The 72,089-nt window shown below is 38.7% G+C and overlaps 4 protein-coding genes across 8 annotated transcripts; 2 read left to right on the forward strand and 2 right to left on the reverse strand.

The window, feature by feature from the left end:
• The first annotated feature begins 7,429 nt into the window (after positions 1-7,429).
• LOC126616994 (AT-hook motif nuclear-localized protein 5-like) lies at positions 7,430-19,310 on the forward strand. Its single transcript, XM_050285088.1, has 6 exons — positions 7,430-7,955; positions 8,856-8,923; positions 9,011-9,136; positions 9,528-9,689; positions 9,977-10,455; positions 19,011-19,310. The coding sequence occupies exons 1-5, from the start codon at positions 7,430-7,432 to the stop codon at positions 10,445-10,447; spliced, it is 1,353 nt and encodes a 450-aa protein (XP_050141045.1). The 3' UTR covers positions 10,448-10,455; positions 19,011-19,310.
• LOC126616461 (GABA transporter 1-like) lies at positions 10,879-29,042 on the reverse strand. Of its 5 annotated transcripts, XM_050284520.1 has the most exons (10): positions 28,926-29,029; positions 20,979-21,165; positions 20,654-20,784; positions 18,016-18,160; positions 16,679-16,909; positions 13,087-13,184; positions 12,517-12,703; positions 12,194-12,324; positions 11,582-11,815; positions 10,957-11,498 (listed from the first exon to the last, which is right to left on the reverse strand). In XM_050284520.1, the coding sequence occupies exons 1-10, from the start codon at positions 28,929-28,931 to the stop codon at positions 11,118-11,120; spliced, it is 1,731 nt and encodes a 576-aa protein (XP_050140477.1). In that variant the 5' UTR covers positions 28,932-29,029; the 3' UTR covers positions 10,957-11,117. The 5 variants fall into 5 exon arrangements, 4 of the variants coding, with proteins under 4 accessions (XP_050140477.1, XP_050140478.1, XP_050140479.1 ...); XM_050284521.1 differs by lacking the exons at positions 20,654-20,784; positions 20,979-21,165 and having other exon boundaries at positions 28,926-28,946; XM_050284522.1 differs by lacking the exons at positions 20,654-20,784; positions 20,979-21,165; positions 28,926-29,029 and adding an exon at positions 18,289-18,391.
• LOC126616465 (uncharacterized) lies at positions 18,260-19,310 on the forward strand. Its single transcript, XM_050284526.1, has 2 exons — positions 18,260-18,391; positions 18,473-19,310. Exons 1-2 carry the CDS (start codon positions 18,308-18,310, stop codon positions 18,905-18,907), a joined length of 519 nt encoding a protein of 172 aa, XP_050140483.1. The 5' UTR covers positions 18,260-18,307; the 3' UTR covers positions 18,908-19,310.
• Positions 21,180-26,928, reverse strand: LOC126616464 (uncharacterized). Its single transcript, XM_050284525.1, has 2 exons — positions 25,744-26,928; positions 21,180-21,673 (listed from the first exon to the last, which is right to left on the reverse strand). Exons 1-2 carry the CDS (start codon positions 26,419-26,421, stop codon positions 21,602-21,604), a joined length of 750 nt encoding a protein of 249 aa, XP_050140482.1. The 5' UTR covers positions 26,422-26,928; the 3' UTR covers positions 21,180-21,601.
• Positions 29,043-72,089: the final 43,047 nt, after the last annotated feature.

Below are 72,089 nucleotides of genomic sequence, written 5' to 3' on the forward strand. Positions count from 1 at the left end.
CATCGCCCAGGGGAGTGATCCTTAAATGTATATTCCCATCCCTACCTAGCATGAGGCCTTTTGGGAGCTTTCTGGCTTCGGGTTCCGTAGGAACTCCGAAATTAAAGCGAGAATGAGGCCAGAGCACTCCCAAGATGGGTGACCCATTGGGAAGTTGCTCGTGAGTTCCCAAAAACAAAACCGTGAGGGAATGGTAAGCCCAAAACAGACAATATCGTGCTATAGTGGTGGAACGGGCCTGGGATGTGGTGGACCCAGGCCGGGATGTGACAAATGCTAATTAGTTAAGGTTTTTGAAAATAGAGGATATTATCTACACTAAAACTCACAATAAACTAGCTTCAATAATTTGGTTCAAGTTCACCCTTTAGAGAGAATAGAACTTTAAGGATGATAAAGAAGACCATTAAATCGTAATACCAAATAATATATACAAACAGTTAATGTTAGTTGGGTGAACTATTTTCTACATCTCACAAATTTTTCTCTTTCAATTTATCTCCTTTTTTTTTTCGAGTACTGTGATTTGTTTTAAAATTCGAAATTGTCTTTTTCTTCTTCCTTTTTTTTGGTCAAACTCAACAAATTGTCTTTTGAAGTGCATTACTTTTCCTTTTGAAAAAAAATTGAATAATTGTTCCATGTTGAATTTCCAATAAATTATATCTTACCAGATCAAAACATACTCCTATTCAAAAAGAAAAAAAAAAAAACATTAGTCCGCAAAATTTTGACTGAATACTATTTTGAAAGAGTCCATGAATGTCCACAAGTCTTAAATCAAAATTTTAAACCTCGAGGTCTTGTTTGTGAGAAAATTTTGCGTAGAGCTTAACTTGTCACTATGCTATGCTGAATGGCACTACAACCCACTCAAAACATGTCATGTTCTTTCTCCTTGGTCCCTCTGGTATTACAAGAAAAATAATATGATACTTTTTCTTTTCTTCAAGGACTATATACAATTGAATATTGTTATTCATATATCTATCTCCTATAAGAATATCTGTGTAACAATGAATATAAGAATGACTAGAACAAATAAAGAACTCTCATAATTTTAAGAAGATATTATATATATGTTGATATGAACTCTGTATTATTTGATGGTCTTCCTTGTCCTTCAGCGAACAATTTAAACTTTCGGTTTGTTATGATGTCTTGACTGTTCTCTCTGCTGGGGCATGATCCTTTAAATTTCTAATCAATTGTTTTGCGGATAAAAAGAAATCCTTATCAATAGGAGATTCGTAAAAATGTTTTCATGGAGCTGGACATTCATGCATTGCAATGTTTAGGCAATCCAAATTATTACTTTGTGATCCGGGAGTTTTAGCCTTGGGGCAATCCAATTTTTTTTGGAAATTCAGTTTCATCCGAAAATTCGAATATACTCCATTTTTGAGATGAAAAAATCTTCCAAGACTTCTAATCACAAATTTTTATAATGAACTTTGCATTTGAAAATTGGAATGTGGTCAACAACAAATTGAACTGGGGCTTCAATAAGTTTGATTATTTAAGTTATAGTTGATTTTATAGTTTCACTGTTCAGTTTTTCCTTTTTATATTTTTATATTTTTGTTTTTGGTTTTACTTATAAAGCTTTAAATCCTGTGCGAACTGTTGCAGTTCTTGTTACCTTTCCAACAACAACAACAACAACAAAGCCTTTTCCCACTAAGTGGGGTCGGCTATATGAATCCTAGAACGTCATTGCGCTCAGTTTTGTGTCATGTCCTCCGTTAGATCCAAGTACTCTAAGTCTTTTCTTAGAGTCTCTTCCAAAGTTTTCCTAGGTCTTCCTCTACCCCTTCGGCCCTGAACCTCTGTCCCGTAGTCACATCTTCGAACTGGAGCGTCAGTCGGCCTTCTTTGCACATGTCCAAATCACCGGAGCTGATTTTCTCTCATCTTTCCTACAATTTCGGCTACTCCTACTTTACCTCGGATATCCTCATTCCCAATCTTATCCTTTCTCGTGTGCCCACACATCCCACGAAGCATCCTCATCTCCGCTACACCCATTTTGTGTACGTGTTGATGCTTCACCGCCCAACATTCTGTGCCATACAACATCGCTGGCCTTATTGCCGTCCTATAAAATTTTCCCTTGAGCTTCAGTGGCCTACGACGGTCACACAACACGCCGGATGCACTCTTACACTTCATCCATCCAGCTCGTATTCTATGGTTGAGATCTCCATCTAATTCTCCGTTCTCTTGCAAGATAGATCCTAGGTAGCGAAAACGGTCGCTTTTTGTGATCTTCGCTAGATTGCTCCGGTCATTAGTGTGGATAAGTATATAAATGGATAGAGATAGGAAAGCAAACACAAGATGTACGTGGTTCACCCAGATTGGCTACGTCCACGGAATAGAAGAGTTCTCATTAATTGTGAAGGGTTTACACAAGTACATAGGTTCAAGCTCTCCTTTAGTGAGTACAAGTGAATGATTTAGTACAAATGACATTAGGAAATATTGTGGGAGAATGATCTCGTAATCACGAAACTTCTAAATATCGGAGTGTGGTGTCGTCTTGACTTGCCTTATCTGTCTCATAGGTAGATGTGGCATCTTCTCTGGAAGTACTCTTCCTCCATCCAGGGGTGGTATCTTTAACTGGTGGAGATGCACAAGGTAATGTATCAATTTCACTTGAAGCTTACTTGTAGTTTCAGGCTTGGTCAAGCGCGATACAAACCATGTAGTAGGAGTCCCCCAAGTTGCCGAGCTAGGGGGTCTGCTGAAAGAGGTGACAGACAAGGTAAGCAATCAGAGCTCCGACTGATTGTTCACCTTCTCCCCATCTTGCAGCAGCATGAAGGATAAAGAGAAGAAAAATGAGAAGAGATGATATGAGATACTTTTGCTTTTGAAGAAGTAACTTTCCACAGGCTTATTCTTGAACTGAGCTGGAGGGTTTTCTGGTTTCCTCCAGAATATAAGGCCGACTGAAGAATTTGAGGGTCAAAACAAGTCCATCAAATCTAGAGTACGTTCCACCCTGCTGATATGGGATACTTTTGCTTTTGACAGAGTAATGGATGTATCGGCACGTGTGCTGTTACGCTTGTCTCCACATGCTTCCTTGTATCCTTCGCACTTGCCCTATCTGTTCCTCAAGCAGATGTGGAATCTTCCCTGGAAACATAAGATGTTGAAGATGAGTACTCGAGAGCAATGTCAGGTAAGTAATCAGGTAAGGGGTTCCAGGCAGTCAGTTCCTGGCTGGAAGCTTGATTCCAAGTGCTGACTGATTGCTCTCTTTCTCCTTGTCTTGCAGGTAAAAACAAGGCCAAAGGAAAAGACAGGGAAAAAGCATGATATGGGATACTCTTGCTTTTAACCCTGATGATATGAGATATTCTTGCTCTAGTATAGCTTGTTTGCAGAGGTATTATCGGGGGGAAAGAAAGCTGAATATTTCGAAAGGCTTCGTTGGGAGTGCCCTCTCAGATATGATGAAGGGTTGAGCATTTTTGCAGGTCTGCCTGTCCGTTGGGGATGGAGGTCGACATATATAGGAGTCTCCCTAACAACAAGTAGTAATGCTATTCCTTTACCCTGCTTGGTCATAGCACGGTAGTGGGAGCTGCTAGTTTCACATGTTTTAACTCTGTCAGAGCACTTTGAAAAAGTGGTCTGTGGTATCTGGCTCTCGAGATTCGGAGAACGATGCCTCTTCGATTTTTGAGAAAGCAATCATGCTGGGGGTCTAGCTCTCGAGATTCGGAGAGCAGTGTCTCTTCGATTTTTGAGAAAGTAATCATGTTGGGAGTCTGGCTCTCGAGATTCGGAGGGCGGTGCCTCTTCGATTTTGGAGCAAGCAATCCTGTTGGGAGTGTTGTCTCGAATGTGAGTAAAGGTTGGGCATGTTTGCTAGTCTACCTTGCCACGAAGCACAAAGGTTGACACATAGGGACTTTCCAATTATCCAGCAATGGTACTGTTCCTTTACCCTCTCTTCGCTTTTGAGAAAGTAGTCATGTTGGGAGTCTGGCTCTCGAGATTCGGAGGACGGTGCCTCTTCGATTTTGGAGCAAGCAATCTTGTTGGGAGTGTTTTCTCGAATGTGAGTAAAGGTTGGGCATGTTTGCTAGTCTACCTTGCCACGAAGCACAGAGGTTGACACACATGGACTTTCCAATTATCCAGCAGTGGTACTGTTCCTTTACCCTTGTGGGTAATAATATGGTAGCTAGACCTTCAAAATTTATGTGTCTAAACTTTGCTAGTGCTGTTTCTTTGCTATTCTTTTACCTTTCTTGGTCAGAGCGATGTAGTGGGAGCTGCAAGCTTCACGTGCTCAACTTTGGCAGAGAACTTTGGCAAAGTTATCTGTGGTACCCATGAGCTATTGTTGCGTGTGGGAAGTGGGTGATTGAACAGTAAGATTCATGTGCTTTCTACTTCACCAGAAGTCTTCGACAGAATGCCCATAATTTCTGCAAAGCTGAGTGTGCGTGTGACAGGTGCTGACAAGGCTAGAAAAGTAGGTGCCTCTTCGATTTCTGAGATCGGCCCTCGTGGTCTCTGAGCAGCCCAGCTTTTGAGAAAGCGAGCGCCTCTTCAATTGATTCGGAGAACGATGCCTCATCGATTTTTGAGAAAGCAATCATGTTGGGGGTCTGGCTCTCGAAGATTCGGGGAGCAGTGTCTCTTCGATTTTTGAGAAAGTAATCATGTTGGGAGTCTGGCTCTCGAGATTCGGAGGGCGGCGCCTCTTCGATTTTGGAGCAAGCAATCTTGTTGGGAGTGTTTTCTCGAATGTGAGTAAAGGTTGGGCATGTTTGCTAGTCTACCTTGCCACGAAGCACAGAGGTTGACACATAGGGACTTTCCAATTATCCAGCAATGGTACTGTTCCTTTACCCTCTCTTCGATTTTTAAGAAAGTAGTCATGTTGGGAGTCTGGCTCTCGAGATTCGGAGGACGGTGCCTCTTCGATTTTGGAGCAAGCAATATTATTGGGAGTGTTTTCTCGAATGTGAGTAAAGGTTGGGCATGTTTGCTAGTCTACCTTGCCACGAAGCACAGAGGTTGACACATAGGGACTTTCCAATTATCCAGCAATGGTACTGTTCCTTTACCCTCTCTTCGATTTTTAAGAAAGTAGTCATGTTGGAAGTCTGGCTCTCGAGATTCGGAGGACGGTGCCTCTTCGATTTTGGAGCAAGCAATCTTATTGGGAGTGTTTTCTCGAATGTGAGTAAAGGTTGGGCATGTTTGCTAGTCTACCTTGCCACGAAGCACAGAGGTTGACACACAGGGACTTTCCAATTATCCAGCAGTGGTACTGTTCCTTTACCCTTGTGGGTAATAATATGGTAGCTAGACCTTCAAAATTTATGGGTCTAAACTTTGTTAATGCTGTTTCTTTGCTATTCTTTTACCCTTCTTGGTCAGAGCGATGTAGTGGGAACTGCAAGCTTCACGTGCTCAACTTTGGCAGAGAACTTTGGCAAAATTATATGTGGTACCCATGAGCTATTGTTGCGTGTGGGAAGTGGGTGATTAAACAGTAAGATTCATGTGTTTTCTACTTCCCCAGAAGTCTTCGACAGAATGCCCATAATTTCCGCAAAGCTGAGTGTGCGTGTGACAAGTGCTGACAAGGCTGGAAAAGTAGGTGCCTCTTCGATTTCTGAGATCGGCCCTCGTGGTCTCTGGGGAGCCCAGCTTTTGAGAAAGCGAGCGCCTCTTCGATTTCTGAGATCGGCCTTCTTGGTCTTTGAGCAGCCCAACTTTTGAGAAAGCAAACGCCTCTTCGATTTCTAAGATCAACCCTCGTGATCTCTAAGCAGCCCAGCTTTTGAGAAAGCAAACGCCTCTTCGATTTCTGAGCAGGCGCCTCTTCGATTTCTGAAGCTCCGTCGAGTGCAGATTTTTATAGGGGCTGGCATTAAGTTCCAAAGCACACTTGAATCTCCACCAGTAGAAGCTTCATTCTTGCACTTCTAAGATCTTGATTTGTCCGACCTCTTCTCTCTTCAACACCTTTGAAAATGTCTGGCCCCTCCGACCGTCGTTTTGACTTGAACCTTGTTGAAGAGGCAGCCCCGCCTTATCCAGACAACATATGGCGCCCATCCTTCGTCTCCCCTACTGGTCCTCTTACCGTTGGGGATTCCGTGATGAAGAATGATATGACCGCTGCGGTGGTGGCCAGGAACCTTCTCACTCCCAAAGATAACAGACTACTTTCCAAACGGTCTGATGAGTTAGCTGTTAAGGATTCGCTGGCTCTCAGTGTTCAGTGTGCAGGTTCTGTGTCTAATATGGCCCAACGCCTATTTGCGCGAACCCGCCAAGTTGAATCATTGGCGGCTGAAGTGATGAGTCTCAAACAGGAGATTAGAGGGCTCAAGCATGAGAATAAACAGTTGCACCGGCTCGCACATGACTATGCTACAAACATGAAGAGGAAGCTTGACCAGATGAAGGAAACTGATGGTCAGGTTTTACTTGATCATCAGAGATTTGTGGGTTTGTTCCAAAGGCATTTATTGCCTTCGTCTTCTGGGGTTGTACCGCGTAATGAAGCTCCGAATGATCAACCTCTGATGCCTCCTCCTTCTAGGGTTCTGTCCAGTACTGAGGCTCCAAATGATCCCCCTCCGGTGCCTTCTCTTTCTGGGGCTGTACCGACTGCTGAGACTTCTCCTAAGCAACCTTTGTGAAGGCTCCCTCTTGTGTGTTTATTTTGACTCATGTATATGTACATATTTGTAGCTTATCGGGGATATCAATAAATAAGCTTTCCTTCATTTCAACGAATTGTGTTAAATACGGAGTCCATGAATGTCCACAAGTCTTAAATCAAAATTTTAGACTTGAAGGTCTTGTTTGTTGTTTAGGATTTAGTTTGATTATGATAATTCATTTAGCGTAGATAATATTGTTTGTTAATATATATATATATATATATATATATATATATATATGATGAATATGACCACTTGCATATTTTATCCCTCCCAACTCTACTTTTTTTATTTTGAAAAAAGAGATCAACCGGTGGCCAAGCTAGCACAATTCACCTTCCGGAGGCACTTACGAAGATATTTCAGCCTCTCATTTTCTTTTTAGAGAATAGGGTTTATATTCTTTACGTTTTGAGATACAAGTGAAATTTGTTTACATCAAAACGAAAATAATTAAGGGTTTCATTTGAACTAGAATAAAGAAGGCAACATCATAGGAATAGGGTGCTTTCCACCCTTTCATCAAAATTATATACGCTCAGAAAAATCTCAACCAACTAAAAAAAAAAATTGAGATAAAAGAAGAAAGAACACCCTCTTGGCGCCTTAATTTACAAACAGAACTATTGTTGAACTATTCTCTGTTCATACATCAAGCCTCCCTCCTCATTTTCGGTGATTTTGTATGTTTCCCTTTTGTGTGCAGAACCAACCGATCCATGGAAGAGCAAAACTTCACTGACTACTTTCCTCAGACTCCGCTCGCTAATAGCGAGCCCGCCAATGCAACTGAGACTTTCATGGAATCCTCAACCATGAACTTGGGGTCCAATGAAGTGAATGGAATGAAGCTGCTGCTGGAGTCAGCTGATGAAATTGGAGTGAGGTTGGAGTTTGATGGTGACAAAACTGGAGTAAGGTTCGAATCTGATGGAGATGAACATGGGATGAAGAAGTATAAAGAAAATGAATCGAGGGCTGCCAAAGAAGGGCTAAAGGAAACAGGAAGAGATATTGTTGTCTTCGGAAACAACAATGGATCAGCAACAAGACCAATAATATTGGACTCCAACAATACCAATAGTAAAGGAAAAGGCAAGAAAATTGAGCATGATGATGCAGATAGTATAGCAATAATACCAAATCCATCCACCTTATCGCATTTGTCTACGGAGACTTTACCAAAAAGAAAAAGGGGGCGCCCTAAAGGTTCCAGTAATAAATTGAAGCCCTTTGCTTCTACTGGTGAGTTCTCTTGCTGTTTTCCACTGAAATCCCATATGGATAGGAATTTTGTTAGATTTTGTGTTTGTTGATTGTCCAAAAAGTGAGCTTGTAATTGTTTTTGTGTCTTTCTTCTTCCACAAGTCACTGCGGTTACTGTATCGATTCTGTTATATGTGTCTGTTTGGTTTTCTCTATTGTGTCTAGTTACTTGGTGCCGATGATGATAAAGATAACTTTTGTTGTTCTACTGTTGGATTTTGGGATAAATAGGTGGAATTATGCAGGTTAGGACAGGAATCTGACTTTGATTTTTTAATGCTATTTATATGACTTGGGATGTTCTTACTGTCTGTGGTTTCTTTTCGTGAAAGAAGATTTTCGTATCTATTTGGTTGAGTAATTTATTAAAAGCTTAATTATTATCCTATCAAAAGCTTTTTGGTGCATGGTTTCTAGATTTAAGAAAACCATTTCATCTCTTGCAAGCTGTTACGTCGAAGATCAGTTTTGTCCCGTTATATTGGATAGTTACAGATTGTAACTTTAGGGAGATTGGGTGTATTTTGGTTTTGAATGATCACCAATTCCAGCAATGATTCGAGTTAATTCTTCCCAGTTTGAATTTTTTTAATTTTTTTTCTGATGATGAACAGAGACCAATCTAGCTACAAGGATCATAACGGGAAGTATGATACTTCAATTTGAGTATTTTTTGGCTTATATCACTCCTAAATAGTTCGAAATCCCTTGTTCTTCTCTTCCTCATTCTACGCCAATCCTGCTTGCTTTTGTTGCACTAACGCACATAAGTTGTAACATTTATTAGCTTAACATGCTATTGTCCAGTTAAATCTTTTAACTTCTGTAAGTTGCTATATAAGCATATTTTCGTTCTAACATCCACTACTGTTTCTGCAGGTGGGTTTCCTGTGTACCCCGCTCTGGGAGAGTTAATGCCTCATATACTGACTGTTAAGCTTGGGGAGGTAATGTTAGATATATCTGCGAGAATGTCTCAAGGCCATTTTGATTAGTTATTCTCAATTCTTATGTTCTTTTTTCTCTTTTTGCAGAACATTCTTAGTCAGTTACTATTATTATCTCAATCAACTAATCGAGCAATGTGCATTCTTTCTGCTGTGGGTGTGGTTTCTATCGTTTGTATCCGCAAACTTTCTGGTTCTTATCTGAGATTCAAGGCATGATTCTCGCACAGAATTCTTTTATCAATACCTTTTCCTTTAATTCATTTATTTCAATTGATTGCTAGATTTTTATTAGCAGTTAGTAGGTTACAATTTCCAAACATAACTCGAACTCAACACAACATCAGTTGGTTAAAGTTGACCACTAGTTGAGAAAATTCATAAAACTTTTAACTGGAACGATGAACATACCGCATGTTAGTGTTAAACCTCAAGCAACTTGATCCTGACATTACTAACATTTTAGCTGGTATTTTTTGAAGAAAATAATTGCTTGAACCTTGTTCAGTGAAGCAGTATATGACTAGCAACTAAGAAACTGGTGAGATAAAATGATGCCATGGCTAGAGTAATTCTTTCTTCCTTATTTTCTTCCTTCATGCAGGGTCCATTTCAGATTCTCTCTCTATCTGGAACATTTGTATATGGTTCAATGCGAAACCCACTTGAAAAAAGTTGGATGATAAACGTTTTGCTGGCAAATCATGATGGGAAGGCTTTCGGTGGTTCTGTAGCTGGTTTTATGATAGCTGCTGAGCCTGTTCAAGTAAGTCCTTTCTTTTGACCGTGGAAGTAGAATTACATAATTTGCTTTTACAGTTCCCATCGGACTATTCTGGAAATCTAATGTTTGTTACGAACTCTAGTTTTTTCAGGTTAAAAAGTGCTTGTCATAATTCCTTATGACCTTAAACTATTAGCTTGATATGATAGCTTTATTGGATTTCAAGAATTAATTAGTACTCTTCACAATCACTCTGATGTTCCATTACATTTAAAGCAGAACTTTTATAATTACTGTCAGTCTTAATTTGGATTGTTTTGATTTATCAGATCGTTGTTGGAAGTTTTGAGCAAGGTACCAGAAAGGAAAGGAAAAAGAGCCGCCGGGCCAGATCTTCTTACCCATCGAGGCTGCCAGGAAATGGAGGCATTCCAAGGGCTACGCCCTTGATAATGATTCCTCCAAAGGCAAAGAACGATGGGATATGCACTTCACCTGCATCTGCTCTCTTGGAAACTCCGGCCAATAGTGGATCAGGTCATCTAATTGGTGCAAACAGCATCAATCCTGCTTCTCTACCGAGCTTTGGTCAGAATGTAAATCCTGCTCCTCTATCAGGTTTTGGTCAGAATGTTAACCCTGCTTCTCCACCGGATTTTGGCCAGAATGTTAACCCTGCTTCTCCACCGGGTTTTAATCTGAAATTCAATCCTGCTTCACTACCGGGTTTTGGTCAGAATGTCCCTCAGTCAATGCTGGGTCCAGGAACATCTATTGACTTCATCCCTTTTGTTCCCTAGACATAGGGGTAGCTCTATTTCTGTCTCTCTCTCACATACGCGCACACACATACAAAGTCACTGACAACGGTAGACTGATATCTTTTGTTTCAAACTTGTTCAGGTCTATGCTGAGCTTTTGACCTGAAGAAGAAGTGTGTTATTCAGTTTGCAAGTCCACAGTGCAAGATTTCTATCGGAGTTTGATATGCCCGTAAACAAGACCTTGGACTTGTTATCATTATAACTTAATATGGATTTTGCGCTTTGGTTTAGGGGTCGGTATTTTGAACTTCTTGTTGCATGAGGATAGCTTAAGATTTTATGATAGGAAACAGACATGAGATCAAATTTCTAATGCAATTTTATATCTTGCGATATTCGAAATTAAATCATGGATATTTCTGCAGTAGAGATTATTTCACACCTACTTTTGCAAAGATGGCACAACATCATACATAGACGCATTATATTGTGTTGATTTCAACCATTTGTTAGATTGCAGATTGTCTTGCACCTACCGTTGCAAGTAAAAATAAGAATCGCTGCAAATAGTAGATGCATAATATTATGCGCACTGGAACGGCGATCAAATACTTTAGTTACAAGGGAAATCCAACCTACGATCTACACTTCATCCAGCTTGTCTATACCACTTGAGCGAAAGCGAGCAATATTTGCTTAATGGTGTTCATACATTAGCAAACAACTGATAAGTTTTGGCATCGAGGCTTATTTGTCTTACAGCAGCAATTGCAGCTAGAACCCCCAAGATTGAGAAAACCACTGCAATAGTGGTGTTTAACACGAAAATGGGGCTTCTTTTAGATGGCTTGAAGGTCAAGTTATAGAACACGACAGGCAAGATGAAGTCGAGGGGCATGAAACCAAAAGCCCCAATAACCGCATTGATGTCACCAAAAAATGGAAGCATTGCTGCTATAATGGTTGCTAAGATGACAGACATCGAGCGAGATACTGCCCTCGGGATCACATTGCGAGCAGACAACTCTTTGCTAGTTGGATCTGCAAATGCTCGCTCAAGAACTTCGTTTGTGGGCTGGAGATAAACCTGCAAACCAAGCAAGTGGATTAGTGTTTTGCTCCACGTTTGAAGAAGGGACTTTGGGTGGTGGTGTTCGATTAATTTCTTACCACGCCAACCGCTGATAGTTGGAGTATGGTGAAAAGGTTGATCATGAAGATGAACCACTTTGGCACCAAAGGTTTGCCATCATCCAAGAAGTTGCTAAGAATGAGGCCTTCGGATTGGTTGCCAAATGCCCAATAGCCAGAGATGGCAACACTGAAGAAAGTCATCGTCACTACTGCATAACAAACACAGAGTCCCTTGAACATCTTTCCCTTCACTGGTGGTGCTATTGTTGCCTATTACCAAAAATTCTACAATTATTAGTTCCCAAAATCCAGAAAATAAAGTAATATGTTTGAGCCTACTAGGGTGTGTTTGTGAGTACTTTTGATCATTCCAAAAGCACTTTGGGCTGTTATTGGCTGAAATATGAAAAATTGTTTTTCGGTTGGACTTTGGGTGCTTCTTTTACAGGGACCCGATAACGCTTTTTTATTAAATGATTTCAGGTAAATATGTAAGAAGCACTAGAGTTTTTAATAAAATAAATTATGTGCTTCTAACAAATCACCGTCTAATAAATACACTTTGTTGCAAGCAACACTTCCAAACACGCCTGGTACTAAATCCTAAGAATATGAAAGGGAAGTAAGGACAATTGAAATATTTTGAACCTGAATTTCTGGAATGATACCATTGCCAAATGTTGTAGCAATGATGGCATTAGCATTAAAGACCCCAAAAACTCGACTTTGACTGTTGCCATTCAAGGAATAGTTCTTATGCGGCCCCTTGGAAGAACTTCCTGGAAAAAAAAATTATATTCATTCTTGTAAGTTTTCATCTATTCTAAGTTATGGAAAGTGTGATACGAATTCGAGCACCTACGGGAAACATAGTCCTTTAGTCAACTAAACTATGCCCAAATAACCCACATGGCAATGAACTTGATTTCAATGACTGTATGTCCTGTTTGGCAATGTAGCAAAGACATTACCAATGTAGATGCAGGCAGCAGTGGTACAAGCACTATATGCTAGGCAAAGAAAGACAGACACCAAGTTGATGTGCCTGAGTGAGTGAAAAGATGGGATTTGAGCCAAAAGCAGCATTAAGCACCCAAATATGATCACAAACTCGTATAGCTTCATAGTCCCATTTGGGTTGGTCAGCAAGTAAACTGCCTGCATAATTATAAAACATGAAAGTTTTCAAACAAAAACAAAGTTGCCAGCTGAGAAGAATCATAATATATATGAGTGGAAGCCTTAAAAAAAAGTCTTCTACCCAGTGAGAGAGTGAGTCGTTAGAAAATTTTCTTCGTTAAGAAACAAAAAAACAGTGTCACTTGCTACTAGAGTCTAGTGATCTTTCTCTACTTGTAAGTATAAATCTTAGATTCAAATCTTGTCGATTGCAAGTTTGATATCAATTTATTGTGACTCGCTCATTGTGTGACTTATCTCGATTTCGCCTCCCTTTAATGTACATAATATCAACGTGCTCAAACAATAAAAAACATAAATAAAAATAAATAAAGAAGGTGATAAAGAATTAATCGGATTACCTTCATGCATTGTCCTCCCAAAAGAGTACAGGCCACAACAGCACCATAACATACTAGGAATTGAATTGGACCAACAAAATAACGACTCCATCTCGGGCCTGTAAGATTCGATTTGTAACAATGACATATTGGCATAAGTTTATTTTTCTACTTATAATACGTGAAATTATACATTTTAAACATTGATCACCCTAGTTACTTTGTACTATTATCTAATGATATTTATTTTGATCTTTTACAGGTGAGATTTTTTAGAATCAAACATAGTGGATTTCGAGTAGTACATACCCCTTAACACAGGAACGAATATGATCATTGATTCATTGCGGTACTTTTTTATCATTCTAAAATTACGTTTTGGTGATTATATTGTTGGATAGAGTAGGTATGAAAGTCAAACAATCGGAGGTGGATTGTCTGTCCTCTCATTTCCATACTCTTCCCATACTCTCCTGTGATGTGTAGTCACGGTTAAGTCACGTCAACATTTCATATTAATTTTTTATTTATAAAAATAATAAAACAAAAAGTAATATGAACATAAAATGTTGACGTGACTTAACCGTGACCACACAAATAGAAGGACATGAGGAGAATATGAAAATGGGTGGGCAGACAATCCACCTCCCAAACAATCAACCCTGACACATCTTCCGAGATTAAAAAGAGAAATGTGACTTCATCAAAAGTTAATTGGTCATCTATATCAATATTATTCAACATGTTTTCTTGCTAAATCTTCTTTTCAATAAGGGCAAACCCATTTTCTTTTGGTAAATAAAAATTGACAAGGGCCATTTGGCCCATTCCAAAGTTAATGGCAGACAAGCCACATCCCACATTAGGAGAGGAAAATGCCTCTAATATACTCGTTAAATAAATAGAGCCTCTATAAAATATTTATTTATAGCCTTTGATTTCATTTGACTTATTTAATCTAATGACTATAAATAAAAAGGAGAGTGTAAAAATCACTTTCCTAGCTCTTTTTTTTTTTTTTTTTTTTTTTGACAAACGATAGTATCTACATTAAGAGGGTGAGAGAATGGACTAAGCCTCACATTGGATCCGTCGTAATGATGTGGTTCAACTTCGTCTTTGGTGAAAATCAAACCTATAACTTCTCACTTATAAGTGAAGAAGAACACTACTAAACCGTAGTACTAAGAGCCTTTCCTAACACATTTTTTACACTGATTAACTAAATTTGGTGCTGGTTGTGTACATTATTGTCATTGATGCATCTACAGATTCTACACTTACAATTGCTCTCTATATTTCTTTAAGAACAAAAGATATTTTACATTATTCTCCACTGAGAAAAAAAGGGATGGGTTCAAGCCAAAATGCAACAAGTTGAAGAAAAAAGACCCTAACTATCAAGATAATCTATCACTTACTAAATCTGGTGCTATATGTATGAATATCATATGTTTGATTTTGATATCAATAATTAATACTTATCAATCATACTCATATGCCTCTAGTGAAAGGAAAGAGACCACTAGCTTGGGCTACAACCAAGGTTCTAAAAAATGTTAGGCGCTAGTCGGGCGGAGGGTTAGCGTCTAGTGCCTAGGCGGCCTAGGCGGATTTAGGTAAATTTCTTGTATATCTTGTAAATAAGTGCATATTGACACCTAAAAAAAAACTATACTTGTATGGATAATAAAATAATGATAAAATGCAAATTAGGTACACTATTTCCATAAGTATTGGATGAACTTGTAGTAAATCCATAATTTGCAAATTAGATACACCATTTCCATAAGTATACCACCATGAAACCAAAAAAGAAAAAAGCACGCAATTAATAAAAAATAAATAAAAAAAAAACCTCCTAAGACCGCCTAGGGCCGCCTAGGACCGCCTAGCCCGCCTAGCCGCCCAGCCCGCCTAGCCCGCCTAGGCCCAACCTGATTTTTCCGCCCGATTTTCCCAAAAACGCCTCTGTTGCTAGGCGCCCAGCGCCTAGGCGACCGCCTAGGGCGTTTTTTAGAACACTGGCTACAACTAGTGAAAAACCCAGGTGAAGCTAAGATTAGTACAAAAATATGTAGGATAGGGCACCCATGATATGCAATAATAAACTCGTGGGTAGGCGATAGACTATGTGGCATATATTTATGTCTACTCGAAATTGCTCAATTTTTAGCGTACACATGTATTATTAAAAATGAAAACTAATGAAAAAGGTTTGAAAACTTTGAGTTTTAACAATAAGGATAAAATAAAGGGTAAAGTGAAAGTACTATGATTGACTTTTTAGTGTAAAAATGTGGTTTTTCGTTAAAGTAAAAAGTACTGGGAGCTTTTCGTTAAAGTTCCCTTATTAAAATTTAAACTTTGAATAACTTTAAAAATTACAAGTCTACGTGGTGTGTAACTGAGTAACTATGAGTTAACTGTTTTCTTTTGGTAAATGTGGGGTGCCAACTTGAGACTGAGTTTGGTCAAACAAGTAGAATAGGTGTGGTGGTGGTGGTATTGGATGCGTTGCGACTTTTGCACTTGAGCAACTACGGCGGAGGAAGGAACGCGTCTCAGCCTTGGGTTCTAGAAATTGAAGACAAGGGTGCCTAATTATCTGCGAAGTTTAGGATCTACTCCACCAGGTTTGGCTGACTCAACTTTACTTGTGAAAGTATAGGTGTGCCCGAGGTTTTAAGGGCAAAGGTACTAAAAAGAGATGAGAGTAACCAATCATAGAATACTTCACTTTGCTGGGAAGTTAGTGAAATGACTTGTTCAGGCAAAAGAATTAAGAAGTCTTCATCTACCAAGACTTGGATAGACAACCAACCAACTTAGAAGCGGTGCTATTTACTTGTCCAAACTGTGCTCCTACGTTGTTTGATCATACTACTCCATTGTTGTTTACTTATTCAAATTGAAGATGTGTTGACAGGAGGGTTAAGATTGTTAGTATTTTTCTTAGGGTGTGAGAAGGGTTTCACGTAGAGCGTTTGAGTTGTTTGTTGAGTTGAAGGCTTTCATGTTGTAGAACCTCTTCTATTTATAGAGATGAACTTCATAATAAATAAGTCGCCAAGGTAGAGTCCATATAGGATTGTGTTTACTTGAATATTCTCTCTTTATCACTATAATCACTTCCTTAGTCAAAACTCATCTTTATCCAATCCTGACATCTTTGATTTGAACCAAGATTCTGAACCTAACCCCTTTATGCACTTAATTCATCACTATCTGATCAAGAATGAATTATGACTTTTAGAATAATTCGAACCTCATATGAGCCCATCCTTATCTTTGGCAATTTTAATTCATTAAGGACTCTACTGAGCCTCACTTAAGCTTAATTTTCCCACAATCTCACTTAAGCTTACTGGTATTTCAGGCCCAAACAAAACCCTAAACTGCAAATGTTGACCTTAAGACTTTTGCAACACCATATCTACATGTCAAATAAACTTATAAATATAACAACATTTTAGCTCTACTAGCAAGTAAGTAGTGGATTGTCCTGTATTGGATAGTATTATTGCTAGCAATAACATAAAAAACTTATTAATGACAGGTGCACATAATTAAGAATGAGAGGCCAAAAAAGGGTCTTCAAATTGGTACGTACCTAAAATGTCATGAGCCATGTCTCTGAATCGTAGATGGCGATGGCCCAATTGAGCATAGTGTTCAAGAACCAAAGAGATTAAATTGTACGAATAGAAAGTAACTAATGCTCCGATGACTAAACACAAAATTCCGCCCGCCCATCCGAGGAAGGTGAAAGCGTACGGCAAACTCAGGAGTGCCGGAGCAACAATTGATGTTGTCAAGTGATAACCGCAGTGCACCCATGATCCTACATTGACAATATTACTAATTCAAATATTCTGTCTTTTCTTTTTACTTCTTTCTCCCATTTTATATAACAATATTATTTGAAGCTATTGATGAAAAATGATACTAGAAAATTTCAACACAAATAAAAAGACTACAAATAGACATGGAGCAAGCGAGACTATTTCTAGATTAGTTATTGCTAAAAGCATAAGTATTAACACTTTTAGCAATAAGTACGCCTGAAACAATCACACTTACTTTGCGATTGTTACCCTTTTTTTGTTGTTAGCAGTTGCACCAATATATATCGTATCACTAAAATAAAAATCTAAACGGCTAAAAATCTTATAAAACAAGATGTTATACTCGAGCACATATGTATGCACAATGCAAATTAAGTGGTATGTATGGTCAACAACTCAACATGTACAGTGGTGTGAGAAACAGTAACAACCAGAATTTTGAGGACAAGGATTGTCTACCCTCTTATTTTTTGTGCCCTTCCATGCCCTCCTGTTTTGTGTGGTCACGGTTAAGCCACGTTAACGTTTTATATTGTTTTTTTATAGAGATAATAAGACAAAAGTGAATAGTAATATAAAATGTTGACGTGGTTTAACCGAGACTACACAAACAGAAGGGCACCAAAAATAGGAGGGCAGACAATCCTTGTCCGAATTTTGAGCCATATGAATTATGAGAGAGAGAGAGAGAGAGAGAACAAAAAGGATGAAGAAAAAAAAATCAAAGCCACCAATCAATGTGATGATGATGATAATGACCACGGTGGAAGAGATCATCACAATAAAGATAAACAAACATAAAATAAGCTTCCATTCTAAATCTAATTTTTTTAATCGAATTACCAGTTATAGTTGAGAGAGCTGAAATTATTTAGGCAAGGTTTTTTTTTTTTTTTTTATGTGTTCAACATTATATATATTGAACAACATAAGATTACGTATACGAATTGTTGAACTCAACATGTAAATAAAAAGAAGAGGCTCATAATCATTTAAATCATTAGACAATAGTTTCTCTTCCTAATATGAAATTCATACAACCATAATATTCTGTATCTTATAATATGATATGAAGAATTAACAAAGTAGTTTATATGTGTACCTTTGGATTTGAGAACAAAAAGAGCACCAGCATCGAGTTGCTTCTGTTCGTGATCATGATCAGCTTCTTCGCGGCCAACTTTTGCATCATCTACTCGATCATCATCTACTGCTACCGATGTTGGTGGCAGCGCCCCCATCTCTCTCTGCCGAAAAACAGAAAACAAAACCAAGAGCAACAAAAGAAGTGGGATGGGATCAGATCTTGAAGATAGACATGGGATTATATATCTGCGTGTGTACATAATATATAGCCGATCTGCGTAGCGCATACAGTCAAAGCGGTCCCTTCGATGATGCGCAACTTTCCTTCGTCGTCACTATATATTATTGTTTTTCTTTCTAATATAATCGAGAGAAAAAATGTGATAAAAAAGGTCTGTAGTGTTGTCAACGTGGCTACGTCTCTACTTAACAGTCAAACCCCTCTTGCGAGCTAATCATGTTTGATTTATCAGATCGTTGTTGGAAGTTTTGAGCAAGGCACCAGAAAGGAAAGGAAAAAGAGCCGCCGGGCCAGATCTTCTTACCCATCGAGGCTGCCAGGAAATGGAGGCATTCCAAGGGCTACGCCCTTGATAATGATTCCTCCAAAGGCAAAGAACGATGGGATATGCACTTCACCTGCATCTGCTCTCTTGGAAACTCCGGCCAATAGTGGATCAGGTCATCTAATTGGTGCAAACAGCATCAATCCTGCTTCTCTACCGAGTTTTGGTCAGAATGTTAATCCTGCTTCTCCACCGGATTTTGGCCAGAATGTTAACCCTGCTTCTCCACCGGGTTTTAATCTGAAATTCAATCCTGCTTCACTACCGGGTTTTGGTCAGAATGTCCCTCGGTCAATGCTGGGTCCAGGAACATCTATTGACTTCATCCCTTTTGTTCCTTAGACATAGGGGTAGCTCTATTTCTGTCTCTCTCTCACATACGCGCACACACATACAAAGTCACTGACAAGGGTAGACTGATATCTTTTGTTTCAAACTTGTTCAGGTCTATGCTGAGCTTTTGATCTGAAGAAGAAGTGTGTTATTCAGTTTGCAAGCCCACTGTGCAAGATTTCTATCGGAGTTTGATATGCCCGTAAACGAGACCTTGGACTTGTTATCATTGAAACTTAATATGGATTTTGCGCTTTGGTTTAGGGGTCGGTATTTTGAACTTCTTGTTGCATGAGGATAGCTTAAGATTTTATGATAGGAAACAGACATGAGATCAAATTTCTAATGCAATTTTATATCTTGCGACATTCGAAATTAAATCATGGATATTTCTGCAGTAGAGATTATTTCACACCTACTTTTGCAAAGATGGCACAACATCATACATAGACACATTATATTGTGTTGATTTCAACCATTTGTTAGATTGCAGATAGTCTTGCACCTACCGTTGCAAGTAAAAATAAGAATCGCTGCAAATAGTAGATGCATAACATTATGCACACTGGAACGGCGATCAAATACTTTAGTTACAAGGGAAATCCAACCTACGATCTACACTTCATCCAGCTTGTCTATACCACTTGAGCGAAAGCGAGCAGTATTCGCTTAATGGTGTTCATACATTAGCAAACAACCGATAAGTTTTGGCATCGAGGCTTATTTGTCTTACAGCAGCAATTGCAGCTAGAACCCCCAAGATTGAGAAAACCACTGCAATAGTGGTGTTTAACACGAAAATGAGTCTTCTTTTAGATGGCTTGAAGGTCAAGTTATAGAACACAACAGGCAAGATGAAGTCGAGGGGCATGAAACCAAAAGCCCCGACAACCGCATTGATGTCCCCAAAAAATGGAAGCATTGCTGCGATAATGGTTGCGAAGATGACAGACATCGAGCGAGATACTGCCCTTGGGATCACATTGCGAGCAGACAACTCTTTGCTAGTTGGATCTGCAAATGCTCGCTCAAGAACTTCGTTTGTGGGCTGGAGATAAACCTGCAAACCAAGCAAGTGGATTAGTGTTTTGCTCCACGTTTGAAGAAGAGACTTTGTGTGGTGGTGTTCGATTAATTTCTTACCACGCCAACCGCTGATAGTTGGAGTATGGTGAAAAGGTTGATCATGAAGATGAACCACTTTGGCACCAAAGGTTTGCCATCATCCAAGAAGTTGCTAAGAATGAGGCCTTCGGATTGGTTGCCAAATGCCCAATAGCTAGAGATGGCAACACTGAAGAAAGTCATCGTCACTACTGCATAACAAACACACAGTCCCTTGAACATCTTTCCCTTCACTGGTGGTGCTATTGTTGCCTATTACCAAAAATCCTACAATTATTAGTTCCCAAAATCCAGAAAATAAAGTAACATGTTTGAGCCTACTAGGGTGTGTTTGTGAGTACTTTTGATCATTCCAAAAGCACTTTTGGGTGTTATTGGCTGAAATTTGAAAAAATGTTTTTCGGTTGGACTTTGGGTGCTTCTTGTACGGGGACTTGATAACGCTTTTCTATGAAATGATTTCAGGTAAATATGTGAGAAGCACCCGAGTTTTTAATAAAATAACTTATGTGCTTCTAACAAATCACCGCCTAATAAATACACTTTGTTGCAAGCAGCACTTCCAAACACGCCTGGTACTAATTCCTAAGAATATGAGAGGGAAGTAAGGACAATTGGAATATTTTGAACCTGAATTTCTGGAATGATACCATTGCCGAATGTTGTAGCAATGATGGCATTAGCATTAAAGACCCCAAAAACTCGACTTTGACTGTTGCCATTCAAGGAATAGTTCTTATGCGGCCCCTTGGAAGAACTTCCTGGAATAAAAAAAATTATATTCATTAGTGTAAGTTTTCATCTATTCTAAATTATGGAAAGAATGATACGAATTCGAGCACCTACGGGAAACACAATTCTCTACTCAACTTAACTATGCTCACATAACCCACAATGCAATGAACTTGATTTTAGTGACTGTATGTCCTGTTTGGCAATGTAGCAAAGACATTACCAATGTAGATGCAGGCAGCAGTGGTACAAGCACTATATGCTAGGCAAAGAAGGACAGACACCAAGTTGATGTGCCTGAGTGAGTGAAAAGATGGGATTTGAGCCAAAAGCAGCATTAAGCACCCAAATATGATCACAAACTCGAATAGCTTCATAGTCCCATTTGGGTTGGTCAGCAAGTAAACTGCCTGCATAATTATAAGACATGAAAGTTTTCAAACAAAAACAAAGTTGCCAGCTGAGAAGAATCATGATATGAGTGGAAGGCTTAAAAATAAGTCTTCTACCCAGTGAGAGAGTGAGTCGTTGAAAATTTTCTTAGTTAAGAAACAAAAAAGCAGTGTCATTTGCTACTAAAATCTAGTGCTATTTATCTCCACTTGTAAGTAGATGATCTTAAATTCATATCTCGTCGATTGCAATTTTGATATCAATTTATTATGACTTGCTCATTGTATGACTTACTTCGAATTCGCCTACCTTTAATGTACATAATATCAATGTGCTCAAACAATAAAACAACAACAACAACAACAAAGCCTTTTCCCACTAAGTGGGGTCGGCTATATGAATCCTAGAACGCCATTGCGCTCGGTTTTGTGTCATGTCCTCCGTTAGATCCAATTACTCTAAGTCTTTTCTTAGGGTCTCTTCCAAAGTTTTCCTAGGTCTTCCTCTACTCCTTCGGCCCTGAACCTCTATCCCGTAGTCACATCTTCGAACCGGAGCGTCAGTAGGCCTTCTTTGCACATGTCCAAACTCATTTTGTGTACGTGTTGATGCTTCACTGCCCAACATTCTGTGCCATACAGCATCGCCGACCTTATTGCCGTCCTATAAAATTTTCCCTTGAGCTTTAGTGGCCTACGACGGTCACACAACACGCCGGATGCACTCTTCCACTTCATCCATCCAGCTTGTATTCTATGGTTGAGATCTCCATCTAATTCTCCGTTCTTTTGCAAAATAGATCCTAGGTAGCGAAAACAGTCTCTCTTTGGTATTTCCTGATCTCCGATCCTCACCCGTAACTCATTTTGGCATCCATTTGCACTGAACTTGCACTCCATATATTCTGTCTTTGATCGGCTTAGGCGAAGACCTTTAGATTCCAACACTTCTCTCCAAAGGTTAAGCTTCGCATTTACCCCTCCTAAGTTTCATCTATCAACACTATATCGTTTGCGAAAAGCATACACCAAGGAATATCATCTTGAATATGTCCTGTTAACTCATCCATTACCAACACAAAAAGGTAAAGACTTAAGGATTGTTGATGCACAAAATCAGTGAGGACTTTGGTACAACAGAAAACACTAAGTTTGTGATCTTCGCTAGATTGCTCTGGTCATTAGTGTGGATAAGTATGTAAATGGATAGAGACAGGAAAGCAAACAAAAGATGTACGTGGTTCACCCAGATTGGCTACGTCCACGGAGTAGAGGAGTTCTCATTAATTGTGAAGGGTTTACACAAGTACATAGGTTCAAACTCTCCTTTAGTGAGTACAAGTGAATTATTTAGTACAAATGACATAGGTTCAAGCTCTCGTCTTCACTTGCCTTATCTGTCTCATAGGTAGATGTGGCATCTTCTCTGGAAGTACTCTTCCTCCATCCAGGGGTGGTATCTTTAACTGGTGAAGATGCACAAGGTAATGTATCAATTTCACTTGAAGCTTGTAGTTTCAGGCTTGGTCAAGCGCGATACAAACCATGTAGTAGGAGTCCCCCAAGTCGCCGAGCTAGGGGATCTGCTGAAAGAGGCGACAGACAAGGTAAGCAATTAGAGCTCCAAGCAATCAGTCCCAGATCAGAAGTTTGATTTCGAGTTCCGGCTAATTGTTCTCATTCTCCCTATCTTGCAGGTAGCATGAAGGATAAAGAGAAGAAAAAGAGAATAGATGATATGAGATACTTTTTCTTTTGAAGAAGTAACTTTCCACAGGCTTATTCTTGAACTGGGCTGGAGGATTTTCTGGTTTCCTCCAGAGTATAAGGCCGACTGAAGAATTTGAGGGTCAAAACAAGTCCATCAAATCTAGAGTACGTTCGACCCTGCTGATATGAGATACTTTTGCTGTTGACAAAGTAGTGGATGTATCGGCACGTGTTCTGTTACGCTTGTCTCCACATGCTTCCTTGTATCCTTCTCACTTTCCCTATCTGTTCCTCAGGCAGATGTGGTATATTCTCTGGAAGCATAAGATGTTGAAGATGAGTACTTGAGAGCAATGCCATGTAAGTAATTAGGTAAGGGGTTCCAGGCAGTCAGTTCCTGACTAGAAGCTTGATTCCAAGTGCTGACTGATTGCTCTCTTTCTCTTTGTCTTGCAGGTAAGAACAAGGCCAAAGGAAAAGATAGGGAAAAAGCATGATATGGGATACTCTTGCTTTTAACCCTGATGATATAAGATATTCTTGCTCTGGTGTAGCTTGTTTGCAGAGGAATTATCGGGGGGAAAGAAAGCTGAGTATTTCGAGATGCTTCGTTGGGAGTGCCCTCTCAGATATGAGGAAGGGTTGAGCATTTTTGCAAGTATGCCTATCCGTTGAGGATGAAGGTCGACATATATAGGAGTTTCCCTAACAACAAGTAGTAATGCTATTCTTTTACCCTGCTTGGTCATAGCACGGTAGTGGGAGTTGCCAGCTTCACGTGTGTCAGAGCACTTTGAAAAAGTGGTCTGTGGTATCTAGAAAGCTGATGTTGCGTGTGAAGATTACAGACAAGCTTTATCCAAGGAGATATGGCTCTCGAAGTTGAGAAAGCGGTGCTTCTTCGGTTTTCGAACAAGCAATCCTGTCGGGGATCTGGCTCTCGAGATTCGGAGAACAGTGCCTCTTCGATTTTTGAGAAAGTAATCCTGCTGGGAGTCTGGCTCTCGAGATTCGGAGAGCGGTGTCTCTTCGATTTTTGAGAAAGTAATCATGTTGGGAGTCTGGCTCTCAAGATTCGGAGGACTGTGCCTCTTCGATTTTGGAGCAAGCAATCTTGTTGGGAGTGTTTTCTCGAATGTGAGTAAAGGTTGGGCATGTTTGCTAGTCTACCTTGCCACGGAGCACAGAGGTTGACACATAGGGACTTTCCAATTATCCAGCAGTGGTGCTGTTCCTTTACCCTTGTGGGTAATAATATGGTAGCTAGACCTTGAAAATTTATGTGTCTAAACTTTGTTAGTGCTGTTTCTTTGCTATTCTTTTACCCTTCTTGGTCATAGCGATGTAGTGGGAACTGCAAGCTTCACGTGTCTAAACTTTGTCAGAGATCTTTGGCAAAGTTATCTGTGGTACCCATGAGCTGATGGTGGGTGTGGAAAGTGGATAATTGAACAGTAAGATTCATGTGCTTTATACTTCACCAGAAATCTTCAACAGAATGCCCGTAATTTCAACAAAGCTGAGTGTGCATGTGACAGGTGCTGACAAGGCTGAGAAAAGCAGGTGCCTCTTCGATTTCTGAGATCGGCCCTCGTGGTCTCTGAGCAGCCTAGCTTTTGAGAAAGCAAGCGCCTCTTCGATTTCTGAGATCGGCTTTCGTGGTCTTTGAGCAGCCCAGCTTTTGAGAAAGCAAACGCCTCTTTGATTTCTGAGATCGGCCCTCGTGGTCTCTGAGCAGCCCAGCTTTTAAGAAAGCAAACACCTCTTCGATTTCTGGGCAGGCGCCTCTTCGATTTCTGAAGCTCCGTCGAGTGCAGATTTTTATAGAGGCTGGCATTAAGTTCCAAAGCACACTTGAATCTTCACCAGTAGAAGCTCCCTTCTTGCACTTCTAAGATCTTGATTTGTCCGACCTTTTCTCTCTTCAACACCTTTGAAAATGTATGGCCCCTCCGACCGTCGTTTTGACTTGAACCTTGTTGAAGAGGCAGCCACGCCTTCTCTAGACAACATATGGCGCCCATCCTTCTTATCCCTTACTGGTCCTCTTACCGTTGGGGATTCCGTGATGAAGAATGATATGACTGCTGCGGTGGTGGCCAGGAACCTTCTTACTCCCAAAGATAACAGACTACTTTCCAAACGGTCTGATGAGTTGGTTGTTAAAGATTCTCTGGCTCTAAGTGTTCAGTGTGCAGGTTCTATGTCTAATACGGCCAACACCTATTTGCTCGAACCCGCCAAGTTGAATCATTGGCGGCTGAAGTGATGAGTCTCAAACAGGAGATTAGAGGGCTCAAACATGAGAATAAACAATTGCATCGGCTCGCACATGACTATGTTACAAACATGAAGAGGAAGCTTGACCAGATGAAGGAATCTGATGGTCAGGTTTTACTTGATCATTAGCGGTTTGTGGGTTTGTTCCAAAGGCATTTATTACCTTCGTCTTCTGGGGCTGTACCGCGTAATGAAGCTCCAAATGATCAACCTCTAATGCCTCCTCATTCTAGGGTTATGTCCACTACTAAGGCTCCGAATGATTCCCCTCCGGTGCCTTCTCTTTCTGGGGCTCTACCGACTGCTGAGACTTCTCATAAGCAACATTTGTGAAGGCTCCATTTTGTTTGTTTATTTTGACTCATGTATATGTACATATTTGTAACTTATCGGAGATATCAATAAATAAGCTTTGCTTCATTTCAACGTATTGTGTTAAATACACCAAAGCCTTGTTCACTAAGTGGGGTTGGCTATATGAATCTTAGAATGCCATTGTGCTCGGTCCTGTGTCATGTCCTCCGTTAGATCCAAATACTCTAAGTCTTTTCTTAGAGTCTATTCCAAAGTTTTCCTAGGTTTTCCTCTACCCCTTCGGCCCTGAACCTTTGTCCCGTAGTCGCATCTTCTAACCGGAACGTCAGTAGGCCTTCTTTGCACATGTCCAAACCACCGTAACCGATTTTCTCTCAATTTTCCTACAATTTCGGCTACTTCTACTTTACCTCGGATATCCTCATTCCTAATCTTATCCTTTCTCGTGTGCCCACACATCCAACGAAGCATCCTCATCTCCGCTACACCCATTTTGTGTACGTGTTGATGCTTCACCGCCCAACATTCTGTGCCATACAGCATCGCCGGCCTTATTGTCGTCCTATAAAATTTTCCCTTGAGCTTCAGTGGCAGACAGCGGTCACACAACACGCCGGATGCACTCTTCCACTTCATCCATCCAGCTTGTATTCTATGGTTGAGATCTCCATCTAATTCTCCGTTCTTTTGCAAGATAGATCCTAAGTAGCGAAAACGATCGCTCTTTGGTATTTCCTGATCTCCGATCCTCACCCCTAACTCATTTTGGCCTCCATTTGCACTGAACTTGCACTCCATATATTCTGTGTTTGATCGGCTTAGGCGAAGACCTTTAGATTCCAACACTTCTCTCCAAAGGTTAAGCTTCGCATTTACCCATTCCTGAGTTTCATCTATTAACACTATATCGTCTGCGAAAAGCATACACCAAGGAATATCATCTTGAATATGTCCTGTTAACTTATCCATTACCAACACAAAAAGGTAAAGACTTAAGGATGAGCCTTAATGTAATCCTACAGTTATGGGGAAGCTTTCGGTTTGTCCTTCATGAGTTCTTACGGCAGTCTTTACTCCTTCATACATATCCTTTATAGCTTGGATATATGCTACTCGTACTCATTTCTTCTCTAAAATCCTCCAAAGAATGTCTCTTAGGACCCTATCATACGCTTTTTCCAAATCTATAAAGGCCATGTGTAAATCCTTTTTCCCATTTCTATATATTTCCATCAATCTTCGTAAGAGATAGATTGCCTCCATGGTTGAATGCCCTGGCATGAACCCGAATTGGTTGTCCGAAACCCGTGTCTCTTGCCTCAATCTATGCTCAATGACTCTCTCCTAGAGCTTCATTGTATGACTCATTAGCTTAATACCCTTATAGTTCATGCAATTTTGTACGTCGCCTTTATTCTTGTAGATAGGCACCAAAGTGCTCTTTCGCCACTCATTTGACATCTTCTTCGTTTTCAAAATCCTATTTAAAAGGTCAGTGAGCCATGCTATACATGTCTCTCCCAAGACTTTCCACACTTCGATCGGTATATCGTCTGGGCCCATTGCTTTTCTATGCTTCATCTTCTTCAAAGCTACAACCACTTCTTCCTTCCTGATTCGACGATAAAAGGAGTAGTTTCTACACTCTTCTGAGTTACTCAACTCCCCTAAAGAAGTACTCTTTTCATGTCCTTCATTGAAAAGATTATGAAAATAACCTCTCCATCTGTCTTTGACCGCATTCTCTGTAGCAAGAACCTTTCCATCCTCATCCTTGATGCACCTCACTTGGTTTAGGTCCCTTGTCTTCTTTTCCCTTGCTCTAGCTAGTTTATAGATATCCAACTCTCCTTCTTTGGTATCTAGTCGCTTATACATGTCGTCATAAGTCGCTAACTTAGCTTCTCTCACAGCTTTCTTCGCCTCTTGCTTCGCTCTTCTATACCTTTCACCATTTTCATCGGTCTTGTCCTTGTATAAGGCTTTACAACATTCCTTCTTAGCCTTCACCTTTGTTTGTACCTCCTCATTCCACCACCAAGATTCCTTTTGGTGTGGAGCAGAGCCCTTGGACTCTCCTAATACCACTTTTGCTACTTTTCGGATACAACTAGCCATGGAATCCCACCTTTGGCTAGCTTCCCCCTCTTTATCCCACCCACACTGGGTGATTACTTTCTCTTTGAAAATGGCTTGTTTTTCTCCTTTTAGATTCCACCATCTAGTCCTTGGGCACTTCCAAGTCTTGTTCTTTTTTCTCACTCTTTTGATATGTACATCCATCACCAACAAGCGATGTTGATTAGCCAAGCTCTCTCCCGGTATAACTTTGCAATCTTTACAAGTTATATGATCCCCTTTCCTCATTAGAAGAAAATCTATTTGTGTTTTTGACGACCCACTCTTGTAGGTGATCACATGTTCTTCTCTCTTCTTAAAGAAGGTGTTGGCTAAGAAGAGATCATATGCCATTGCAAAATCCAAGATAGCTTTCCCATCCTCGTTTCTCTCCCCAAAACCATGGCCACCATGAAAACCTCCATAGTTGCCTGTCTCCCTGCCCACACGTCCATTTAAATCTCCTCCTATAAATAACTTCTCCGTCTGGGCAATTCCTTGCACCAAGTCTCCAAGGTCTTCCCAAAATTTCTCCTTCAAACTCGTATCCAACCCTACTTGAGGTGCGTACGCACTAATCACATTGATGAGTTCTTGTCCTATTACAATCTTGATTGCCATGATTCTATCTCCTACCCTCTTGACGTCTACAACATCTTGTGTCAAGGTCTTGTCCACGATGATGCCAACACTGTTTCTCGTTCTATTTGTGCCCGAATACCAAAGTTTAAACCCTGAGTTTTCTAGATCCTTTGCCTTAAGACCAACCCACTTAGTTTCTTGTAGGCACATAATATTTATCCTTCTCCTCACCATAACTTCCACTACTTCCATAGATTTTCCCGTTAAGGTTCCTATATTCCACGTTCCTAAACGCATTCTACTCTCTTGAACTCTACCCTTCTGTCCTAGTTTCTTCACCCTCCCCCGTCTAATAGGATCAAAGTACTTCTTTTGTGTGTCCTGTGTAAATTTGATAGGAGCATATGCTCCCAAACAACTTTGAGTGGAGTCGTTCGAAAAGAAGTTTCTATGGCCCCCTTGCTCATTTAACACTGCATCCGGATGCCGATGGAGATACAGCGACCTTTGCTCACTTATCACTGTGCTCGGGCCACACAGCGCGCCACTTACGGGTGACGCCCTAGCTTTAGCGCGATTTCGTTCTGGATTCATTTTCATAAGGATTCGACGTAACTGAGGAGTGCCGGCTGTCGACTACCTGACTCCCTCCCCCTCCTCCTTTACCAGGGCTTGGGACCGGCAATGTAAGATAAACTTACACAGGCGGAGTTTGCTCAAACAATAAAAAACATATAAAAATAAAGAAGGTGATAAAGAATTAATCGAATTACCTTCATGCATTGTCCTCCCAAAAGAGTACAGGCCACAACAGTACCATAGCATACTAGGAATTGAATTGGTCCGACAAAATAACGACCCCATCTTGGACCTGTAAGATTTGATTTGGAACAATGACATATTGGCATAAGCTTATTTTTCTACTTATAATATGTGAAAGTATACATTTTAAACACTGATCAATCTAGTTATTTTGTATTACTGTATAATGATATTTATTTTCATCTCTTACAAATGAGAATTTTTAGAATCGAACATACTGAATTTTGTGTATCACATGCCCCTTAACAAAGGAACGAATATGATCATTGATGCATTGCAGTACTTTTTTATCATGCTAAAATTAAGTTTTGGTGATTATATTTTTGGATAAAGTAGGTATGAATGTCAAACAATCAACCCTGACACATCTTCCGACATTAAAAAGAGAAATGTGACTTCATCAAAAGTTAATTGGTCATCAATATATCAATATTATTCAACATGTTTTCTTGCTAAATCTTCTTTTCAATATGGGCAAACCCATTTTCTTTTGGTAACTAAACATTGACAAGGGCCATTTGGCCCATTTCAAAGTTAATGGCAGACAAGCCACATCCCACGTTAGGAGAGGAAAATGCCTCTAATACACGTTGAATAAATAGAGACTCTATAAAATATTTATTTATAGCCTTTGATTTCATTTGACTTATTTAATCTAATGACTATAAATAAAAAGGAGAGTGTAAAAACCACTTCCTAGTACTTTTTTTTTTGACAAACGATAGTATCTACATTACGGAGGTGAGAGAATGGACTAAGCCTCACATTGGATCCGCTATAATGATGTGGTTCAACTTTGCCTTTGGTGAAAATTGAACCTATAACTTCTCACTTACAAGTGAAGAAGAATACTACTAAATCGTGGTACTAAGTGGCTTTCCTAACACATTTTTGACACTGGTTAACTAAATACTAGTGTTGGTTGTGTACATTATTGTCATTGATGCATCTACAGATTCTACACTTACAATTGCTCTCTATATTTCTTTAAGAACAAACGATATTTTACATTATTCTCCAATGAGAAAAAAAAGGGATGGGTGTGACAACCTATCCATAACTTTACGTTTTTATTTATTTTAAATCTTGGACTTCCGTTGACCATTGTTAGAGAAACGTATAACTTATTCTTTTAGTGTATTTAAGTAGTACTCGTTGGTACGAACACATAGGAGAAAGCTGTTTGCGAGTCAAGATTATATCGGTACAGTTACGAACGTTTGAAATTGGTTATTTTAAGTTTAGTTTTCATTAAATTGAACTCCTATCTTGTGGGAATATAACCAATTAGTTTTTAAGTTTAGTGGAGGAAAAAGAAAGGAGGGGGAGCTGCGGGAGAGAGATGAAGAAACAAGGGATGAATCAGAGAAGGGAAAGATACACCAAAGGGAGAGGAGAGTGACAACCAACCAGGGGAGGAGAGAGAGAAGGGCTCTAGCCCTTCTTTTCGACCCAAACACCTTCGACGACTCGGTTTTCAACCCAGCTAAATTCTGGCCACTTCTACTATTTTTCAGGCGATTTCACCTATCCACTACCTATAACCAACTCCATAACCTTCCATCCACCATTTTCGCCCAAGATCGAAAGATTTTAGGTCAAAATTCATGAAGAACATCACCGGAGGGATCAAGAGTTCTTAGCGGCAATCCATTGAATCCGAAGGTCCCAACCACCACCATTACTTCCGAATCACTCCTTGGGGTGCCAGGAACAAACCCCAACCAACTGTAGGAGCAGCGGAGCATCGGAGAAGGCGAATCAAACACACCTATTTCTAGGGTTTTCGACGGGTTTGAGTGAAATTGGAGCCTTTCTAGGCCAAATTGGACTTGGCTGCAGGCCACAATGGTTGGTGATGTCTTGATATTCATGCTAGGAAGTCGTAGCGCGAACCTCAGGTGAGTGAGTCTTTCCCTTTTATCGTGTATATATATATATATGATTGAAAATTCTGAAAACGCTTTTAGTTTGATTTATGCATATGTATACCATGTCATGCATATATTTATATAGTCTAAGATATTATGATATGGTTGAGTGTCAGATTGCATTATGGCATATCTATGTGCATATTACCTACATATAATGACTGTGAATGCTTTGAAGTACTAAGTTGAACTACGAATAACTCGATCCCATTTGAGGGTACGTAGGCAGTCTAACAAGACAGTTAGATGCAGCCATAAAACAATCTAAATTTAACATGGTACTTGATTCCTTTAAAGAAAGAAGTTTTGATGGTTAACAACATAAAGATTAACCTTGATTTTATTCTGGTCTATCATTGGGTATAGTTCCAATTAAGAATGTTGGGACGTTAAAGTGGTTATGCCAAATGACGATGCGGACGCCAGGTAAGCTTCAGGTGAGTATATTGATGGTAGTGAGAATGATTGTGTTGAGATGTATTTATAGCTCATTGTCCTGTACCCCGATGTTAGTGCTCTTCTCGAGGCAGGGTCTAGCCTTCAAGTGATTGTTCACCTCCCGCACCACACGCTTACCTTGGACCCAAGGTAGGTGCTAGCTTATAGTACAAACCACACTAGGTGGTTTCGACTCATAGGTGACTAGCGATACCTCGCACAGCCTTCACGTGATCGTAGCACTTGAGCGTATTTATTTACACCTAGCCTGTCGTATAGACCACTTTAGGTGGTTCTGACTCGTGTACAAGAATTGGTAGATGAGCTATATAAGTGACTCCGACTTATGTGCTAGCATTGATTGATGAGATATGGGTAAGTTGTAAAGGTCACTATAGGTGACTCCGACTTATGTGCTAGCATTGATTGATGAGATATGGGTAAGTCGTACAGGTCACTATAAGTGACTCTGACTTATGTGCTAGCATTGATTGATGAGATATGGGTAAGATGTACAGGTCACTATAGGTGACTTCGACTTATGTGCCAGCATTGATTGATGAGTTATGGGTGCAGTCGTACAGGTCACATTAGGTGACTCCGACTTGTGTGCTAATATAGATTATTGAGTACGTGATTATTTATATTGCTGATGAAATGTTGTGTCGTGGTATAATTATGGAATTACTGTTGATATACTTTTGGTTTCACATGGATACGTGGTATGATTTTTTGGAAACTATACAGGTGTTGCCGCGATGGGTTATAACGTTTTAGAAGGTTTCTAAAAAAAAATTTATTTCTAGGGCCACTCACCCTTGTTTGGTCACCCTCTAAGTTTATTAGTTGAGCTTTCTTATCAACAATGATTCGTGGCAAATCGTAGTATTGGAGATTTCTTTCAATGGTATTATTCTCAACCTACTCTACTGTACTTACTTATGCTCTAACGTCACGTGTAAAGTGGGTTCATTCTCTCTCACCAGCGCACTGAGTTCATTCCCCCTCACCAGCGCACTCTGGTTCTTAGGCATTCCCTCTCACCAGCGCACTCTGGTTCTTAAGCACTCTTAGGTTTAAATTTATTCACATTTTTCCATATCATCACACCTATTGGTTTCGTCACCTTCTAGGTGTCAGCCAGCACAGCTCGATTTGGAGTCCTAGTGGACATCCCGGGTCGAGGTGTGTCAGTTTGGTATAAGAGCATTAGTTTGGGCAGTATTGCGTCGATCACATGCGTGAAGTAAGCATTCTTGGTTCTTGTGTCTAATGTTGGAATCTTGCCACCTTGTCGAATACGGAAAAATATGCTAGCTTTTCCTAAGTTTTGGATACTTATGTTGTCTTCACGATATTTTAGAAGACCATTTTCGCAATGTCCTTAGAATTAAAACAAAGATTTTCCTTGTAGAAGAAAGGTGTAGATTTTAGGCAAGTTAATGGCCTAAGTTAATGTACTGATAACCGTGTATCACCAGAGATTTTACCAAATAATTCTATCATTATTCTTCCGCCGTTAGTATTGATCCTTTTGAGATTGGAAATCTCAACTAGTCTTGATTTATTGGTAGCATTTCACGGAAGATCATTTAAGGGATAATTACTTTTGGTCCATGTTAACACTAATATCTTCCAACGTACTTATGTTCATGTTGGATCTTCAGGAGGTTAGTAGAAATCCCTGAAGTAGAAAGTATTATCCTTAGAATGTTTTGAATATCGAGAAAACTGTGAAGACCTTTTACTTCGTGCTGTAGAGGGGGGTTAGTAGCTTAGCACATTTTGGGGAGGTATGCCCTTGGCATCCTTTCTCGAAATTTTACTTGGAAAACTTTTCAGTAACAGACATTATTCTCATAATTTTCAAAGGAGTTGAGATTCTTGTTGTTGTTGAAGTTGGACTTGGATTAAGAAGATCGAATTCATTCATTGTATTCATATAGGGTCAAGGAGTGTAGCTGTAAAAAATCATCAAAATCGGAGTTAAAATAACCGTTAAATCGTGATTTTTCGTTTATAACCGTCGAAAAGTTTTGTCTCGTTACTTGATCTCTGAATGTTTGTTTTTTTTCAATTTTTGGCATATGCAATCTCGAAGTATATACAAACATGTTTGACGGTTGGATCGTCGAAACTAGTTTCGTAGAATGCGTATCCCATCAAAACAATAGATTCACTAACATTTAAAGATTTTATTCATACTTTCATCAAGTATAACATAAGATTTTGTGGTATCCACTAGTGTATATATTTTAAATTGAAGATCGAATTCATTCATTGTATTCATATAGGGTCAAGGAGTGTAGCTGTAAAAAATTATCAAAATCGGAGTTAAAATAACCGTTAAATCGTGATTTTTCGTTTATAACCATCGAAAGGTTTTGTCTCATTACTTGATCTCTGAATGTTTTTTTTTTGCAATTTTTGGCATATACAATCTCGAAGTATATACAAACATGTTTGACAGTTGGATCATCGAAACTAGTTTCGTAGAATATGTATCCCATCAAAACAATAGATTCATTAACATTTAAATATTTTATTCATACTTTCATCAAGTATAACATAAGATTTTGTGATATCCACTAGTGTAAATATTTTAAATTGAAGATCGAATTCATTCGTTGTATTTATATAGGGTCAAGGAGTATAACTGTAAAAAATCATCAAAATCAGAGTTAAAATAACCGTTAAATCGTGATTTTTCGTTTATAACCGTCGAAAAGTTTTGTCCCGTTACATGATCTCTGAATGTTTGTTTTTTTCAATTTTTGGCATATGCGATCTCAAAGCATATACAAACAAGTTTGACGGTTGGATCATCGAAACTAGTTTCATAGAATGTGTATCCCATCAAAAGTCAAAACAATAGATTCACTAACATTTAAAGATTTTATTTATACTTTCATCAAGTATAACATAAGATTTTGTGGTATCCACTAGTGTAAATATTTTAAATTGAAGATCGAATTCATTCATTGTATTTATATAGGGTCAAGGAGTGTAGCTGTAAAAAATCATCAAAATCGGAGTTAAAATAACCGTTAAATCGTGATTTTTTGTTTATAACCGTCGAAACGTTTTGTCCTGTTACTTGATCTCTGAATGTTTGTTTTTTGCAATTTTTTGGCATATGCGATCTCAAAGCATATAAAAACAAGTTTGACGGTTGGATGGTTGAAACTAGTTTCGCAAAATGCGTATCTCATCAAAACAATATATTCACTAACACTTAAGAGTTTATTAATATTTTCATTACGTGTAACATAAGATTTTGTGGTATCCACTTGTGTAAATATTTTAAATTGAAGATCAAATTCATTCATTGTATTTATATAGGGTCAAGGAGTGTAGCTGTAATAAATCATCAAAATCGGAATTAAAATAACCGTTAAATCGTGATTTTTCATTTATAACCATCGAAAAGTTTTGTCTCGTTACTTGATCCCTGAATGTTTGTTTTTTGCAATTTTTGGCATATACGATCTCGAAGCATATACAAAGAAGTTTGACGATTGGATCGTTGAAACTAGTTTCGCAAAATGCGTATCTCATCAAAACAATATATTCACTAACACTTAAGAGTTTATTAATATTTTCATTAAGTATAACATAAGATTTTGTGGTATCCACTAGTGTAAATATTTTAAATTGAAGATCGAATTTATTCATTGTATTCATATAGGGTCAAGGAGTGTAGCTGTAAAAAATTATCAAAATCGGAGTTAAAATAACCGTTAAATCGTGATTTTTCGTTTATAACCGTAAAAAAGTTTTGTCCTATTACTCTATCTCTGAATGTTTTTTTTTTTTTGCAATTTTTGGCGTATGTGATCTCGAAGTATATACAAACATGTTTGACGGTTGGATTGTTGAAACTAGTTTCGTAGAATGCGTATCCCATCAAAACAATAGATTCACTAACACTTAAAGAGTTTATTCATAATTTCATCAAGTATAACATAAGATTTTGTGGTATCCACTAGTGTAAATATTTTAAATTGAAGATCGAATTCATTCATTGTATTCATATAGGGTCAAGGAGTGTAAATGTAACAAATCATCAAAATCAGAATTAAAATAACCGTTAAATCGTGATTTTTCGTTTATAACCGTCGAATTTTTTTGTCCCGTTACTTGATTTCTGAATGTTTGTTTTTTACAATTTTTGGCGTATGTGATCTCGAAGCATATACAAACAAGTTTGACGGTTAGATCGTTGAAACTAGTTTCGTAAAATGCGTATCTCATCAAAACAATAAATTCACTAACACTTAAGAGTTTATTCATATTTTCATTAAATATAACATAAGATTTTGTGGTATCCACTAATGTAAATATTTTAAATTGAAGATCGAATGCATTCATTGTATTCATATAGGGTCAAGGAGTGTAGCTGTAAAAAATTATCAAAATTGGAGTTAAAATAACCGTTAAATCGTGATTTTTCGTTTATAACCGTTGAAAGGTTTTATCTCGTTACTTGATATCTGAATGTTTGTTTTTTGCAATTTTTGGTGTATGCGATCTCGAAGTATATACAAACATGTTTGACGGTTGGATCGTTGAAACTAGTTTCGTAGAATGCGTATCCCATCAAAACAATAGATTCACCAACACTTAAGAGTTTATTCATACTTTCATCAAGTATAACATAAGATTTTGTGGTATCCACTAGTGTAAATATTTTAAATTGAAGATCGAATTCATTCATTGTATTCATATAGGGTCAAGGAGTGTAGCTGTAAAAAATCATCAAAATCGGAGTTAAAATAACCGTTAAATCGTGATTTTTCGTTTATAACCGTCGAAAAGTTTTGTCTCGTTACTTGATATGTGAATGTTTGTTTTTTGTAATTTTTTGCTGATGCGATCTCGAAGCATATACAAACAAGTTTGACGGTTGAATCATTGAAATTAGTTTCGTATAATTCGTATCCCATGAAGTTCAATGGTGTGTGTGTGTATATATATATTTATTTATTAAGTGGATTTAAATTTATTTATTTTGTATGTATAATTATTATAGTTTTTAGGGGTATAAAATTTAATTTAAAATTTAATATATATATATATATATATATATAAATATAATTATTATAGTTAATATTTTGGGGGTATAATTATTATAGTATATATAATTATTATAATTATTATAGTTAATTTAATATATATATATATATTATTATAGTTTTTAGGCGTATAAAATTGTTAAATTAATATATATAGTAATTATAGTATTTTTTTTAGGGTTATAAAATTATTAAATTAATATTCTGCTTATCGTGTATCGTGTTACCCACGTGTATACCCGAAACAACCCATTATCTTAACAGGTGCTTATCGGGTTACCCGATAACGACCCGTTTCGTTATCGTGTCGACCCGAACACCTGTTAATTTCGTGTCGTGTCGTGTCGGGTTATTGGGTCGTGTCAGGAATTGCCAGGTCTGAGTGCAAGTGTTCATTACCATCAGCCCATAAACAGAACAACACAATCAAAGCGTTAATAATTGAAATGAAAAATCGGGTGGTCAATAGCCCAAAGACATAAGGTGGTACAATTTCAAAACCTTATGTTGCAATGCAAGAAAATAGAAATTCGGTGATTTTTTAAATAAGTAATGTTAGGCAGACTAAATTTTTATATCATATTAGTGTATCATCTCATGTGTCAAGTGACTTATATCCAATAAGATAAATTCATTAATTCACATGATATGTAAACATTAGATGTACACAAATGTGGTACAAAAAATTGATCTTCCTAGCCCATTTTTCTTTTAAAATTGATTCAAATATGAATGGCATGTAACTAGTCTTTTTGTTTATCAAGGGCTTTTTGTTTGAAGTTTATCAAGAATTTTTCATTAAAATTCTCTTAATACAAATTAAGAAACTATAAGAACAACAACAATTCAGCTAAAGAAGCAGACATCATATAGCACTTGGAATTTTTAAAGAGCTTGGAGCTACTTCTAAACTTCTTTAATTTAGAGCTTTGCTCCATGTACCACCTAAACGAAATAATTAGAAAATAAATTAATTGCATATTTCACTATCACCCAGGTACACATTACCAATAAACATGAAAAATTGCAAGTTCTCTCTCATTAATTTAACTCTTTTTTTTTAAGTACTGCAATGTGATGTTTAATAATCAATCACTCATTTGCAAAATATATGATGTTAGCCGGATATTCTTATTACTCCGTGAGAAGTGTTAGAAAGTGATGTCTAAACGGCAATCTCTACTAATTAATAAAACATTTTTTGTCAACCAAAAAAGAATGAAAAAACAAATTAGTCTTCTATCACACAAAAAAATTATGGGCAATAATGTAATTTCACAGGTCCAAATTTTACTATTTTTTTATTGAAACCTCATCTACATGTGATGTTAAAATACCTCCAATATTTATAAAAAAATAAAAAATAAAAAACCAAAAACAAAAACCTCCCACTCCCCCACATTCTCTCTCTCTCTCTCTCTCTCCCTTTCTCCTTCTCATTTTCTAAAAAAATGTGTAGGCAAATGCTAGTATTAATTATAATAATGAGGAGCGGGGACGATGATGTATGTATCGACATTAATCACCAACACCTCGAAGATCCTAATATCTTTGTTCTGTTCTGAGAAAGAAGTAGTGTGTTTGTCCCTGTGATAATTCCCTCCAACGTTTAGGGTTTGACATTTGCTTTTGTACGGGTTAGGGAATCAAGCTAGGGTCCTTCTCGATCAGTTGTTTTACCATGCATGCTTTTGTCTTCATTGGTGTGAACTTGGATTTTGACAACTACAAAACATATGCAGATCTCAGATCTCGGATGAATATAATAACACAATGTAGTTGGGGTGCCGATTAATTCTAACTGAACACAGTTTCTTAATTAATTAAACAACCCTAGCCAGTGTGGGACTTTAGTATGTTATATATTCACGAATTGTTAGAGGGAAGGGGACATAGGCTCAAGAAGCATGCGCCACCTCTCTACCTTTTCATGCGGAAAATTTATATTAATCTTGTTAAAAGTATACAAAACTCCTACTGAATTCTTAGTGTCTATTCTCTCAATTTTGTTTTTTCTTAATCACTTTTATGTCTTAAATCCTGTTGAGTTGCATGTTTTTGTCAGTACGAATGAGTGTTAGATGATTAACACAAGTAAAATGATACTAGAGTAAAGAGCTACTCACAAACAATGGCGGATTCAGGATGTGAATTTTGGAGGGTCCCAGTGTTAAATATAAGTTTTTATACAAGAATAGAGCGCGAAGCATGCAAAAGGAAAAAAAAAAAGTTGATTCACTTGGTGGGGTTGTTGTGCACATGTCAACAAATATCGGCATAGGCCGAAGCAATCTAAAGAGTGATATAGAGAGAAGTTGTCGAGTGTTGTCGATACAATGTGTTGGGATATGCCTAGCATATATTACATCAAACATTTAGTAAGCACCAAAAAGACCCATACCAAACATTCGAAAGGTCCCTAGGACCACCTTGGTCCCTATTTACATCCACCATTGGTCACAAAGTACGGTCTTTTTTTTTTCTTTTTCTTTTTTTTTTTTGTAACAAGTTGAATAAGTTAGCCTGATTTTTCAGTTGTCACATAAAAAAAGCTTGAATCTTTTAGGGTAAATTGTAGCAATGGTCTTTCAACTAAATATCAATTATCATTGGTCTCAACTTATCAAAATGTGTAGCTATGGTCATTTTCGTCAACTTTGTCATAATTTTGTCAAAATGAGTTATGTTGGAATGACCATTACTACAATTGGGGTCCCTTAACTCAACAAAATGTGTAGCTATGGTCTTTTTGTCAACTTCGTCAAAATTTTGTCAAAATGAGTTATGTTGGAAGGACCATTGCTACAATTGGGTTAAAGTTGAGGGACCATTGCTCCAATTGGGCTTGTTTGTACTATACTTGACCAATCCCGAAACTACTGAGCACCGGTCAACGTTATACCGTCAAGGACCCAGAAGAGTTTCCCTCCAACTAGGAGGCCAATCATAGCGCGACACGTGTCGACATCTGAAGCCAATCATAGCGCGACACGTGTCAACATCAGAAGCCAATCACAACACGACACGTGTCAATGTAATAATGAAACTAGAAACTCTCTTCTATAAATAGAGATCATTCTCTCACAATATTCCCGAATGTCATTGGTACTAAATAATTCACTAGTACTCACTAAAGGAGAGCTTGAACCTATGTATTTGTGTAAACTTCTAGCGAGGGTCACAAACTTAACACTTTCTGTTGTACTAAAATCCTCGCTGATTTTGTGCATCAACATTTGGCGCCGTATGTGGGAACGACACTAATTCCCACTCTCTTCAACTTTGCCAAGATGGTTTCCACCATTCGTACACTCTTTTTTTACCAGGCATCCCTCTCCAACATGGGAGCGAAGGAAGCCACAACACACAGAATGACACCCCTCCCGCACCTAGTGCGAAGCAACGAAAGAATGAAGGAAAGAGGGTTGCTCTTCAAGCTAAAGTCGATGAGCTAGAAGCTCAGAACAACAAGATAGCAATGAAGAATGAGGTCCTCCAAGAGCAGTATGAGAAGCTCTTTGAGACGCTCCACGAAACTAGGCGTACTCAAACACGCGAGCTCGTTGCCCATGTGGATATCAACCATCATCTGGGTGCCCCCAACATGGAGGGTCACCTCATTTCGAAATGGGTATCCCTGATGAGGAGCGAGTTAATCATTAAAACATTGATCAACATGAGACTTCTCTCAACCCAGATGCTTTGACCCGAAGTAGAAGAAGTGGAGGAAGACACCTCCTTGCAGAAGGGTTGGAATGATCGAAAGCCTTTTATCGCGACTGCTGAGACTTCCTAAAGCAACTTCGAGAGAATCCCCTCCACATATGCTCGAAGATCATAGTTTCTGAAAGACTCGGTCCCCTCCCACGACCCAGGCCAGCTGTCAATCTAGGGAAGAAACGACAGGTCCTAGAGGAACATGAAGGTACGGGGGACTCTGAGGTATTCCGACAGATTCGCCCTAGAAGTTAGTACGACGAGTCCAAGAAAAAACCACACGCCCTTGCTCAAACTTTCCTACTTCCAAGAGGCGATGGAGACTTACGAAAGAAAATTCCAGTGGTACATGACTCTACTCAGGACCCGCCTGTCCTACAACTCTTTAAGGAAGTAAACAAGTTGAAGGCCGAACGTCAGGCCGAGATACTTGACTGGAACCAACCCAGGCCTAGCCCTCTCACAAGAAGGATCCTCGACACCCCCCTTCAAGTGAAAACAAAACAAAAGCTTAGTTTACAACTCTATACTGGAAGGGAGGACCCAATTGAACACCTTAACCTCTTTGAGTCCACCATGGCATATCAGATGCACACCGACGAAGAGCGATGTCTTCTCTTCCTCTCCACCCTCTCTGGTAGAGCTCTAAACTGGTATTGTCGTCTTCCACCTGAGACAGTAGACTCATTTGAGGAATTGAGGAAACATCTTATAGACCGATCACTTGCATTCTGCAGATAACTTGTACACTATTCGCCAGAAGTCGGAAGAGTCACTACAAAAGTATGCCGGTCGCTTCAGCTATGAGTATTCTCGCTACGCTGAGGTAGATGACAAGATAGTCCTCAAGGCCTTCACGGCAGGCCTACGTGATTGTTTCTTCAAGTACATGATCAATGCCAACACTTGAAAAACTTACTCTGAGATGATGGCACAGGCTTACAACCATACCTTTGCCGAAGCAAGGACATGCCAAGGGAACCCCCATATGGTTAACCCCTATCAACAAATGGGAAGTGGAAGTCAAGTTCTACCAAGTGAGGAGATATTGGCCATTCAAACACCCATTGCATCATCTACTGCCTCATTTAGCTACTCGCTAAGTCACCAAACGTATCTGTCTCTTGGTAAGAAGAAGGATTTTTACTCTCAGCAAGCCTATTACAACAAGAGGGATAAAAGTTCGTATCAAGACAACCAGGGGTGAACGTACCATCAACTATTATGACTATGGGGTCAAGCCTCACTTTCTCAAAGTAAAGGACTAGGTACTGAAGGAAATGCTATTATAAGAAGGCATACACATTACAAATGTTTCGACTCTCAACCATTTGAGATCTTTTGTCACACAATCCATTCAGCAAATATTTAAAGAAGAGGGAATTCAGACAACTTCTTCTGAGTCTTTTGTGTTCCTAGCATTAGAACACTTGGTTTACGCTGACCTACCCTTATACTCCAACTCAGAGCTTCAACATGCGTACTTTGACACAAAGTATATGATACTAAGGGGTGGTTTGGGAATGAGGTGCTTAAAAAAAAGCACCCATGAAAAAAAGCTAGGAGGGTTTTAGGTGTTTGGTAAACTGAAAAAAAAAAAAAAGGCTTATTTTGGAAGCTACTGTGAGAATAAGCTGAAATCAAAGGAAAAAGCTGAAGCTGCTATTTGCATATTTGGAAAACTAGCTTTTTTTCAAAGCACACAGAGCTACAGTGCTCCTTTAATGAAAAGACCCACTATCAGACTGTTTTTTTTCTTTCCAAAAGCATTTTTACAAAAAAGCTTACTAAACACTCTGCTGATTTATTTCACAGTCGCTTATTCTCATAGCACAACCGCTTATTCTCACAGCAGCTTTTTTTCAAAGCACAGCAATACCAAACCAGCCCTAAGTGTTACAACCAACATGGTTCACATATCAAAAGCATGGATCCCTTCATGCATAGCAAAACATTCATAAGCATCACTCATATCAATCAACATAAACATTATACATTCCAACACATTCATACATAAACATCATACATTCCAACACATTCATACATAAACATCATACATCCTAACACATCCATACATAAGCTAATTGTGCTTCGAAAGGGTTCAACATACTTTGTGTCTTCGACACTTGCTGTGCCTGTACACCTTGCCCTTATTCTCACTAACCAGGTGATGAAATGTGAAGAAGGAACTCATCTTCATGCCACCAACCAGATGATGAAATGTACAACCCATACTCTCATTCATGCCACCATGCCACCAACCAGGTGATGAAATGTACAACCCGTACTCTCCTTCATGCCACTAACCAGGTGATAAAATGTACAACCTCTACTCTTCTTCATGCCACTAACCAGGTGATGAAATGTACAACCCGTACTCTAATATCATTTGGCAACTTGCCACTCATGCCACCAACCAGGGGAAGAAGGAACTCATCCTCGTGCCACCAACTAGGTGATGAAATGTGATGAAAGGTGATGAAGGAACTCACATTCGTACCACCAACCAAGAGATGAAAGCAACTCACCATTCATTACACCTACTAGAAGACGAGTGGTACAACTTGTACATGTGAACTCCTAGCATTCACAAATAATCAAAAACCCTCAAGCTTGACAACTCAACTAGGGGAGCACTTATGCCTAACAAGAGTTATAGTCACCAACAAAGTCTTATTGCAAGCCAACAACAACTTCAATGCATGGCATACGAAGATCAAGCTATTCAACCCTCTTGTATCTGCTTCAAACATTTCCCCTCTATAACAATGCAAACACTACAATTCTTAGAATGCTTCACACACTCTTGATCAAGACAGTGTGAAGCAAAACCAATTTATGGTGCCAACAAGAGCTTCATCAAAGGAGTTCAACCACAATTATCAAAAGCTTCACACACTCTTGATCAAGATAGTGTGAAGCAAAACCAATTTATGGTTCCAACAAGAGCTTCATCAATGGAGGGCAACCACAATTCTCAAAAGATTCACACACTCTTGATCAAGACAGTGTGAAGCAAAACTAATTTATGGTGCCAACAAGAGCTTCATCAAAGGAGTTCAACCACAATTCTTAAAAGTTTCACACACTCTTGATCAAGACAGTCTGAAGCAAAACCAATTTATGGTGTCAACAAGAGCTTCATCAATGGAGGGCAACTACAATTCTCAAAAGCTTGACACACTCTTGATCAAGACAGTGTGAAGCAAAACCAATTTATGGTGCAAACAAAAGCCTCATCAAAGGAGTTTAACCACAATTCTCAAAAGCTTCACACACTCTTGATCAAGACAGTCTGAAGCAAAACCAATTTATGGTGCCAACAAAAGCTTCATCAACGGAGGGTAACTACAATTCTCAAACCTTCGAAGCAAATTCAAGATTGTTCGAAGCAAATTCAATTTCTATGGTTCATCCAAACCTTCGACTACTACAAGGTGTGGCTTGCATCACAATCTCTTGCTCAATAGTGTGGAAGCAAAATTTGTATATGTTGTCTCTCCCACATTTTCAAATTTCTAATTTCCCAAAAAAAAAAAAAGGGAAATTCAACAAAGCTTCATCAATGGAGGACAACTACAAATTCTCAAAAGTTTCATCAATGGAGGACAACTATAAATTCTCAAAAGCTTCACACTATTTTGATCAAGATAGTGTGAAGCAAAATCAATTCATGGTACCTAACAAAAGCTTCAACTCCAAAGCTTCACCTACAAAAGCGTCACCTACAATAGCTTCACCTACAAAAATTTCACCCATAAAAGCTTCACCAACAAAAGCTTCCCCCACCACAAAAGCTTCACCCACAAAAGCTTCACCCATAAAAGCTTCACCAACAAAAGCTTCACTCACCACAAAAACTTCACTCATAAAAGCTTCACCAACAAAAGCTTCCCCCACCACAAAAGCTTCACCCACAAATGCTTCACCCATAAAAGCTTCACCAACAAAAGCTTCACCCACCACAAAAGCTTCACCCACAAAAGTTTCACCTACAAAGCTTCAACACAAAAGCTTCACTTACAAAAGTTTCACACTATCTTGATCAAGATAGTGTGAAGCAAAATCAATTCATGGTACCCAACAAAGCTTTAACCTCAAAACTTCACCTACAAAGCTTCAACACCATAGCTTCACCTACAAAGCTTTAAAATATATATATATTTTTTTTTTCGGAAATTCGAAAATTCAAAAATTCGAAAATTCAAAAATTCGAAAATTCGAAAATTCGAAATAAAAAATTGCCTAAGCCTCCTCTTCTTTAGGCCTAACAACTTTCATAACAAATATATATGAAGAATGAGTTTTGGGCTACCACTTAGAAAGGAAATGCCTCATTCGTCAACTCCCTCGACCGGAGACTTGGGGGACTTCTACCATATGCTACTGCACCTTGATACTCGAAAGTCTCACGACCACTCAGTGACTTGGATTTTTCAAGTCTCCAAATGTAAAGTTTTCCTCACTCGGGAAATTAAGGGAGCACTACCTCAACCTACATGCTTCACTCACAAAGCTTCAACATACAAGCTTCAACAAAAGGAAAAATTCAATGAACTTAGTGAAGAAAACCTTGGTGTATTTAACACAGTACGTTGAAATGAAGCAAAGCTTGTTTATTGATATCTCCGATAAGTTACAAATATGTACATATACATGAATCAAAATAAACAAACAAGAGGGAGCTTTCACAAAGGTTGCTCATGAGAAGTATCAGCAGTCGGCAGAGCCCCAGAAAGAGGAGGCACCAGAGGGTGATTATTAAAAGCCTCAGTACTAGGCAGAACCACAGAAGGATGAGGCACCGAAGGTTGATCATTTGGAGCTTCATTACGCGGTACAGCCCCAGAAGACGAAGGCAACAAATGCCTTTGGAACAAACCCACAAACCTCTGATGATCAAGTAAAATCTGACCATCAGATTCCTGCAGCTGGTCGAGCTTCCTCTTCATGTTTGTAGCATAGTCATGTGCGAGCATGTGCAACTGTTTATTCTCATGCTTGAGCCATCTGATGTTCTGTTTGAGACTTATCACTTCAGCCGCCAATGATTCAACTTGGCGGGTTCGAGCAAATAGGCATTAGGCCATATTAGACACATAACCTGCACACTGAACACTGAGAGCCAGAGAATCCTTAACAGCCAACTTATCAGACCATTTGGAAAGTAGTCTATTATCTTTGGGAGTGAGAAGGTTCCTGGCCACCACCGCAGCGGTCATATCATTCTTCATCACAGAATCCCCAACGGTAAGAGGACTAGTAGGGGATAAGAATGATGGGCGCCATATGTTGTCTTGAGAAGGCATGGCTGTCTCTTCACCAAAGTTCAAGTCAAAACGACGGTCGGATGGGCCAGACATTCTCAGAAATGGTGAAGGAGAAATGAGGTGCAATAAATCTCTGAAGTAAGGGGAAAATTCCTACAAGCAATAACTCTCTGAATTTACTTCTTGCACACAATTGGTGCCCTTATAAAAGAAAGAGCAATAAGGCCGTTGGTTCAAAAATCGAAGAGGCACCACTCTCCAGATTCCGAAGAGGCACCACTTTCCACACGCAACATCATCTCATCAGGTACCACAGATAACTTTGCCAAAGATCTTTGACAAAGTTTAGACACATAAATTTTGAAGGTCCGGCTACCCTACTATTACCCATAAGGGTAAAGGAACAGCACCACTGCTTGATAACTATAAAGTCCTAATGTGTGTCAACCTCCGTGCTCCGTGGCAAGGTAGACTGGCAAAAATGCCCAACCTTTACTCACATTCAAGAAAACACTCTCAACAAGATTGTTTGCTCAAAAATTAAAGAGACACCGCCCTCCGAATCTCGAGAGCTAGACTCTCAACAGGATTACTTTCTCGAAGAGACACTGCTCTCCGAATCTCAAGAATCAGACTCCCAACAAGATTGCTTTCTCAAAAATCGAAGAGGAACCGCTCTCCGAATCTCGAGTGCCAGACTCCCAACAAGATTACTTTTTCAAAAATCAAAGAGACACTGCTCTCCGAATCTCAAGAGTCGGACTCCCAACATGATTGCTTTCTCAAAAATCGAAGAGGCATTTTTCTCTAAATCTCGAGAGCCAGATCCTCGACAGGATTGCTTATTCAAAAACCGAAGAGGCACCGCTCTCCGAACTTCGAGAGCCAGATTTCCTTGGATAAAGCTTGTCTGCAATCTTCACACGCAACATCAGCTTTCCAGATAGCACAGACCACTTTTTCAAAGTGCTCTGACATAGTTAAAACACGTGAAGCTTGCAGCTCCCACTACATTGATATGACCAAGAAGGGTAAAGGAATAGCACTACTAATTGTTGTTAGGGAGAGTCCTATATATGTTAACCTCAATCCTCCATAGCCAGACAGACCTACAAATAAAAAAAATGCTCAACTTTTCTTCACATCCAAGAGGGCACTCTCAGCAGAGTCTCTCGAAATACTTAGTTTATTTTCTTCCCAATAATACCTCTACAAACAAGCCACACCAGAGCAAGAGTATCTCATATCATCAGGGTTAAAAGCAAAAGTATCCCATATCACGTTTTTTCCCTGTCTTTTCCTTTGGCCTTGTTCTTACCTGCAAGACAAGGAGAAAGAGAGCAATCAGTCAGCACTTGGAATCAAGCTTCCAGTCAGGAACTGACTGTCTAGAACCCCTTGCCTAATTACTTACCTGGCATTGCTCTCGAGTACTCATTTTCAACATCTTATGCTTTTAGAGAAGATACCACATCTGCCTGAGGAGCAGATAGGGCAAGTGAGAAAGATACAAGGAAGCATGTGGAGACAAGTGTAACAGAACACGTGCCGATACATCCACTACTTTGTCAATAGCAAAAGTATCCCATATCATCAGGGTCAAACGTACTCTAGATTTGATGGACTTGTTTTAACCCTCAAATTCTTGAGTTGGCCTTATTCTGGAGGAAACCAGAAAACCCTCCAGCCCAGTTCAAGAATAAGTATGTGGAAAGTTACTTCTTCAAAAGAAAAAGTATCTCATATCATCTCTTCTCCATTAGCTTATCCTTATCCTTGTTGCTGTTTACGACACAAGGAGAAGGAGAACAATCAACGGAAAGCCGAAATCGAACCTCCGATCCAGGTTGCTTGCTTGGAAGTCTGATTGCTTACCTTGTTTGTTACCTCCTTCGGCAAATCTCCTAACTCAGCGACTTGGGGGACTTCTACTATAGGGTTTGTATCGCACTTAACCAAGCCCGAAACTACAAGTAAGCTTCAAGTGAAATTGATACATTACCTTGTGCATCTTTATCGATTAAAGATACCACCCCTGGATGGAGGAAAAGTACTTCCAGAGAAGATGCCACATGTACATATGAGACAGATAAGGCAAGTGAAAATGATACCACACTTCGGTACTTAGAAGTTTCGTGATTACTTAATGGCTTGGATCTTGCAAGTCCCCAACCGAGGAGCTTCCCTCACTTGGGAACTTAGGGGAGCACTATTTGTACCATACTTGACCAATCCCAAAACTATTGAGCACCGGTCAACGTTATACCGTCAAGGACCCAGAAGAGTTTCCCTCCAACTAGGAGGCCAATCACAACGCGATACGTGTCGACATCAGAAGCCAATCATAGCGCGACACGTGTCAACATCAGAAGCCAATCACAACACGACACGTGTCAATGTCAGAATGAAACTAGAAACTCTCTTCTATAAATAGATATCATTCTCTCACAATATTCCCGAATGTCATTGGTACTAAATTATTCACTAGTACTCACTAAAGGAGAGCTTGAACCTATGTATTTGTGTAAACCCTTCACAATTAATGAGAACTCCTCTATTTCGTGGATGTAGCCAATCTGGTTGAACCACGTACATCTTGTGTTTGCTTCCCTATCCCTATCCATTTACTTACTTATCCACACTATGACCGAAGCAATCTAGCAAAGGTCACAAACTTAACATTTTTTGTTATACCAAAATCCTCGCTGATTTTGTGCATCAACAGGGCTAAAATTGAAGGACAATTTCTCCAGTTGGATTAAAGTTGAGGGACCAATGGTAATAGATTTTTATTTGATGGACCATTGCTCCAATTGAGTTAAAGTTAAAGAACCATTACTACAATTTACTCAATCTTTCAAGGTGGACTCTCTTATTTGAATTGTTTACTCCTGCCCTGCAAATTGGTTAAAATGTACATTTATATGTGTGTATAAATACACATATCATCGCTTTGACTGGACAAATGGACACAACCAGGATAAGTCATGATCGAAATATAATGATAATTCAAGAGTACTGAGAAAGGTGACTGGTATTTAGTCTTTGGTTGCTATTATCTTTATTTACTTTTTCATCTCCTTCCCTGAAATTTCATGACTCTGAATTACTCAACAGGTTTGTTTTTCTTCCATATTAAAGCCTTCTTTGGTTCTCATAGTAAGCTGGTCTTTATTTGGTTTGGTACAACATAATTGTTGCATTTTTGTTGTACAAAATATTAATCAAATACCAAGCCAAAAAACCTAATGACACTAGCAATGGTGACTGGCGATCCAACTAACTGCAGGACTTGAGACTGGATCTTGCATCCACTAGCAAATTAATTAATTATTCTATCTAAATCATTGTTTATAATTTTAACAAAAAAAAAGTCATTGTTTATAAAAAAAAAATTAAAAAAAAGAAGAAGAAGAAAACAGCTAAATTGTTGTTAATCTGTATTCTGTAACTCCCACAGAAATTGTTGACAAAAGAAAATAAAAAAACTCTCACAGAAAGTATTATGGGCCACCACAAAATACATAAATACATGCATATACAGACAGTCAGTCTAACTAACATCCATTACGATGAAGATGGGGAGAATATGTTAATTGAAGTCTACATGTCGGTTAAGTAGTACTTGTCATGTTTGGTAACCCTTCATCTGTAGAAATATAAATGTATTTATTATATATATATATACATACTTTTACACACATATCTGATGTAATCTCAAAATTTTGATGAACAAGTCATGTTCTTTTATAATCACATTTCTTTTTGGGATTAGCAACTTGGCAGGGCCACGAAATGTCAAAAGGACATAACAAACACGGGTATTAAAATACCGGGCTTTCGGCAAAAATATACATCACCTGCAAAGCTTAAATAAAAAAACACACACTTCCATTCTTTAATTAAAGGGTAATGAAGAGACCAACTAATTAAATTAAATTTTATAAATCATATGATATAATTGTTGACGATTGGATTATTATTTAAAATTAATGTACTTATGTTTTATTACTTAAGATTAACGTGCTTATTTAATTAAGAGTAATGTTAGTGTTAGGGTAAAATTGGCAATCCCTGACATAATGCCTGAGTCTGTAATAGCTTAGACTTGTTATACATTTTCAATTGTAATAGGTTAAGTCTAGGAAGGGTTCTCACACTTTCGATGCAAAGATGTTACCTACACGCGATAAATATTCAGGTATGTTTGCATGCATACATCCAACTACATTCATCTATATCTCATGTTATTGTTTTTGATATAGGACTCTTAACCATTGTGTGGTTTATCTCTTTAAAATATCTTATTCCTTTATATTCGAGATTTTAAAGCATGCAAAATAGTCTAATTGCATTAGGACTAATCTGATGGTATTGAGACTTTTCAAACCGTGTTATCAAAACGTGTTTGGGTGTTGGTAGAGTTATTGATCAATATGGATTGTCGATTTAGCTAAAACAGGTTTTAGTTATGAAATCTTATCAGGTTAAATTGGTTCCCGTGCATTGAGGATTTATAAGGAAGCTTTGAAATTGTTTCAAGTGAACCATTTTATGCATAGAAACTGATTTTATTGAAAAGGATTTTTGAAGAAACATCAGTTGGGTTTTTCGTGTGCGTGGAAAAATAATTGAAATACTGTTGTTTGCTTATGGTTCCAACAGCATGGGTTTTTAAGAGAAGATATTATTTTTCATGCTGTTTTTCTTTGAGGTTTTAAATTGAATACCAATTATGGAAATGAGCCTTGTGATTTTCGTAATTGATTGTTTTCCAAATAAACACTTCATCATATAAACATTCTGCATGATCGAGTTAGCATCCTGCAAAGTTCGAGGGAAAGGTGATTGACGGTTGCGTTAGTACCGTGCCACTTCAACTCGAGGACTGAAGAAAGATCGAGTAGCAAAGCGCGAAGACAAAGCTGCCAACTGGTATGAGTGTCTAGTTGATGAGTTTTGTAAGTCTTTATGTATTCTTTCTTTCTTAGTGCTTCCTGGCTTGGTAGCCCGAGGATTTTCCCAGTGGTGGGTTTTGCCTCGTTAAATCCTACATCATGTGTGTGCTTTTTATATTCATGTTGAATATTTGTGTAGGATTAATTTTGAATAACTGATTAATAGAAACTATAATTTGCTTTAGCGTTAAGTTGTCATTTATAGATTAAGTTAGTACCCATCCTAGGACTTTCAATTGGCACCAGAGCAGGTCACTAAAAATATCTAGTGAGATTCGTGGGTAGTCTAGGATGAATCGTGCTATGGGTTCAGTTTCTCATCCACCACATTTTGATGGTGACAACTATGCTGCATGGAAAGCAAAGATGAAATCATTTCTTTGGGCGCTTGACGACAGAGTATGGCTTGCGGTTGAAGAAGGTTGGGAACCTCCAACAGTTAAAGAAATCAAAGACGAAGGACAGTCTTCGGTAACCATGTCGTTGCTTAAGCCTAGAAGGGAATGGAGCGAAGAAGAACGCAGCTCTAGCACGTTCAATCAAAGGGCACTGAATGCGTTGTTCACTGCCGTTTCGCCTGAGCAATTTAACTACATTAGTAAATGCATAACGGCGAAAGAAGCTTGGGATATTCTTGAAGTTACTCATGAAGGTAACTCTACTGTCAAAGAATCCAAGCTTCAAAATCTCATCACTAAATTTGAAAATATCAAAATGCTAGATGATGAGAGTTTTTCTGACTTCTATGCTAAGCTTAGTGTAATTGTCAATGGTTGTCACAATCTTGGTGATAGCATTCCAGAGCATAGGGTTGTTAAGAAAATTCTAAGATCTCTTCCTTCAAGGTTTCATGCAAAAAGGACAGCTATAGAAGAATCGAAAGATCTGAACACTTACAAGTTGGAACAATTGATTGGATCATTACAAACATATGAGTCCGACTTTACAGAAGGCAAGAAAGGGAAAAATGTTGCCTTTAAAGTCAATAATGAAAAAATGAATGAGGATCTATTTGAAACCTTGACTCAAGATGAATTTGCTCTTCTTACAAAACAAGCTAGGAAATTTTTGCAACTTAGAAGTTCTAGGGGACGTGAAAATCGAAACAATTTTGATTCAAACTCCAAAGTCCCTCGTTCTAGAGATGGTTCTCATGGAAATACATCTAAGTCTGTCAAACTTGGTGAAAAGAAAAGTTGGAATGACAAAGATAAGTGTTTCGAGTGTCAAGGGTATGGACATCATGCTCATGAATGTGCCAATACTCTTAAAAGGCTGAAAGATGAAAAGAACAAGGCTTTAACTTCCACGTGGAGTGACAGTGATTCAGAGAAAGACACGACATCAGAAGATGATGAGGAAGTGGTTGCATTTTTTGGAACTTTTGATGGATATGAGACGGATGATGAGGAAGTTGAAGAGCCTGATTCCGTAGAAGTCTTACAAAAGTACACTGCACTGTATGATATCACCATGAAAGTGAAGAAGGAAAATGAAGAACTGAAAAATAAACTCATGCAACTTGAAAGTGAGAAGAATGAAGCAGAAATCGAGTATCAATCTCAAATGGAACATGCAGAAAAGTTACGAGAGTCAATGTTGGAGAAGTTACATATGCTAGCATCAGACAACAAAGGTCTTGAAAATGAATTAAGTAACATAAAGAAGAAAGTTGAAGAGTTTAGCATTGGCTCAAGCAAAATTGACAAAATGTTGAGCTATGGAAAGATTTCAGGTGATAAAAGCGGTCTAGGTTTTGATATAACTGGAAGTTCGTCCACTTCTGTTACCAAGTTTGTTAAAGCGTTACAAGAACCTAGCATGAAAGTGAGTAGTGATGAACCTTTTGGAAATTCGTGTATCACTACAAAAGAGTCAAATTTCGTAAGAAATTTTGTTGGACCAAAGAAGTTCATTAGGTCAAAAACTTTTATTCCTATTTGTCACTTCTGTGAAAAAATAGGACATATCAGACCTAGGTGTTACAAGCTTCAAAAGGAAAATAAGACTAAAACTTCTTGGATTTCTGAAAAATCAAATCTCAAAGGGAGATTTGTGGCTCACCCAAAGGGAATGAATAGAATTTCAAAAATAATGTCTAACTTCCTTACTCCAAACTTAAAGCAAGTATGGAGAAGAAAAGAGACTCAAATTTGTCTATTGGATAAGGTGTCACCTTCATCTGAGAAAGACAATTTTACATGCTTGGTGGCATTCACTGCTCTCTCATCTTGTCAGTCTGATACTTGGTATCTAGACAGTGGTTGCTCAAGGCATATGACTGGAGACAAAAGATGGTTCACATCTTTCACCGAGGATTGTAAAAATGGAGCAGTCACGTTTGGAGATGGAAAAAGAGCAAGGATCGTTGGAAAAGGAGAAATCAAAACACTAGGAATTCCATGCTTAAAAAATGTCATGTTAGTGGATGGGCTTAAAGCTAACCTAATTAGCATTAGTCAAATTTGTGACGATGATGATGCTGAAGTACTTTTCAATAAATTGAAATGTAGTGTAAAGGTTGCTAAAGAGGTTGACAGTTTTGAAGGAAAAAGGTCTAAGGACAATTGTTATTGTGTGAATGCAAATGAGTTACATGTGCCTGACATATGCAATAAGGCAACTGATGATATTTTGGATTTATGGCATAAACGGTTAGGTCACATGAACTGTAAGGATTTGATCAAGCTTTCCAAGAAAGAGTATGTGAGGGGCTTACCGATGTTGACTGGAGAACTTGGAATTTGTGGAGAATGTCAAGTGGGAAAGCAAACAAAGAGTGCACACAAATCCACAAATTACATCTCAACTTCACGGCCTTTAGAACTGATGCACATGGACTTGGTTGGACCAGTACAAACCGAAAGCATTGGGGGAAAAAAATATATACTTGTCTTGGTGGATGATTTCTCACGCTTTACTTGGGTTGCTTTCTTGCGAGAGAAATCTGATGCATTCACTGCATTCTTTGGTTTATTGAATAAAATTCAAAATGATAGAGTTAATTCAAATGATCGTGTGGTAAAACTCAGAACTGATCACGGAACTGAATTTGAAAACATATCGTTTTCTAAGTTCTGTGATGAAAAAGGTATTGATCACAATTTTTCTGCTCCTATTACTCCTCAACAAAACGGAGTTGTGGAACGAAAGAATCGTGTTTTACTTGACATGAGTCGTGTCATGCTGACAAGCGCTCGTTTGGCAAAGCATTTCTGGGCAGAAGCAGTTAGCACTGCGTGCTATACGGCAAATAGAGTCTATCTTAGACCCGGTACAAAATGCACACCTTATGAGATCTGGAAAGGGAAGAAGCCAAATGTTAAGCATTTGCGAGTATTCGGTAGTATATGCTACATTTACAGAGATAGAGAAATGTTAGCAAAATTTGATTCAAGAAGTGATATTGTGAATGACTCTCTCTTAAATGTTGAACAACCTGCCTCAGATGAAGAATTCTTTCAAAGCAAATCAATTGATGGGTTATCTGCTACTCAGGGAGAAGTGCACCAAAATATTGACTCAACAAAAGTTTTGAGGAAAGGACACAAGCAAGTGCAAAAAGATCATTCCAAGTCAGACATCATTGGTGATGTAGAAGATCAAATGTTGACAAGAAGTAAAACTACTGCTGTAGTAAACTTTACGTGCTATATATCAAAGATTGAGCCCAAAAATGCCAAGGAAGCTCTTTTAGATGATGACTGGATTATGGCCATGCAAGAGGAACTCAATCAATTTGTTCGCAATGATGTATGGTACCTTGTTCCCCGACCCCAAGAAACAAATGTTATAGGAACAAAGTGGGTGTTTCGGAACAAAACTGATGAACATGGCATCATCACGAGAAATAAAGCTCGTCTCGTGGCTCAAGGATACACTCAGGTAGAAGGTTTGGATTTTGATGAGACGTTTGCACCCGTTGCGAGATTGGAGTCCATTCGGTTGTTACTGGCTTTTGCTTGCCATCTGCGTTTCAAATTATATCAAATGGATGTCAAAAGTGCTTTCTTAAACGGAATACTTCAAGAAGAAGTCTATGTGGAACAGCCAAAGGGATTTGTTGATCCAAAGCATCCTGATTATGTGTACCGTTTGAAGAAAGCCTTGTACGGGTTAAAACAAGCTCCGAGAGCATGGTACGACAAACTCTCATCGTACTTGTTAAGGAAAGGTTATACACGTGGAGCTGTTGACAAGACACTGTTTGTCAAAAGAATCAAGAAGGACGTGGTGATAGCACAAGTATATGTGGATGATATAGTGTTTGGTTCCACATCTGCCACACTTGTAAAAGAATTTACTGAGGTCATGCAGAGTGAATTCGAAATGAGCATGTGTGGAGAACTAAATTTTTTCTTGGGATTACAAGTCAAACAAAGTGAAGATGGTATTTTTGTCTTTCAGACAAAATATGCTAGTGACCTAGTTAAAAAATTTGGCTTGCATTCAGCAAAACCCGTCTCAAATCCCATGGCAACAACCACAAAACTTCACAAGGATCCAAATGGAAAAAGTGTTGATCAAACACTTTACAGAAGCATGATTGGAAGCTTGTTGTACCTTACTGCTAGTAGGCCTGATATCTCTTTCAGCGTTGGTGCTTGTGCACGTTATCAAGCTGATCCAAAAGAATCGCATCTGGAAACTGTCAAAAGAATCATCAGGTATGTGAGTGGTACAATTGATTATGGTCTTCATTATTCTTTTGAAACCAATTCTGAAATTGCTGGATTTTCCGATGCCGATTGGGCAGGAAATGCTGATGACCGAAAAAGTACTTCTGGAGGTTGTTTCTATGTTGGGAATAATCTCGTTGCTTGGCATAGTAAGAAACAAAACTGTGTTTCTTTATCCACTGCCGAAGCTGAATATATTGCTGCTGGTAGTTGTTGTACGCAATTGCTTTGGATGAAGCAAATGCTTCGTGATTATGGCATTCATCAAAGTTCTTTTTCTGTTTTCTGTGACAACACTAGTGCCATAAACATTTCCAAGAATCTTGTTCAACATTCTCGTACCAAACATATTGACATTCGTCATCACTTTATTCGTGTTTTGGTTGAAGAGAAGGTTTTAGTGCTGGAATACATTGCCACTGAACATCAACTTGCAGACTTGTTTACTAAGCCTTTAGACACTCATCGTTTTGAAACCCTTCGCAAGGCTTTAGGAATATGTCGTGTGTCTTAACTTCTGTTGGTTTTCATTTTTCATGTTTTTTTTTTTTTTCTCTTTTCATTTTTCTAGCTTAAAAAAAAAAAAAAAAAAAAAAAAAAAAGGGTTTTCCATATCTTTTATGCACAACTTTTGTCCACAAAATTCTTTGCTTTGTGCTAAACATGATATATTTTGCCTTGGTGGTTGATACTATATGTATGTTTTCTGATTAAACATGACTACTTGCCAGCAACTCCGCACCTTGTGAGCTTTTGAGCCTCCATTCGTGTATGCATTTCTCATACACTCTTAATTGTTTCTGTGTGATATATCTTATGTGATTTGACTCTCTAGAACTTGCTTTGAGATCTCTCAAGGCTTTGTATCACTACTTACTCTACCTGTGAGATGAAAGTCGGACTTACGTTCTTCATCATTATCCTATAAGCCCCCTGCCTTATTATTATTTTATTTTATTTTTTTTCTATCTGTCTTATGGAGCTTCTTTTTAAGCCCAGATTACCCACTTCCATTTTTATACACTGCTTCTCACCTCCATTGCAAAATCAAAGCCAGTTGCCTCCATCGTTCTTTTAGAGTCCAAGAGTGTTTTACTACTGCAGACAAAAATATTGTGCTGATAGCAACTTTCCAAGTCAAGAAAAGATATTGAACAAAAAAAAAAACAAAAAAAACAAAAAAAAAAAAAACAATAAGAAAAAAAAAAAAAAGGGAGACCAAAGTCGTATGTTTTCCACACATATATCAAAGGAATCAAAAGCAGGCCTATCAATAGAATCCAAGGACGGAATATCACCGCTACAGTTATACATGAAGACCACCAATAATTCAAATGTGCGCAGCGTCTTCTATTGCTCCAGTGGTTCTTTCAGTCTCAAACTCTCTCCAGTTTTATATCTCAAGGACTCTAAAACTTTCCGGACTTCTATTCTCCTTATTCTCTTTTAACTTTATCCAGTCCCTAAGCCTAGTTACTACCCTTCGTAAGACTTTCTTTCATCTCTTGAGAGTAGGTTGTTGATGTGTGGAGATAAGATTGATCTGCAAGCCTATGGTCGGGCATTCACATAATGATCTTTCTGAGTGTAAACACTTTAACCCAAACACCTTGAGTGATATTTGATCATATTCCATGTGAGTTTTGGGGTTGATGTTGAGATGGCTTGTTTAATCATATTGCATGTATATGGTTTCGACTATTTTGGCAGTCTCCTGGTTGTATTATGTTTCTGTGGCCATTACATTGTGTTTTTTGTTTTATTTCTTATTTTTTATTTTATTTCTTATCTTTTTGGGTGTTCTAGTTGCTTTGCAATTGGAGTCAATTGGGTTTCTCTCTTATTTATAGTACGGTTTCTTTCATTGTTCATTGCACGTTGTACACTAATTTTTTTGTCATGGCATCCTCACGCAAGTCTGCAGTTCCTCTTGTTCTGAAAGGCAAGACTCCTGTTATTAATCCTTCCTTCTCTCCTCACTATACACGTTCTGTGAAACGTAAATTGTTTTCTTCCCCTTCTGATTGTTCCGCTTCGCCTGATATTAATTTTTCCCAAGCGGTCTTCCAACAAATGCTTGATCTGAACAAGAAATTTTCTTTGCTCGAACGTTTCATTAAGTCCTCCACAAATGATCTCAGTCATCGTATTTCTAATTTGGAGCAATGTTTTCATCGCCTTCCCAACCACTTGTTTGCTCCTCTCATTCATCTTTCTTCCTCTGATGACGAGGATGACTTCCATCCTGATTGTGTTCCATCGTCTCCTCGTCCTCCTTGTCCACCTATTCCGGACCACTCACCGCTGCCTACTCTTAATCCAGAAGATGATCCAGAAGAGGATCCCGAAGAGGATCCCGACGACGATCAGGATTCTGATCTCTACTGGGTTTCGGATGACGATGGTGCTGCCAAGCATGATTGATTATTGGCTTTGGCGTTTCCCTGTGACAAAAAGGGGGAGAGACTAGAGTTAGGGGGAGAGACTTTAGCTAGAAGAGTTCTTTTTGTTTTTAGCTAGGAGAGTATTTTCGTTTGTGAGTTTTTAGTTAGACGAGCTTGTTTGATGTTACATGATGTTTGGATGATTATTTCTTAATAAAGTTTTTTTTAATTGCTGCACGATGAAAGATGTTGATATGCTTGAATCATCTTTAAGTCTTAATTTTATTGCAACATCTATTTTTTGTACGTCACGGGTGTTTTGTTTAATGTGTGCAGATTACAGACTTCAGTACATTAGTTTAAGGTTTCTACAATGTTGTTAATTGAGGGTTTTGTCAAGGAAATGCCAAAGGGGGAGATTGTTAGGGTAAAATTGGCAATCCCTGACATAATGCCTGAGTCTGTAATAGCTTAGACTTGTTATACATTTTCAATTGTAATAGGTTAAGTCTAGGAAGGGTTCTCACACTTTCGATGCAAAGATGTTACCTACACGCGATAAATATTCAGGTATGTTTGCATGCATACATCCAACTACATTCATCTATATCTCATGTTATTGTTTTTGATATAGGACTCTTAACCATTGTGTGGTTTATCTCTTTAAAATATCTTATTCCTTTATATTCGAGATTTTAAAGCATGCAAAATAGTCTAATTGCATTAGGACTAATCTGATGGTATTGAGACTTTTCAAACCGTGTTATCAAAACGTGTTTGGGTGTTGGTAGAGTTATTGATCAATATGGATTGTCGATTTAGCTAAAACAGGTTTTAGTTATGAAATCTTATCAGGTTAAATTGGTTCCCGTGCATTGAGGATTTATAAGGAAGCTTTGAAATTGTTTCAAGTGAACCATTTTATGCATAGAAACTGATTTTATTGAAAAGGATTTTTGAAGAAACATCAGTTGGGTTTTTCGTGTGCGTGGAAAAATAATTGAAATACTGTTGTTTGCTTATGGTTCCAACAGCATGGGTTTTTAAGAGAAGATATTATTTTTCATGCTGTTTTTCTTTGAGGTTTTAAATTGAATACCAATTATGGAAATGAGCCTTGTGATTTTCGTAATTGATTGTTTTCCAAATAAACACTTCATCATATAAACATTCTGCATGATCGAGTTAGCATCCTGCAAAGTTCGAGGGAAAGGTGATTGACGGTTGCGTTAGTACCGTGCCACTTCAACTCGAGGACTGAAGAAAGATCGAGTAGCAAAGCGCGAAGACAAAGCTGCCAACTGGTATGAGTGTCTAGTTGATGAGTTTTGTAAGTCTTTATGTATTCTTTCTTTCTTAGTGCTTCCTGGCTTGGTAGCCCGAGGATTTTCCCAGTGGTGGGTTTTGCCTCGTTAAATCCTACATCATGTGTGTGCTTTTTATATTCATGTTGAATATTTGTGTAGGATTAATTTTGAATAACTGATTAATAGAAACTATAATTTGCTTTAGCGTTAAGTTGTCATTTATAGATTAAGTTAGTACCCATCCTAGGACTTTCAGTTAGTCTACCTAACATTACTCGAAATTAAATATACTCACTTTGACCTGTGATTTTACATAATTAACCTTCATTTAACTAGGGTTTATTCATCCCTTTATGCGCCGATTTGTCTGTCCATCTCCCTCACACTCACGTTGCCTAAGATTGCAACCACAAAACCCGCAACTTCAACCTCCATGTGAGAATGTGAGGACAAAGTCTCACATCAATAAGGGATTAAATCATGTAAGGTCTTATAAGAAGTTAGAATACTCCTCATATTATTATTGGTTTTATGGTGGAACACTAACTTTCTCAATGACATCAGAGCAGGTTGATCCATGTGTGAGTGTTGACCCTAGAAACTACCACGCCTACATGGCGCGCAGGCCGAGTAATCTATAAGCTAACTACGTCCTTCGGTGAATGCGGGGCGTGCCAACTCGTCGGCCGAGCTCGGCCGAGGAGTAAATTTTGTTGATGTTGCCTTGGGTGCGCGGCTGACTTCTGCGTCTTGCGATTGTGGCCGAGAAAGGAACACGTATCGGCCTCTTGGGCTCTCGAACCTGAAGACAAGGTTACTATTCTTACGAAGTTCAATATCAAATTCGGCTCTCAATGTGCCGAATGTAATAACTGTAACACCTCACTTTGCCGAGAAGGCTGATGAGATGACCTCGACCAATAAGGATTCAGAAATCCTTCTCGACAAGACTTGGATAGGTAATCAACCATCATCGCCGCAGTGCTGTTGATGCCAACGGAAGATGCTGCGAGACCGGCTGATTCTACGGTGACAGAGCTATCTATGCCGACTTAAGATATCACCGGTTGCTTTCACAGTGCTGTTGATGCCAACGGAAGATGTGTCAGTGAAAAAGAAAGAAAAAAATCTCAAGTTGTTGAGTTTGCGCAGGGCAGTTTTGTATTGATTTGCAGGGGTTCTGAATGATGCGCATTATCTTCTATTTATAGCAACGGCTCCCTCCAAGGTCGAGTTAAAAACCTACTCGGACTAGGTCTTCTTCTCCTGATCAGCACCAACTCGACCAGTCCTACTTTCACCAGGGTTGTGAACCTAGTCCTTAACCGAGCCGAATTCGCTTCCGGGTCTTGCCGAGACTCCTCATTGCATTAGGACTCGACTTCTTGCGTTATGACCTAGCCGACCTAGGTTTGGAGGCCCACGTACTAAACGATCCATGGTATTCTTGTCGCAAGGCCTTCCGGGCCGAGAATGATTCTATACTCGGCCCAAACTATTATTTTGGGCCCAAACAGTGAGGCTCAATAGCCACACGTCACCCAATTTGTATTGTTCCCATTTTAAGCTTGAAATTTTGTCATATGTGAAGGGGCGTGTGAAAATGTGAGGACAAAGTCATACATCAATGAGGGACCAAACTATGTAAGGTTTTATAACGAGTTCAGCTACTCTCCATATTACCAATTAATTTTATGACCACCCAACTATTTCATTCCCGACAACTTCCGCCTCCATCTTCGACGAATTCCCCCTAAAAAACCAAACCAACGACTTATCCATCCCCAATTATCTTCGACGACTTGTCATCCCCGGAAGAAAAAATTTCACTTTATTATGACCTTCAATCTCACTCTCACGCCCTTGCCTTTCTCTTTCAATATTAATATCTCTCTACTTAATCCTGCACTATGCTAAAAGTCTAAAATCAACAAAACAACCCAGCTTCTCTCAATTAAGTTGCATAATCGATAACCCACTGCACAGACCTGGGAGGAATCAAATGCAAGGAGAACTTCATTTTTTTTGCAATTTTATATATTGTATAGTCGTTTGATATTCGCCGATTAATCATTGTATGTTTAGAATAATGAATCCCACGTTGATAGGATCAACGAGCGACTTTGTAAGTTAGGCCACTTTACCTTTCATGCCGAGAATATTATCATAAAAAATAAAGAAAGTACCTTGTATATGGACTAATAAATAAATTATGTACCTGATATTGATGTTGTATGAAAACCCAATTTTTCACGGGTAGAGGACGTTGTCGTCGAGGCGGGAAGGCCGCAAGAGCCTAGTGTGGGCTCCACCGAAGACTGGCTCGAAGGTTGTGGCTTTGGTAGCCACTAGGTCTGCGGTTGTGTTCATTGCGACCCCACCGACATGGGCCTTGTCGAAATCAGTGGTCGTGTGATGAGTTCGATCGCATAAAATCAAAATCCGGGAGAAATTTGGGATAATCTAACAATCCCAGGACTCTATCATCTCAAAACGATGTTCACCGGCATCAAAGATCGGAGATGGTGATTTGGACCTGAATCGCCGACTTCCCATTGTTGGAGGTGTCGGAGAAAACCAGAGAGGTGGCAGTCTCCATCTGGAGAAGATGACCCAAGATGACATGTCATTTTGGTTTGGGTTCATGGCTAGGCACGGCGCCGTTCGAAGCCGTGGCTCGACGCACCGACTAGGGTTTCAATTCTTTTGATTTTTTTTCATGCTTTTCCACACACAATTTAATTAAGCAATTCAATTTCAAATCACAATAATTCGTTGCAAACATAGCAAGATATATAATTCAAAATTGAAAATAGGGTTCATGCTTCACGGGATGGTTAGCATGCATAAAGTTGGAGGAATTGGACTCCCTCCATGGATCAGGTGATTGAATTTCGGGAGGGTGAGGGAATCTAGAATGCATTTGCTCTTCCTATTATGCCCTCTTATCAATCTGCCACTGAACTCATCAAATTAATCTCACAAGCTCGAGTGGACCTTATCCTTGAAATCCGATAGGTTTTGGAGACCCTGCAGATCGTATGTGTCCATAAGCAATTTGTTGGTGTAGAGGAAAGTAGGTCTATCTCTAGCCTTGTTTGCACATTATAACTGTAATGCGTGTTTTTTATTACTTACACATTAGATGTGTATGTGCATTGTTATAACGCAACGTCTGAATTCAAATGTAAAAAAACAGAATCAGGAAACACAATGTTTGGTCAGTATTGACCTATTCCAAAATATCAAAAAAATATGTGAAAGGGGGTATTAGTTAAAATTGGTGTCAGCTGGAGTGGCAGATTTTATAAATTTTTAATATTCTAAATGCATTTAAGCTCATATACATGATTAACCTATTTATAATTAATACTAGCAAAAAGCACACACTTTGACTGTGTGTGAATAATTTCTCTTAATAAGTACTTTTTTTTTTAATATTACATAATTACTCTTTTGTCCTCATTATGTAAATATTGTGTATCAAAAGTGAGGGTAAAATTAGAAAAATAAGTATATGATTGTCATTTTCTCAACAAAAAAAATAAAAAAAAAGGGTAAAATAGGAAAAATAGTGATATGATTGTCATTTTGTCAAAAGGTATAAAATTACTATTTTGCCCTCCTTTTGTCAATAGTGTGTATCAAAAGTGAGGGCAAAATCGAAGGAAAAAAAAAAAGTTGACAAGAAAGATTCTCTTAATAATATAAATAAATATTATTGATATATTATTAATATTGTAATTTTTATTGATTTTATACAAAATCACCCTCATCGTGAGCTTTTGTGTATAGTCTACTACTAAATCCATTTTTTTCTTGTCGGTCAGTAGTAGTGCTCCTTGAAACCAACCCACTGCGTTTTTCTTACAAAACTTCTATCTCAATGCTCTCTTTCTATTCCATGTGTTGTGTTTCTTCCTCTTTAACTTTTTAAAGTCGCGAAAAATGTCATATATGGGATTTGTCTTTTCTTATTTTCTCTGGAAACACACAAGTATGCTTTTCTTTTGTGTCAAGAAATTGATAGTTTCTAGCTCTCTTTCTTTCTCACCAAAAACACTACTAAAGAGCTAGTAATAGAAGACTAATCAAGTTCAATCAAAGACAAGAATGGCATAAAATTACATGGGTAGGTCCCCAAAAACCCACTCTTAAATGGGGGGTAGGTCACATTGTCTAACATTTTGGCACATTATCCTCTTTTGATTAGCTTCACCTTCCCACAGCGATTTAGAGAATTTTCAGCATCCAAAGTAGATAGAGATCAAGGTTAAACATACCACTCAATGACCCCAATGAAATTAATTAGCTTCACCTTCCTTATCTAATGGGAGATGCAAATGTCTTGGCATTTTATATTTTTTGTTGGTCGAAAAATTCTTTAATAGATCTTTTTAAGAACATGTAATATAGTTATCTTGGCTGAAAAGGATAAATAAAAATGTAAGTTTACATCTTTTTTATATTTCTCGAAAATATAAATAAGTTGTAAATGATATGTAAATGTGGCCTTTACATCTTAAATTTGCATCTCTTGACTAAAGAGGCTCTAACAAGATCCACAATAAGAAATGCCAAATGTGATAAATTTTGATGCAGTAAGGCCTTCCACAATAGTTCATGTAATTTATTGTAAACTAGCCAACTTAAAATTTGGTAAAGCAACCACTTAGTACTACGGCCTAGTGGTGTTTCTCTTCACTTGTAAGTGAGAAGTCTTAAGTCCGATTCTCGCCAAATGTGAATTTGAACCACATTACTGTTAACCCATTGTGAGGTAAAGCCCACCCCCCCTCCCTCTTAATGTAGATAATAGCGTTTGTTAAAATATATAAAAAATTGGTAAAACCATAAGACATTCAATCCATGAGCCATGATCATAAACTCCATGATTATTCCAAACGATTGATGCGGAAATACTAATCAGTTAGACTTACCTCGGTCATTAGACTTCAAACAAACCAAGATATTTGTCTTGAACAATTCATAAGCAATTTGTTGGTGTGGAGGAAAATAGGTCTACTGTAGTCTTGTTTGCACGTTATAACTCTAACGCATGTTTTTGTTACTTACACATTAGATGTGTATGTGCACTGTTATAGGCAAAGAGATGACATGTACCTATTAAAGTCTAGAATCAACTACCACCCATCTCAGTAATAAAATAGGAAACCGTTTCTCATACTTTAACTAATAGGATTGCATCCAAAAATAATATCCATTAAGTCGAATTATCCATTTCACACACTAGAATATTAATATATTCTTATGTTTGATTCATGAATACATAAGTCAAACATTTTTTAGTCTGATTCTTATAACACCATAATTGTTAGTGTGGGTTTAGTGAAAATCGGTTTTATATATTAATTGTGTGATCTGTCACAGCCCGTCCCGAATTATTTTTATCGATGGCGTGAAATGACTAATTTGCTTGGACGCCGAGTACGTTATGTGGTGTTGTGGCTTGAGTTTGGGTTTTGAACTAATTTAGTTAGTTCCTAAGTTTTTGGAACTTAAAGTTGAAGGTTTTGGTTGTGGTTAGTGACCCAAAACTGGACCACACACACACTCACACCCATACCCAACTTCGGTTGACCTTTCTCTCTCCTCCCTTTCTCGATTTTCTTCCATTTCTGTACAACCGTACGGACAACCTTCGAACCTTCACTTCCAATCACGGATCGAGGTTTTGGAAGCTATCTTTGTGTTCCTTGTGAGCTTAGGAACACATCTATACCATTTTTAAAACGTGAAACCCTCGAAAACCCGAGAACCCAAGAACCCCGATTTGGAGTACTGTTCATGCAGACGTAATCGTGAAGTTTACAAGGAGTTTTAAGGTTATAGGGAGCCTTAAAACATCTTCACGAAGCTCGGAGAGTAATTTTGAAGTGATTTGGATGTCGGGAAGCCCAAGTTTAGCGAGTTGCAGGTTTGGCCGAAATATCGAAGGTTTTTTCAAGCGACTTTCGGTTGGTTTTAGGTCTCCAAAGTAGTATGAATATGTTCTTCTCATCTTAAGCTTCAATTTGGTTTAAATTTCGTGAATTTTGGATGAATGAAGAAGAATGAAGAAGATATGAAGTTTTAAATTTTTCCAGTTTCCGGCGATCGCAACGGTGACCGACGCCGGACTCTGGAAACCAAGGAAGAATGAAGAGAATATTCTGTCAAAGTTGACAGAATATTCTAACACCGTCAGGTAATTCTAACGGCATATTTTGATTTTTGACGGAATATTCCCTAACGCCGTTAGGGAATCCGTTTGGTGTGCCAGGCACGTGCCTGCGCGTGGGCCGCACGTCTGGCCATGCCTTGGGTGGCTAGTGAGGGCACGTAGGTGCTCGGAAAAATTTTCTAAAAATATAGAGATGTTCCTGAGGTTGAGTAGGTCATGGTGGTATATTCAAATACCCCATTTGAGCATTGTATGAGAAGTTATTTCCTAGTTTTGTATATGTGCTTTAAATAACGTTTATTCAGTTATATCGCATATAGGTGAGACCTATCCTGAGGACGAGCTCCATCAATCGAGACTCGGGGGCTACGACCCTTCGACATACTAGTGAGTGGGCTTTTGGTTTTCCGTATATACCTATATACTTGAGATTTTCCCAGAAAATGAATTTGAATGATTATAAGTATTAAAATACCATGCAAAGTAGCTGCCTATTTTATTTATGCATTAGTAGTTGCATATATTTATGATTGGTGATACAGACGCACAGGTAAGTGCCAGGTAAGTTTATAACTTAAAATCATGAAATTGCTTCAGTTGTGAGATGTGATGTGATGTATTGAGAACTCATAAACCTGCACCCTGATGTTAGTGCTCCTGCCCAGAGTTAGGGCACATTCCTTCACGTGATGTTCACCTCCCGTACCATATGCTCACCTTGGATCCAAGTTAGGTGCACATGCTTGTCGTACAGACCACTTTAGGTGGTTCCAACTCATAGGTGACCCGCGATCATTCGCACAACCTTCACGTGATCGTAGCACTAGAGCACATTTATTTTACACCTAGTCTTGTCGTACATACCACTTTAGGTGGTTACGACTCGTGTGCATGATTTGATATGATTGAGATTGGTTATGAGCTATAGACTCAGCTATGCACGTCACGTAGGTGGAGCCGGCTAATATGGTATCTGACATTGTTATATTTTAACTGAGTTTCTTGTGGCATTTCATTGAGATACTTGGCATGGTATATTTCTATGGATTTTCATCCTAAGCATGATTTCTGACATAGCATATATTATATTTTTTGGGAAATTATACAAGTTTTACGGCGAGGGGTTAGAACTTTTGAGAAATGAAGTGATTTTGAAAAGCTTTCTTTTTGGCCACTCACACTTTCTGTTTTGCGCCCGTCCAGGTTTTAGGTAGAAGTGCTTTGGTGGATCACGAGGATTTCGTCTGTGGTTTTGACAGAGCATCACAAATGTAGGATCACCTTTGGGTGTTATATATCTAGTACTTGTCCAGTCGGACTGCACTTAGGCTATTTATGCTCTGAAGGTGTATTTCACACTTAATCTCGCACTTGCACTTTATCTTAGTTAGTACTGTTAGTAGTTTGGTTTTTTATTCCCTCGTATTTCTCTATATAAAATTTTCTTCCGCACTGTGCACATGGTTACGTCACTCTCACGTGACGGCCAGCATGCCCTGATTTTGGTTGGGGTGTATCAGTTTGGTATCAGAGCCTAGGTTCGCAGTCCTGCATATCTTATGAATCTTGTAACTATTTTGATGTCTTTTGTCAGAACTATGCCACCTCGTAGAGATCTACGTCCTTCTGTTGAGCCTGGTTTCCCTGATACCGCTCAGTTAAGGGAAGCTATTGCTAATGTTATTTAGTCTTCTCTTCGTTGTCCCCAAATGACACCTCTTGAGACTATTCATAATTTAAAGTTGAGTCATTTCTTGGGTAACGAAAGGTCTGAAGGAGCAGAGAAATGGATTAATCATATTGACAAGACTTTCCGTTTCATGCATAGGCAAGGAAATCTTCCAAATGACAAGTGGGTTGAGACGACTACCTGGTTTTTAGAGGAGCAGCCTGCCTCTTGGTGGAGACATGAGTCTTATCAGTTGTCATCGAAGGAAGCTGGTAATTGGGAAGTTTTTAAGCAGTTATTTCATAAGAGATTCATTCCTTCTGAGTATATAGATCGCAAGAAATAAGAGTTTACAAATCTGAAGCAGGGGAAGATGACGGCTAATTAGTACTACATGAGGTTTGCATATTTATCTCGCTATCATCTGGAGGTTACTGCTAATCCGGTTAAGATGCTTCGTCGCTTCATATTAGGTACTAAAAAGAAGTGGCGTTATATGGGGACCACAACTTCCTATGCTTCTTACCATGAGTTTTACGAGGTTCTGCTGCGAATTGAAGATTCAGAGAATATGCCCAGCGATAGTGAAGAGGAAGAAAATGATGGGAATCAGATGAGAGATGATAAAGGTAAAGGTCAGTCTTCTCATGGACCTCGTAAGACTCAGAGCTTTAAGAGGAGTGGAACTAGTTCCAATTCTTCTAGCGGAGGTTTTAGTGCCACTGGTCAGAGCAGAAGTGGTAGATTTCCAAGGGGTCCTAGATTCCAGAGGCATGGAGATTCTGGAAGAGGAAATGCTCATTTGTGCCACAGATGTAATGATAGGCATTTTGGGAAGTGTAGGAGATGCAGCATTGGATGTTTTATTTATGGGCAGATGGGACATAGTGCTATGAATTGTCCCCAGAATCAGCAGAAGCCCCAGCAGCCTTCTATGCCACCATCAGCGCATATTGAACAAGTTCCAGGGTCTGGTAGTTATGGTTAGATGGGTCGAGGTGGTGATTACTATTATCAGGGCGATGTCGCTTCTTATGCTTTAGAACCATATCAGTATTCGGAGGAGAATGGGTATTCTCAGTATCCTGAAGGGTATACGCCGTATCCTTCCATTCCAGCTAGTAGATCTCAGTGGATCTAATGAGGACAACCCCAGCATGTAAAGATGGCTTCTAGCAGTGTAGAATCTTCAAGGCAATCTAGTCAGCCAAGTTAGAGACGAGGTGTGCAAGGGCCAGGTAATCAAGCTAATAGAGGTCGTGGGGATGACAGCAAGCCCAGGGACGTATCAATAATATCTTTCTGCAGGATGCTCAGAATCATCCAGACTTGATCATGGGTACTTTAAACATTCTTGGTCACTTTGCTAGAGTTTTAATTGATTGTGGTGCTACGCATTCTGTTATTTCTCATACATTTGCTCAAGTAACGCAACCTCATCCTACGCCTCTAAGGTATGATTTAGAGTTTGCTAAGCCTAGAGGGGAGATATGTTATTTTGATTATGTATATCTAGGATGTCCAGTGATGGTGGAGGAGGTGGTTATGCCAGCTAATCTTATCCCGTTAGATATTGTTGATTTTGATGTGATTTTAGGTACATATTGGTTGCATTATAGTCGTGCCAATATAGATTGCTACGGGAAAACAGTTACTTTCCATCATCATAGATTACCTGAAGTTACTTTTGTGGTTGATCGTAGTGGGGTGAGGCATGGTGTTATTTCTACTATAAGAGCAAAAAGGTTGTTATCGGAAGGTTGCCAAGGATATTTAGCTCATGTAGTGTTGAATGATGTTACTTCTAGTAGTGTGGAGGATGTTCGAGTAGTAAGGTATTTTCTTGATGTATTTTCTGATGATTTACCTGGATTGTTGCCAGACCGAGATGTGGAGTTCACTATTGATTTGCTTCCAGGTACGGATCCTATATCTTTGACTCCTTATAGAATGGTTCCTACTGAATTAGGGGAATTGAAAGTCCAGTTGCATGAATTAATCGATAAAGGTTTTATTCAGCCTAGTTCTTCACCCTGAGGAGCTCCAGTTTTGTTTGTAAGGAAGAAAGACAGGACTTTGAGGCTATGTATTGATTATAGGCAATTGAATCGGGCAACGATTAAAAACCGTTATCCGTTGCCATGTATAGATGATTTGTTTGATCAGTTTCGAGGTGCCTGCGTGTTTTCTAAGATTGATTTGAGGTCTGGTTATTACCAGTTGAAGATCAGCAGTAAGGATGTCCCTAAGACTGCTTTCATAACTCGTTATGGTCATTATGAGTTTTCGGTGATGCCATTCGGATTAACGAATGCACCAGCAGCTTTCATGGATCGTGTACTTGCAAATTTTCAAGTCAGGCCAATTTTAATTGATCGTGTACTTGAAGCCCAGATGGATGATGAAAAGACCCAGTAAATAATTCAAGCAAGGAATCAGGGGAAGAAGAAAGACTTCAGAATTCGAGAAACTGATGGCATGTTTATGAAGGAGAGTAAGATGTATGTGCCGAATAATATGGAATTAAAGAAAGCAATTCTTGATGAAGCACATATTTCAGCTTATGCAATGCATCCAGGAGGTACTAAAATGTATCATACCATTCGTCCATTTTATTATTGGCCGGGTATGAAAAGAGAAATCGCTGAATATGTGAGTAAGTGTGTCATTTTTCAACAAGTCAAAGTAGAAAGAAAGAAGCCTTTTAGATTGATGCAGCCACTTCTCGTTCCACAGTGGAAATGGGAAAATATTACTATGGATTTTGTGTACAAGCTTCCTCATGCACAGAATGGTTATGATGGCATTTGGGTGATAGTTGATCGGCTTACTAAGTCAGCACATTTTATTCATATGAGGAGAAGTATCCTTTAAGCCGATTAGCTGAATTATTTATATCGAAGATTGTGAAGTTCCATGGGATTCTAGTTAGTATTATCTCGGATCGTGATCCTAGATTTACTTCTAAATTCTAGATAGCATTCTAGGAAGCTCTTGGTTCGAGATTATTTAATAGTACAACATATCATCCTCAAACAGACGGACAATCAGAGAGGACCATTCGGACATTGGAAGATATGTTGAGATCTTCAGTATTGCAGTTTGGTGACACTTGGCATAAGCGGTTGGATTTAATGGAATTTACCTACAACAATAGTTTCCATTCAAGTATTGGTATGTTACCATTTGAGGCACTTTATGGAAAATCTTGTCGTTCACCCTTACGTTGGTCGGAGGTTGGTGAAAGAGTTTTGGTGGGCCCTAAGATCGTGGATGAGACTACGCAGAATATTCAGGTGATTAAGTTTAACCTAAAAGTAGACTAGGATCGACATAAGAGTCTAGCAAACAGACATGCCACTGACCGGGTGTATAATGTAGGTGATTGGGTATTTCTGAAGTTATCACCATGGAGAGGTGTAGTGTAATTTGGAAAGAAAGGTAAGCTAAGTCCTAGGTAAATTGGACCGTATTTGATCACCAAGGGAGTCGGTGAGGTTACTTACAGGCTTGAATTGCCTCCAGAGTTGTCCAAAGTGCACCATGTTTTTCATGTCTCTATGTTTCGTCATTACATCTCAGATCCTTCTCATGTGATACCTCATCAACCTTTGGAAATTAATCCGGACTTGTCTTATGATGAGGAGCCAGTGACGATATTGGATTGGAAAGATAATGTGTTGAGGAATAAGACGGTGCACTTGGTGAAAGTTTTGTGGATGAATCACTCGGTAAAGGAAGCCACCTGGGAAACAGATGAGCGTATGAAGGAAATGTACCCAATGTTGTTTTATGATTGTTAATGGATTGTAATTATTGTGTGGAAATTTTAGGGACAAAATTTTCTTAAGAGGGGTAGGTTGTCACAGCCCGTCCCGAATTATTTTTATCGATGGCGTGAAATGACTAATTTTCCCTTGGACGTCGAGTACGTTATGTGGTGTTGTGGCTTGAGTTTGGGTTTTGAACTAATTTAGTTAGTTCCTAAGTTTTTGGAACTTAAAGTTAATGGTTTTGGTTGTGGTTAGTGACCCAAAATTGGACCACACACACACACTCACACCCATACCCAATTCCCGTTGACCTTTCTCTCTTCTCCCTCTCTCAGTTTTCTTCCATTTCCGTACAACCGTACAGACAACCTTCGACACTTCACTTCCAGTCACGGATCGAGGTTTTGGAAGCTATCTTTATGTTCCTTGTGAGCTTAGGAACACATCTATACCATTTTTAGAACAAGAAACCTCGAAAACTCGAGAACCCAAGAACCCAAATTTGGAGTACTGTTAATGCAAACGTAATCGTGAAGTTTTCAAGGAGTTTTAGGGTTATAGGGAGTCTTAAAACATCTTCACGAAGCTCGAAGAGTAATTTGAAGTGATTTAGAAGTTGGGAAGCCCAGGTTTAGCAAGTTGCAGGTTTGGTCGGAATATCGAAGGTTTTTTCAGGTGACTTTCCATTGGTTTTAGGTCCCCAAAGTGGTATGAATATGTTCTTCTCATCCTAAGCTTCAATTTGGTTTAAATTTCGTGAATTTTGGATGAGAAATGAAAAAGATATGAAGTTTTAAATTTTTCCAGTTTCCGGCGATCGTAGCGGTAATCGGCGCTAGACTCTGGTGAACCAAGGAAGAATGAGGAAAATATTCCGTCAAAATTGACGAAATATTCTAACGCTGTCAAGTAATTCAAATGGCATATTTTGATTTTTGACGGAATATTCCCGAACGGAGTTAGGGAATCCTTTTGGTGTGCCAGGCACGTGCCTACGCTTGGGCCGCGCGTCTGGTTGTGCCTTGGGTGGCTTGTGAGGGAGTGTGGGTGCTCGGAAATTTTTTCTAAAAATATGGAGATGTTCCTGAGGTTGAGTAGGTCATGGTGGTATATTCAAATACCCCATTTGAGCATTGTATGAGAAGTTATTTCCTAGTTTTGTCTATGTTCTTTAAATAACGTTTATTCAGTTATTTCGCATATAGGTGAAACCTATACTGAGGACGAGCACCATCAATCGAGACTCGGGGGCTACGACCCTTCGACATACCATTAAGTGGGCTTTTGGTTTTCCGTATATACCTATATACTTGAGATTTTTCCCAGAAAATGAATTTGAATGATTATACGTTTTAAAATGCCATGCAAAGTATCTGCCTATTTTATTTATGCATTAGTAGTTGCATATATTTATGTTTGGTGTTGCGGACGCACAAGTAAGTGTCAGGTAAGTTTATAACTTAAAATCATGAAATTGCTTTAGTTGCGAGATGTGATGTGATGTGATGTATTGAGAGCTCATAAACCTGCACCCCGATGTTAGTGCTCCCACCCAGAGTTAGGGCATAGTCCTTCACGTGATGTTCACCTCCCGCACCATATGCTCACCTTGGATCCAAGTTAGGTGCACATGCTTGTCGTACATACCACTTTAGGTGTTTCCGACTCGTAGGTGACCCGCGATCATTCGCATAGCCTTCACGTGATTGTAGCACTAGAGCATATTTATT

This window comes from Malus sylvestris, chromosome 3 (genome assembly GCF_916048215.2).
Source record: "Malus sylvestris chromosome 3, drMalSylv7.2, whole genome shotgun sequence".
Classification (NCBI taxonomy): domain Eukaryota; kingdom Viridiplantae; phylum Streptophyta; class Magnoliopsida; order Rosales; family Rosaceae; genus Malus; species Malus sylvestris.

Bases quoted from the DNA above. Each gene is read 5' to 3' on its own strand.
- LOC126616461 (XM_050284520.1), bottom strand. The intron at 16,910-18,015 runs GTACACATATAA...TTGTCAATGTAG, and splicing joins TTTTGTTCTCAAATCCAAAG to GATCATGGGTGCACTGCGGT. The intron at 12,704-13,086 runs GTAATCCGATTA...ATAATTATGCAG, and splicing joins TGGGAGGACAATGCATGAAG to GCAGTTTACTTGCTGACCAA.
- LOC126616994 (XM_050285088.1), top strand. From the start codon at position 7,430: ATGGAAGAGCAAAACTTCACTGACTACTTTCCTCAGACTCCGCTCGCT. The intron at 7,956-8,855 runs GTGAGTTCTCTT...CTGTTTCTGCAG, and splicing joins GAAGCCCTTTGCTTCTACTG to GTGGGTTTCCTGTGTACCCC. The intron at 9,137-9,527 runs GCATGATTCTCG...TCCTTCATGCAG, and splicing joins GTTCTTATCTGAGATTCAAG to GGTCCATTTCAGATTCTCTC.
- LOC126616465 (XM_050284526.1), top strand. From the start codon at position 18,308: ATGATGCGCAACTTTCCTTCGTCGTCACTATATATTATTGTTTTTCTT. The intron at 18,392-18,472 runs GTCTGTAGTGTT...TTGATTTATCAG, and splicing joins GAAAAAATGTGATAAAAAAG to ATCGTTGTTGGAAGTTTTGA.
- LOC126616464 (XM_050284525.1), bottom strand. From the start codon at position 26,421: ATGGATAAGTTAACAGGACATATTCAAGATGATATTCCTTGGTGTATG. The intron at 21,674-25,743 runs GTTCAGGGCCGA...TACGGGATAGAG, and splicing joins GATGCGACTACGGGACAAAG to GTTCAGGGCCGAAGGAGTAG.